The sequence below is a fragment of the Eschscholzia californica genome, unplaced genomic scaffold, assembly GCF_041429995.1.
Source record: "Eschscholzia californica isolate CP2 unplaced genomic scaffold, dmEscCali1.0.p SCAF_3, whole genome shotgun sequence".
NCBI lineage: Eukaryota > Viridiplantae > Streptophyta > Magnoliopsida > Ranunculales > Papaveraceae > Eschscholzia > Eschscholzia californica.
The window spans coordinates 10,451,599-10,509,431 of record NW_028238420.1 but is presented as its reverse complement, the minus strand read 5'-3'; the positions used below and the strand labels follow the sequence as shown (position 1 = coordinate 10,509,431).

Here is a 57,833-nt window from a genome sequence, read left to right as displayed (position 1 = left end):
GGCCTAAAGCCCAACAACATCATCCAAAATGTGAACAGCCACCCGGACAACTCGCGACGAAGGGGTCGGGGGTGGGGGGATCTATTAGAGAACCCTAACTAGTGCTCATTGTTGTTTTTAGATGATAGTTCATATCCGCAATTCTTGTGGTAGAACTGTTGGATTAGGTTGCTCATTGTTGTGTTTAGATGATAGTTCATATCTAACTGTTGGATTAGGTTTCTGTGGGGAGATTATCAAAGCTTGCCATGAACCGAACATTCATATTTGCGAGTTTTGTTTAGGTTATGTTTTAGTTATGAGATGAGGGAAGAAAAGTTATCTCCAATATGGTGTCTTGTGCCACTCGCATGGATAACTTCGCTCTCTCTATTCAAGCAAATTCATCTCCGCCAAAACCCTAAAGAGAGAATGAGATGAGGAGACAAAAGATAGATCCACAACATGAGAGAAAAAAAAGTTCAGTTTTCCTCTCAACTGAAACCCTAGAGAATGAGATGGAGGAGAGAGAGAGACACACAGAATGCGTGAGAAAAAATCAATTTTGCAGCCAACATAGGGGAATAACATGTGAATAGCAAAAATGGGTCTGGGTGGTTGCATGAAGTTATTGTGCCAAGTATCAAATTTCCCTTGTACCATCCAGTGTAATGTGCGCCTGAGCACAAGTACTTTGCTCCAGATCATAACTGGTTTCCAATCTACCCACTCACTTAGCTACTTACTTGAGGAATCAAAGCAGATCAGTAACAAGACACCAGATAACACAATACACAGAAGAACCATTTTCATAAGACCAATAAAAACTACCTAAAATTAACAAACCTTGTGTCGAAGATGCGATGAACATAAACCCTAGATATTTATATACCCACGTCCGGGCGTGTATACACACACACAAACACACACACGTGGACACCAATACATGCATCCGTGTTATAAGCTTCTTGTAACGTGAACACAGTCACAGACATCAGTTCAACATAATAGATTATACACGCACAATAAGTAGATTATGTGCAAGCTTTGGAAACATTGATCGAGCAAGAGATTAAGCATAACAGCAGTAAAAAAACGAACTATAGCTGCAAGGTTGACTCATGATCAGATTTCGGAATTAAAACATTGCTAATAGAAGAATACACAGAAACAAAGCCCCTTGCATAGTTTTTCATGATAAAACTGCAAAAGGTTGATAGCAAAAATTCCTTATAGAATCTAAATCAACTATCATGCCTTACTTCCAAAATCTGTATTTCCAGATACCTAAGAAACCCAACAACTAAATCCAACAGAAAATGAAAAAAAAAACTTAACAGAACCTGATTGTTCGAGTTCAAACGACAGACCACAAGCATATTTATGTTATATATACAGGATGGACATCTACCTGATTGTGACAAACTTGTTGGTACCATGTTTTGCCCAATGACTCCTTAAGTCGATCTGATTAGATAGATTATAACCTTCGGCTGCTAATTTCTCCAAAACCTTTTTAAAAGCTCCTTGGCTCATCTTCCTTCCAGCTATCCTTGCTCCTCTTCTTTTATTGCTCGTCGGCAAAGGATACATTGAAATGCTATTTGTACAGCATGCTGATTGCCATCCACCACATCCCCACCGATAACACTGTTGAGGAGTCCCTGTGCACGAACAAACAGGTATCGGAAGTCCAGACAAATCCATATCAATCCCCTCTATAACAACTCCAACACTCTTCCTCATGGGTCTTGCCCTTTGAACAGACGGATTACTTCCATCTTTTTGCACATCCCTTTTACTCTTCTTTGATTTCGGGGGTTTTTGAGAATGCCCACCGATTCTTTTCTTCGAAGGTCCATTTCCTTTCTTGGGTATCTCTTCCATTTGAGCTAGCGATTCATCCTTTAATGCATCAGACTGTTGTAGCATCTGCATTGCAAGATGATTTCCTGATGTTTCGGATATATAACTAGGGGTTCTTGGTGGTAGCATCTGTAGAAACTTTTCCCTATGATTGAACCAACCAAATTCCGTTGGTAATTGTGATTCTGATAACCCATATTCCCTACGATGATGATGGTGATGATAAGCATTAGAGTTAACCATCATCGGAGCAGAATTTCTTCCATAAAGAAACTGTTTAGTATTATCTCTCTCGGCAGTCGATCTAAGCTGTAAACCGAGGTTGTTCTCTTTGATTTGAGGATAACAACTTCCCCAATTAGGTAATCCATTACCATTATCCATAATAGCAACACTAAGATATTTATATCAACAAACTTCAAAGAGGGTTCCTTTTAATAGATAAAAGGCATTTTTGGTTCTTCAATAAATCCTAAAACCTGAAAACAAAAAACCAAACCCTAAAAAAGTAAATTAAAACGAAAAGATCCCAAATTTCTTGAGCTACAGTAATAGATTAGTTCAAAGAAAAAGATCAATCAAATAAAACCCTAAACAACCTATCCAAGTAAAATGCATTGGATTTTGAAATCAAGAAGTGAACTTTTTTTTAGGGTTATGTGAGTTAGATCTCTGTGAATAACAAAGACAGAATCTTTATGAAATTAAATGGATCTAATCTACAAATTTGGAGGGCGAACAAACCCACTCAGCGAATCCAAGTTAAATGTATAAAGGAGTGAACTTTTGAGTCAGATCTCTGTAAAACACAAAGAGAGAGATAGAGAAGACGAACTCCATGGAAATGAAAGAATCAGGTTCAGAGATCACTCTTTCTAACAAGCACAACTAAACGCATACAAAGTATTATAGATTTTGAAGAGAGAGAAAAAGGAGAGAGAGAGATTACTTACTCGCTGAAGCGTGTACAGCTCTAGGGTTTCTTTTTGTTCCCTTTGGAGAGAGAAATTGAGAGACGATGAGAGAGAGAGAGAGAGAGGCTAAATAGGTAAAATTATGTCTAACCTCTCACTCCTCGGAATAATTCATAAGGCGCCTCGATTGTTTACTACAGGCGCTCCCTTACAAGAGTTGGGAACTGGCTGGGCTCGGGCGCCCGTGGGTACTTTGGGTCCAGTGTTGCGTGTTGGGACTTGGGGTAGCATATTTCGAAGAACAGTAGACTTAAAGAGCAGTCTCAGACTTAGGGCCGGGAAAACGGTTCGGAAATCCGACCCTAACCGCCCGATCTGAGACGACCCCGAAACCGAGAAGCACCCGACTCGGGTGTACCCGACCCGTTATATCGGGCGGACGTGGGCGAGACTCGAATAAGGCCTCCTACCCGAGTCCCTACCCATTACCCCCTCCCGTTAGACAACCGATGCGCGCCCCCTCTAAATACAAACGACCACCCACCCCCCGATAGAATCTGTTACCCGTCCGTCTTAATTACCCTAGTCCAATAATCAGATTATATGATCCAACAACTGAGCAACACCAGCCGTTTGATCAAAATATCTTCTCTACAAATAAACACCAAACCCATCTTTCATTCTTTAGAAACCCTACACTGCCTCCACTCATCCAGCCTTCCATTGCTGCACCGTCCTCCACCTCCACCACACCACCACTCGGCTCCACCACACCAACGCTCCACCTCCACCAGACCACCACTCCACCTCTGTTATTCTTTATTTCTTTACAAACTGAAACCCTAAGGCAGTAAGGGCCTAATCGAAGCTTCTGAGTCACTGTTCACCAGCCACCACGACTAGACGACGAATCTCGCTTCTGAGTCTCTAACCACCGCACCTTCTCGGCTTCTCCGATAATCAAAATGTTTAATGAAGTTTTATTCATTTTTATTATTTTTTTATTCAAAATGTCCATGACCCGTCTGCCCGAGCCCGCACCGGCTCTCGGGCAAAATCGAGCCGCAGGCATAAAGATACTCATATTTGTTCGACCCGATTTGCCTGATTTACCCGATAGCCCGATCAGACATTTCACCCTCGTGCCTGATCCGCCCGTGCCCGTGAAACAGGAGTCTGAGCCCGACCAAACCCATCTGATTCCCACCCCTAGTCCCCAAATCACGAGAGAGTTAATTCCATTTTGGATCCTTGAAGATTACTAAAGAGACCTTAAAGATGACTGTCTTCTAAATGATTTTCTTTTTCTACAATTTTTGCTAGTTCTTGTAATCTTATTTTATCTTTACTTTCAAAAGTAATTTCTTTTCGGTCATGTCTCTCTTTCTTCACAGGAAAAGTGGTCGTCGACAGACGATCTGCCAGCCAACCGCCGACGGCCATTCATAATTAAGATATATATACTGTACATCAAGTCTCTCGCAGACTTCGTGCTCGACCGACCATAAAACCCTCTTCGAGGTTTGTTTTCGGCGAAGGGAATGCTTCCCTTCATCGGAACTGTGTATGCAAAAGAGAAACTGAGATATATATATATATATAGAGAGAGAGACTGAGAGAGATAAAAATATAGACTGTGTGTGTGTGTGTGTGTGTGTGTGAGTGTGTGAGTGTGTGTGTGTGTGTGTGTGTGTGTGTGTGTGTGTGATATATATATATATATATACATAGTGAGAAAGGGAGATAAATCGTGAGAGGGAGAGATAAACAGTGAGAGAGAGAATACGAGAGAGAAAACGAGAGAAGGGATGAACTGTGAGAGGGTGAGAGGGTGAGAGGGTGAGAGAGTGAGAAGACAATGAGAAGACAGTAAGAGAAGAAGAGAGATAAACAAAAATAAGAGGGAGAAAGGGAGCAACAAGAAAGAGAGGAAGAGAGGTTAGAGAGAAGGAGGTAGAAAAAAAATAAGAGAAAATGACGGTGGTGATGGTGGTCGGAGATGATGGTCGGAATTAAAGAAGAAGAAATGTTTTATTTCTCCTTAAAGTTTGTTTTCCCGGAAAGTCTCTCATGATTTTCCTTTTAAACTCTTCCACTTCAGAAAATATTCATATTTCCTCAAATCACCCATCGTTTTGAATCAAGGGTTTGGACTCAAGGTTATTTTTCTCTCTACCTCATCATCATAGATCAAGATAGGTTTGGTATCAAAGTTCTTTCCATGAAAGTTTTACTCTCTTTGTCTCTCTAAAACAAGGTTATATTTCTCTCTAACTCCTAATTGTGGATTGATGATGATGGGTACGGAAACAAGATTGTTTCCATAACGGCGTGATGATGATAATACGAAGATGAAGGAGAAGAAAAAGGGACGAAAAAGGAAAAGAAGAATAGACGAAGAAGATAAAGAACATAAAAAAAATTAAGACAAGTGAAGGGGGTTGGCGTAGGGGTGGGAATCAGTCTCGGTCGGGCCGGTTGGGTTCATATCATTCATCGGGTTGGATTGGTCGGGTTTTGAAACTCTCTGTCCATTCGGGTTCTCGGGCTTAATCGGGTGGGTTATTTTAAAAATCTTAGTGTCCAAAACTCGTCCAAGTCCTTCAAACCTTTCGTGTGTCTCGGGTATCGGGTACCAAAATTTCGAAATATCTAGGTCAAAATGACCAAATCGATTTCCAATTCCATGATACCGAAATTTCTATCTAAACTAAAATTTAATTAAGTTTCCCATAACAAGGCCTTGTCAAATGACAGCTTAGACAACAATATATGTATATATATATATATAATATATATATTATATACTTAAAATATTTTAAAAAATATCAGAGTACATTTAATTTATTTTATACATCATTTCACTGGGTCACTACTATATTTTGTCACCTTGGTCACAGACCATCACTGAACCGTCACATCCACGGTCCACTATCATACCTATATGCAGTAATGTATAATTATGTGTTATATATATATAAGGGTATAGCCTGTGCCTGTAGAGAACCCGTTTTTCTATAAACATGATATGTGTGTGTATATATATATACAAGAGTATAGCCTGTGCCCGTATGGCACCAGTTCTATAAACATGATATGCGAGTGAAAATGATAATCGTGATGATAATCAAAATGTTTAATGAAGTTTTATTCATTTTTATTATTTTTTTATTCAAAATGTCCATGACCCGTCTGACCGAGCCCGTTAGAGCCCGCGCGGGCTCTCAGGCAAAACCGGGCCGCAGGCATAAAGGTACACATATTTGTAGGGGTGTTCATTTAGTATCCAAACCGACCGATCCAATCCGATCCAAACAGATTTCAACGGTTTGGATACCGATCCAATAGTATTCCGGATTGGTTCGGATGTTAAAATGGCAAAACCGAGTGGTTTGGATCGGTTTATGGATTTGGTTGACGGATAACCGAACAAACCGAACCAAACCATTTATTGTTAATTTTTATATATTATATATATTATAAATATAAATGATAGGAATGATGAACGGTTGAGATTTAATATTTAAGTTAGTTCCATGTTTGTTAATATCGTAGCTTAATGCATGTGTAACAGAAGTAAATGGCGTGGAGAGTTGTAGCTTATTCAATAGTTAAGTTAGTTCTACGTTTTTAAGTCGAAAGTGCGAAATTTTATATATGGTAAAATATCACAGGTGGTTCGGTTATCCAACCGATCCAAACCGTTCATGCATAGTTCGGATCGGTAACCGAACCAAACCATGAACGGATTGGTTCGGATTTAGATTTGAAAAAACCAAACCCTTCGGTTTGGACTTTGGATTGGCCGAAAAAGTCGGTTATCCAACCGATGTTCACCCCTACATATTTGTCCTACCCGATATGCCTGATTTGCCCGATAGCCCGATCGGACATTTCACCCTCGTGCCTGATCCGCCCGTGCCCGCGAAATAGAAGTCTGAGCCCGACCAAACCCACTCCTAGTCCCCAAATCACGAGAGAGTTAATTCCATTTTGGATCCTTGAAGATTACTAAAGAGACCTTAAAGATGACTGACTTCTAAATGATTTTCTTTTTCTACAATTTTTGTTAGTTTTTGTAATCTTATTTTATCTTTACTTTCAAAAGTAAATTCTTTTCGGTCATGTCTCTCTTTCTTCACAGGAGAAGTGGTCGTCGACAGACGATCTGCCAGCTAACCGCCAACGACCATTCATACTTAAGATATATATACTGTACATCAAGTCTCTCGCAGACTTCGTGCTCGACCGACCACAAAACCCTCTTCGAGGTTTGGTTCCAGAGAAGGGAATGCTTCCCTTCATCGGAACTGTGTATGCAAAAGAAAAACTGAGATATATATAGAGAGAGAGAGACTGTGAGAGGGTGAGAGGGTGAGAGGGTGAGAAAGTGAGAAGACAATGAGAAGACAGTGAGAGAGGAAGAGAGAGCAACAAGAAAAAAAGGGAGAGGGGAGCAACAAGAAAGAGAGGTTAGAGAGAAGGAGGTAGAAAAAAATAAGAGAAAATGATGGTGGTGATGGTGGTCGGAGATGATGGCCGGAATTGAAGAAGAAGAAATGTTTTATTTCTCCTTAAAATTTGTTTTCCCAGAAAGTCTCTCATTATTTTCCTTTTCAACTCTTCCACTCCAGAAAATATTCATATTTCCTCAAATCACCCATCGTTTTGAATAAGGGTTTGGAATCAAGGTTATTTTTCTCTCTAACTCATCATCATAGATCAAGGTAGGTTTGGTATCAAAGTTCTTTCTATGAAAGTTTACTCTATTTATCTCTCTAAAACAAGGTTATTATTCTCTCTAACTCCTAATTGTGGATTGATGATGATGGGTACGGAAACAAGATTGTTTCCATAATGGCGTGATGATAATAATACGAAGATGAAGGAGAAGAAAAAGGGACGAAAAAGGAGATTAAGAATAGACGAAGAAGATAAAGAACATAAAAAAAAAATAAGGCAAGTGAAGGGGATTGGCGTAGGGGTGGGAATCGGTCTGGGTCGGGCCGGTCGGGTTCATATCATTCATCGGGTTGGATCGGTCGGGTTTTGAAACTCTCTGTCCATTCGGGTTCTCGGGCTTAATCGGGCGGGTTATTTTAAAAATCTTAGTGTCCAAAACCTGTCCAAGTCGTTCAAAACTTTCGAGTGTCTCGAGTATCGGTTACCAAAATTTCGAAATATCTCGGTCAAAATGACCAAATCGATTTCCAATTCCATGATACCGAAATTTCTATCTAAACTAAAATTTAATTAAGTTTCCCATAACAATGCCTTGTCAAATGACACCTCAGACAACAACATATGTATATATATATACTTAAAATATTTAAAAAAATATCAGAGTACATTTAATTTATTTTGTACATCATTTCACAGGGTCACTACTATATTTTGTCACCTTGATCACAGACCACCATTCAACCGTCACATCCACGATCCACTATCATACTTATATGCAGTAATGTATAATTATGTGTTATATATATATATATATATACAAGGGTATAGCCTGTGCCCGTAGGGCACCAGTTTTTCTATAAACATGATATGCGAGTGAAAATGATAATGGTGATGATATTGAATGTGGAAAAGAATAATAGTCGAGAGTTTACATACATAAAGATAGAAATAAAAATATGAATAGAAATTTGGAGAATGATATGATTTTTAAGGAAGTGGTAGTTGCTCAGATTTCACAAATGTCAACAATATCCTTATTCCAACTCTTTTAAACTTAACATATTTATAATTTTTTAATAAAAATAAGGGTAAAAAATTGAAAGGTATGAGGTTGTGAAAGAAGTCATCCTCTCCTAATTTTTCTCTCTCCCACCCACGATTTTCCTATATACACATAGTGAGATAGCTTCGACGTTTTTAAGACAACGGTTAAGATTTATAGATGAAGATTTATAGATGAGAATTAAACATCCGAGATTCACAAATAGAAGTTATGACATGGTAAAAAAAACCTAGGTGTTATCGTATAAATGGATGACATTATTAAGCGGATAATGTCGGGTAAATATTAACGGGGGGCTCGGGCGAGATGTCGGGTAGCACTGCAGAGCCCGAGTCTGTTCCGTTTATTTCATCGGGTCGGTCGAGCTAAATCCGCCTTCAGATGTCGGGTACCCACAGCGAGTTTCAGATTTTTAGACTTTTTTTCCCAACCCTAGTAGGCACAGTGTGTATTGGTTGCTAATAGGCACCCGGGGCTAATTGCATTTCATCCCGGTGCCTTGGTATGTAAAACCCTATCTCATTCAAACTCGTGTTTTAAACCCCTCCGTTATCTCTCTACACTTCTCTCCGGGAAATGGCTCTCATCTTCCCTCCAATTTCAACTACTACCATTTTATCTCCCTACCCTAACAACAACAAACTCCGCTCCTCTTCCAAATCCAAATTTCGTATCATCTCTTCATTAAAATCAAACCTAGATTCTAATTTCAATCTCTCACAATCCAAAAGCTTCCCAATTTTGACCTCAAAACCAATCTCCCCAATTCCATGGAAGATTCAACCCAAACCCCTAAATCTTAAATGCAGAGATGGAATGAATGGAATTTCTGATTTTGAAAACACAATTGATTTTGATTTTCATGATTCTAGCATTGAAGATGACTTAGAATCGCCATGGGAAGGAGCTATTATTTACAAGAGGAACCCTTCAATTTCACATTTAGAGTATTGTACAACCCTTGAGAGATTAGGGTTTGAAGAGCTTTCATCAGATGTGTCAAAATCTAGGGCTTCAGAAATGGGATTAAGGGTTACAAAGGCTGTGAAAGATTTTCCTTTGGGGACACCAGTACAGATATCCATAGATGTTACTAGGAAGAAACAAAGATTGAGGCTTGATGGGGTTATTAAAACTGTGCTTACTCTCAGCTGCAATAGGTAAAGTAATTTCTTCATCATCTTCTTTTTCAGTTATGGGTGTTATCGAAATTTGGCTTAATGAATTAACCAATACCAATTGACATAGTCCACAGTTCAAAACTTAAAAGGTTCCATTTTTGTCTGCTGATAATTGATAATCAACCCACACACTACTTTGGGGGTTCTTGAAGATGATTTCCCTTCAAACTTACTAGTCAGAATGATCTTTCTGTAAATAACGAAAAACGTAACAACCCAAATTTGCTTGCTATGTAAATGGGATGGATGATGAGGAAATCTCATTGTCTCGATACAAACTGTAGCGAGGAACAAAGTATAAAGATAAAAGAGGAGGGGGAGTTCGAAAAAGTTTTCCGAACAAAGTTGATTAACTAACTCACATCGAGTCAGAATTTGATCCTGATTCGTCTGACATAGCACGGGTCTAGGATTCCTTACCCGTTGGAGGAAGCAAGATTGGTATCTGCAGAAGTCAATGAGGTCCAACCTAAGCATCAGGGTTTTGAGCTATTGGGCTTACTAATGGCTTCTGTGAATTGATACTGTCAACTAATACTTGGACGCTTACTTTTTCTTTTCTAGACATGGTGATTTAGCTTTAGCACTGCCAGTCAAAAAACCATCTCCTCATATCTCGGATTCTCATAGTAATGTTCCTTGAATAGGTTGATCAATGATTAAAGAAACTTATGATACACTCGGCCTTCTCAATCGTGTGACCATAATTCCAAAGGTCTTGACCTCCATTTTTTTCATCAAATAGATGTTGTTGGAAACATTTGAGAGAAAATATCAATCTCTCATGACAGATGTTTACATCAAACAAGGGCTTCATTGCTTAATGATTATCTCATTTTGTCAATTATTAAGCGATCATGGGCTTACCCATGTGAAGACCAACCTTGGCTGGAATTTTAGAAATTACAAAGAGAGGGCACAAACTCCATGAGGAAGCTGAGTTTAACCTAGCTGGTCTTCTGTCTGGATTGTCGATAAGAAATTGCTAGATCGAAACTTACCTACAACAGAAATACTGGGCTGCTTTTGAATGAGCTAGGCTTACTTTTGAAACCTAGTTTACTAAATAAAAGTACTGTAGATGATCTACAGCTCAAGCAACAACTTGTTGTTGAGTTGGTCAAGCCCTAGCTAGGCACCCAAGAAGTTGGGAATTCAAATCACGTCCTGAATAAATCACTGGTTTCATGGTTTGTGACGAGAAAGGGACTTGTCTTACTAGGTGAGAGAGGCTATGAGCATTGGAAAATGGAGGGACAATTTCTTTGGTTACGAGGTTGACAGACTTATTCTTGACTTTTAAGAAGTATCTATGTTTGTTCAAAGTTCAAGTACTTAAATTCGTTTGAATCTCTCTTTTTGTATCTGTTTAGGAGTTTGAAGGCATTAATTTCTACTTGCTCTTGTTTTCTCACAACTGCATTTCCTTTATTGTTCTGGACTGAAGGTGTGGTGGACCGGCGGCTGAATCGGTATTCTCAAACTTCACTATGTTACTTAATGAAGAACCCATAGAGGAACCAGATATAATCGACATGGGTACCATATTTGGAGAAGACAAAACAAAGAAATCTGCCCTTGGCGAAGATGAAGATGGCGAGGATCTTTTAGTCGACTTGGATGATCGTCTTTACTTCCCTCCTGAAGATAAAGAAATAGATATCTCGAAGAATATTCGCGACTTGATCCACATAGAGATCACTATTAATTCGATTTGTGATGCAAAATGCAAAGGTATTTGTCTGAAATGTGGTACAAATCTGAACACTGGTAGCTGTAATTGTAATAAACAAGATGTAAAACCGAAAAATTATGGGCCTTTAGGTGGTCTGAAAAATCAAATGCAGGAAAGGTAATTCAAGTTCTAAGAAAGCAATTAGTGATCTTTCCTCGATATTTCCTTAACCATTCTTTGTTCATATCCAACTTCAGGTTGATTATTGACATGTTTCTTTTTCATTGTTTCACTCGAGTAAATAGGGATGGCAGTTGGACTTGGGTATTTGTTTTCTATTTTCCAAATCTGACTTGTTTCAACTGAATCATCCCACTAGTGGACCAAAAATCTGTTGAGTAAGCCCTTTTCATGACTTGGATAATTCTTTTTCTTCTGAACTCTACCCAAGTTTGAGATTCAGATGATTAGAACTTAATTCGGAAAAGAAACGAATACTCGTAAATTTATGATACAAGTATTCAAAAAGGAAAAGATTACATGGTAAAATGACTTATTTGGTATAAACCATGGACTCCCTATTCTACCCAAGTACACTCAAATCTGTAATTATTTTTGGTGTTTTTGGAAAACCCTAACCTAGATTTCGAATTCTGCCTCCAAATTTTTCAAGTCCTGCAAGCCTTAGGAGCCATCCATCACATTACCAACCTCAGCCCAGCTACTTCCTGCTGGTTTTAACACCTTACTTTCCTTCATAGCTCTTCTCACACTAGCTGCTTCCTCCCACATTCCCTTTTCCGAATACAAATTTGCCAAAATCGCGTAATTTCCTGCGTTATTTGGTTCCATTATGAACAACCTCTTAGCAACAGTTTCGCCTAATCTTAAATTTCCATGAATCTTACAAGCGCCAAGTAATGCACCCCAAATACTGGCTTCTGCTCTTATATTCATACCCAATATAAATCTATATGCTTCGTCTAAACACCCGGCTCGACTTAGTATATCCACCATACATGAAAAATGCTCCGGTTTAAGGTGAATATAACCAAGGTCGACCATCATTTTAAAGTATCGTCTACCTTCTTCAACTAATCCACCATGAGCACAAGCAGTTAATATCCCAATAAATGTGATCTCGCTTGGTTTAATGTTCTCTCGAGTCATCTTTGTGAAGTAGGAAAGAGCTTCATTCGCATTTCCATGAGAAGCTAATCCAGTTATTATTGAATTGTAAGATATTAGATCCTTCTTTGGTATCTTCTCATAAACAGTCAGAGCTTTTTCAATACTTCCACAATGAATATACATGTTTACAATGGCATTTAAGATTCGAATATCAGAATCGTAGTTACCTTCACTTATTAGAGTTTCAATCCACGAAGAGTGATCCAAGCTTCGCAAGTCTGTTATTGCAGAGATAATGGCCAAAATGGTGATAACATCAGGCTTCATTTTCATGACCTGCATTTCAAGAAAAAGATCGATAGCCTTACATGGTAAACCATTTCGGATATAGCAAGATATCATGGCTGTCCATGCTATAGATTCTTTCTCAACTGTCTGATCGAATAAGAATCTTGCTTTCAAAACATCTCCGGATCTCGAGTAGCCATTAATCATGGTTGTCCAAGAAACTGTATTCCTCTGAGGCATTTTGTCGAAGTATAATCTTGCAGTTTCTATATCTCCAAATCGTGTTAACCCATCAAGCATCACATTCCAAGTAACAATATTTCTTGCAGGCATTTGATCGAAATGTTCCTGAGCCTGTTTCAAGAGTCCAGACTTGCAATAACCTGCAACAATGGCAGTCCACGAAACCACATTTTTCACTTCCATGGAATCAAAAACCTGCTTCGCCATTTCCATTTTACCACATTTCACATACATGTCAAGAAGCGCAGTCTGCACGAAAATGTCAGACACAAGCCCTAATTTCAAAATATCAGTGTGGATTTGTTCACCTTCATGCAGAGATCTAAGAGCGGCACAAGATTTGAGGGCAAATGGGAAGCTGAAATTATTGGGCAATATGCATTTATTTCGCATTCTTGCATAGAAAACAATAGCTTCCCTAACAGGTCCAAATCTTGAGAAGGCTCTAATCATGGAAGTCCACAAAAACACGTCTGGAGAGTCAACCCAGTTGAATACCAACGAAGCACGTTCTAATTCTCCGGTTTCTGTCAGGTGGTGTATAAGTTTTGCTGTTAAAGAACCACCATGGTGTAATCCATGTACAAGTATCTGAGCATGGATCTGGTTCAGTTGATCTGAACTGGACGATATCTTCAATATATGACCATATTGACTGATTGAGCTTGGGAGTTCTAAATTTTTCTGATGGTGATAACATGCCTGGCCGATGAAACTCAATCCAGTTCTGTAAATCCGGAATAAAATATTAATTCAAAAATAGAACGAACCCACTTTCTTCTCATTAATTCGAGAGAGAGCCAAAACATTCACGAGTCATGACAATCAGATTCAAACAGAAACGCAAGACGAGTTAACTAATAAACTTTATTGTAAGCATTTCAATAAATTTAGTATTGAACCATTCAACAGTTTTCATCTATTATAAATTTCACGAATGGATCCATATAGACGATATTGGATGACCTAAAATTGTCTTAGATGAGAGGAGTTCACAATCACATGGAATTCAACAAAGTTTATGAAAACATAAAAGATAACCATCAATGCAGCGAACTGCTGGCAACAAAGAACAAATTAAACATATCGATCCTTTATATCGTATTATGTGATTATTCACTTCTATCGCTATTAAGATTAAGAGAAGAAGCACTCATTTTTTATTAGCTCCACTAACTATTAAACAAAAGTCAGTCCATACCTAAAACAAGCCTTCCCAGTTGAAAAACGAAGAACCATAGGAAAAGGTATTGCGACAATGTATGGATATTATTTAAGATGTGTATGCTTTTTGTTTAAACTTCTTCACCACTTTGGTTATCTGCACCATCCATAGCCTTCAAACTTTCAGCCAGCATTCGTTCCCTATTCTGTGCCTGTCTTTCTACACCGACCATCCACAAACCTAACAAAAGAAGTTCTTGTTATGAAAAATTAGCAAGAAAAATGGACCGATTTTTTTTAATCAAAAGAAGTATAAAGCTTTCTACCTACTGCACTTCCGAGAGCACATAGCCATAGAATTCTCATGGACCATTTATCCCCAACAACACCTCTTCCCATCTTCAAATATGCACACCACTGCCAGCACCAAATCAAGATTGACTTACCACGAATCCTATCAACCAAATGGTGTTCGCGAATACGTTATTAATTTAAAGAAGCAGCTTGAGTTACTAGTTTAAAAATTTGTATCCACTATCTTTCGTACGACCTATCTCTCAAAATGTCAATCTTCATAATTTAGCGCCACCCTACGGAATGTGAGCTTTGTCAATGGTAGAAGTGGGTTTCCGACGTGTTTCATCATGAAGGAACAAGAATTAAGTATAAATGCATCACTATAAATCATGCATACTAAAAATTCTGAGCTTACCCATTTGATAGAAAACTGAAAGAACTCAGCTACCATTTTCAGAATCTAGATTCATTTCTCAAGATTGTTTCACAAAATCACTAGGTTTTTAACCAGTATAGTGAGGGTGGGCGAAAATATTGAGAAACAATCTCAATCAGAGGAAATACTGAACACTTTGATCAGAACAACTCCACACAGTTCCATTAGAACCCAATATCATAAACCATTGTTTATTAAAAAAAAATGAATTCATATAACCATCTTAATTTATTTCGAGATTCAAACCAAACCCACCAGACTAATCGGGTTCCAGAAAAGAGATCAAAATTTGAAGCTATAAAAATGAGACAATAATAAATTAAAATTGAAACTGGTTACTACAAAAAGACATGAACTAAAATGAAAATAGAAGCAATGCGTCTACAAAGAAAAAGTAAATACATACCCAAGGATGTAACCAAATTAAAAAACCCTAGAAGACTAAGCAATGCACCTGGTAACCCTAGAAGTTTAAATAACATATATGAGGTGATTATGCATACAATGTCCAGCTTTCATAGCTCAGTTGGTTAGAGCACCCGTTTAGTAAGCGGGAGGTCATGAGTTCAACTCTCATTGAAAGCATATTTTGTTTTTTATGCAAGGCTTGAAATATCAGTTTGAGTGGACATGTAAATAAAAATATTTCTTTCCTTAAATACTCCAAAATTTATTTTCACATTTTTAAGAGAAATTTAGTCAAATTTCGGTTTTAATGAAAATTTTGGTAGGCATAAAAATAGAAATGTTTTGAACATTTAGACCGAAATATTTCAAAATCTATTTGTTTTCACAAAATAATATTTTGCAATCTAAGAAAAGGAAAATTAAACTATGAGATTAAAGAATTAACACTTAGTTTCGGTCGATTTTTTTCGTAAGGAAAGATTAATTCTCTTGGGTAATAAAAGTTGTTTGTGATAGGATTTTGAAAAGACTGAACTGTCATCTTTTCCATGTGTGATGACCCAAAATTAAGATTTTGACTTGGAACAGATTTAATACATATATAAATAGAGAGAGGGTCAATGAACAAGAGAAAAAGATATATATAGGCTATAGTGACTGAAAAGGGATTTGTGATTTGGTGGCCTCGATGTTCAAATGCTATACAAACTAAAATAAGGGTATTATATCTAGCACGCATAGTTTGTACTCGAAAAAAGAAACAAATTGTCATTACAGGAAAATAGACAGAAGATTCAATTTTTAATTTTTTTAGACTAAAGAGACAAGTTCTATTTTTCTTGGTTAAAAACCAAAAATTTATATTTTTTAGTTAAAAATCCAAATATTTGTATTTTGTTTGATTAAAAATCCAATATGTTTTGCAAAGTTGTCGCAAAGCGGTTGTAAAGCTATTGCAAAAAAAAAGCTAGGGAGCTGAAGACAAAAATATTGGCTGATCCATTTTTACCAAAACATAAAAAAAAACTCATGGAGTTTTGACTAAATTCCCTCGTCAATATTGAATTTTGAACTAGAGATCACTAAATGGGTAAACAAGAAATATGGGTGAGGCAAACTCTTCTATTGTGGTTCATGGTTTCTCTGGGCTATATGGTTCATGTGGAGGGAGAGGGGGGGAGTTTGACATCAACGTTGCAACTCTTTTAAATCAACTCATTAAACCTGGAATCTCTACAGAGGAAAAATGGGGTCTTTTTGGCCAGGGCAGCGCGGGTGCAAGACCCACACCCTTACACGACTCTGTTCGAATCCCTGTAGCATTTTTGTCCCATGAATGGAGTTAGGAAGTTTTAGATTTTCACAGAAGAAGGCGTAAGCAATGTGACTTGGTATGCGGATTGTTCCGAAACGTGGTACGGTACCTTACTATGTGAGTATTAGTTACAGTAGGGAATACTTCTTTGGTACGCTATCATTTATTACAGTACGTTTTGAACTATTTTTCTAGACAAGATATACTCTTTGTGATGCACTTATAATAGGTACACTTACTCTCATGCATTATTTCCGTAAAACATAAAATCTAACAAGTTAATTAAATATTATGGTAATTAGGTACCCTATTAGTCAAGTTTATAGATTCTTAAGAAGACTTTGAGTTATTCAAGACTAAAAATTCTGGTACGATACTTTTAGGGTACAACATCGTAAACCACAAAAAAAAAAACGAAAATCAAGTATAGGGTATGCAAAGAGGAAGTGATTATCTTGTAACATTGGGTGGAAGATCCTAAAAGTTTAAGTTTAACTTTAAGATTTATAAAGAGTAAGCAAGAAATTTCAAGGTTGGGCGTAAGAGCCTAGCAAAATTTACTAAGAGCATAAAAGTTTAAGATTTACGCGGTATGCAAGGAAGAACAGAATATCTAGTAACATTGATGTACAACGTAAATCTTAAAAACCCAAATGCAATGCAACTGATGCAAATAATGTTTGCAATCAGTTGCAAAATAAGAAAATTTCTAGTGACCTAAGGGTCCGTTTGATACTTAGAATCAAATTGGGTTTTTGCAATTAAGGTAACAGAAATCATACCTGAACCAAAGATTTTCTTCTCCATTGGTAGTATGATAGCCAGATAGTGAGTACATACGAGATTTTAAAATTTATATTGTTAACGGCTAATTCTGGAGTTTCTCTTAGAACATCTTGATTGAATAATTTCTGTTGGTCATTAGTGGAACAAGCTCAAGAAGAATTGAAGCTTTGATTTTCTAATCAAGCTGGAGTTGAACCAACCTTCAGAGTTGGGGCTGAACCTTCGAAGCTTCGGAGTTAGGGCTGAACCTTTCATCTTTTTATCTTACCCAAATGCAACATTCAAAAACCTTATATGATGGTTATGTTGTTGATTTAACAATTCACCAAATGCAACATTGAAAAACCTTAAATACAAAAACATCATCCAAATTCAACAATTCACCAAATAAAGCAACATGTTTCATGGTTATGCTATTGATTCACAAAAGATCTGGAACTTAGAAGAATTAGGAGTTTTAAGGATCAATGATAGTTAATTTTAATTACAAAAATTGGAGAAGCTTTTGTACTGTAATTGGATGTAAGGGTTCTAGTTGTAGAACAGTTAGTAGTGTTCTTGGAGCCATGAGAGATGGAGATGGAGCTTGCAACCATGGAAATAGAGAGATGGATTTGACAGAGAAAGACGGAAGACTGAAAGAGGAGAGAGAGCGCGTTTTGGGAGAGGGTTGGAGTTAGATTTTCCCACCTTTTTGTGGGAAAATAAAACACCCTTTTTCCAACTCTTTTTTCCACAAGAATTCGGGTTTCTTACTCATAGAGACCAATCAAGCAAACGTATCAAACGAACCCTAAAAGAATAGAAAAAAAAATATAACTATCCATTTTCACAAAAAAAAATTGAAAGACTTTTTACCAAATTTCCTTTTTCTGGACGAGGATACGTCATACGTGGACACATTCCCCAAATCCCAACCGCTTTTCTTACTTGGGTCCAGTGAGCCCGAGCTGGGTTGCGAGTGTCGATAGAGACATAGAGTCGCTTGGGGTTGGGCGGGTTAGGGCCACGTGGTGAGACTTGAGAGGCAGACAAAAAGGAAAGAAAGAAGAAATTCATTATACATCGATTCCTAAAGATTCCAGCGAAACAATAACAGATGAGAAAGTAGTCAAGATTAACCTTATCAACAAGAATGTCAACAGCATCAATTAACAGAAAAAGATTCAGACTGAAAGTTCAATTTTTGTGGTTCTTGATTACAAGCATCAATTCCAAGTGTTTCTTATCTCATATAGTTTATTTACAAAAGCTGAAATACAAAATTCATGGCTTACAAATAAAGTCAACTGGTCACCCAGAGACACAAGATGGGTCACAAGTGATCTTTTTATTGTTTGGTTCTTTTGGGTCAATGTCACTATTTATGCACTATTCAGATTCAATAAGAAAAATTCCATGTACTTTCTTTCCTCCTCTTCATGGCATGGACCCATATCGCCGTGTGCGCGTGTCAAGTTGTACGTGTAAACAGGAAAATCATCTCTCTCTCTCTCTCTCTCTCTCTCTCTCTCTGCTTAATAATATACAGAAGAATATTGATTTACTTACAGAGTCTTCCTCGGTCTATAATCTCTTAAGTTCTATTTACCAACATCTCGGGATTTGCTTCAGATACATTCCACTAGTTGAACCAAGCATCATTTCCTGCAAATTCAGAACACAAGTCGTTGTTGTAACTACTAAATTTGTGGGTTTCCTATAATAACCGAAATTGAAGTGCGCAGAGAGACCTTACATCTTATATACTTAGTCATGACTTATGAGACTTCCTTTAATCCATGTGGGACTACTCTGACAGTAACTATATTGATATTTTAACATGATCTTCAGCAAACAAAATGTCGACTCTATGCTTATTTGTTATTTTGGCCAAGTTTTTCAATGACAAAAGAAGTGACTTAATAGAAATCTGTCGTAGGAAATAACTTTCAGTTTTGGCCTCTAACCTTGATGTAGCCTAATCCATCCAACTAGATTTTCAACCAGGTATGGTAACTCGGAGCTGGGTGGGACAGACTCAACCAAGTCGTGTTAATTTAACTCCGGTTGTCGAGTTTCCACGTCACCAATGCAGCAGATATAGAAATTATTCTGGGTTTAGAATGGTAGGTCATTTTTCGACTCTGATGTAAATCATGTACCTGAATACAGTATTTTGTTAAGACAAGAATCGTTGTTTTGAGGTAGCTTTCCTTCTTGTAACTGAAAATTAGAGTTTAGTTAGTTTTCATGAGACCATTATTCAGTTCTTTCCTGAAAAGTTCATTCATCTTAAAAGGCATAAATTTAAGTGAACTAGTAATCAATTCTCTGAATTTTCCTCATTTTCTCGAAGAATGATAGTATGCCGAGAGGTACCTGAGATGTACCAGGTAGAATGGAATTGACAAGTTCTTGGTTGATTGAAACAGGTAAAGGTGGCATATGCCTCATTATTCCCGGCATGTCTCTCAAGCTGTGTAAGATAAAAGAGAACGCCGTCCCCACAACCAAGAAAACTTTATGTTAGCACAAAAATGAAGAAATTGATACACGGAATTGGCAAGAATTTCAGGATTAATACTTGTCCAGTATGGCTGTAAGATTGTTCCTCGTGTAACAGAAAAGGTCGATATTGTCCTGTATCTGCATGAAAGTGAAAAAATAGAATTAACCCAATAGTTTCCCTTAAGTTATAAATTGAATTAACAGGCTGAAAATGGTATAAGCATTTGAAGGCTGACTAAGTTTATGCTAGGATATTTGATAGTTATAAACTGCATTAAACACTGTGAACATTCACATTAATATGATTAAAAGATACTAATTACTAGTAACAAGTACATAAACTAGAGTTGGATATTTCCTCAAGGAAAAGGGGTACAAGATTCACCTTCAGTGTGTCGATGTTAGTTTTGATCTGGCTTAGAACTTGAATATTCTCACTTAGAAGACGCCGAGTTGTGCCACTGAGGACTAAATGAGAAGAAGATCCAATTTAGACCATTACGTTTATAGAAATCAAATACAACAATAATTACACAAAATATCTTGCTTTTGAAACAACGGTGAACCCCTAAACCCCATTTTTCATTAAAAAATCTATGTTTATAGAAATCAATAATAAACTAACTTACTGCACGATCCAACTTAATAGCATCACAGATAATTCGGGATAGTTCCTAAATTCCAAGCTACCTCAATAACTAATAAGATCCCGAACATCATATTAAATTTGATGGGAACAAAAAGAAAATTCCAGCAAGTATGGCATACATCAAAGGAAAATATAAAATAAAACAAAAACACTACTCTTTAATTTGCTAAAGTTTAAGAAACATTATCAGATTTCAAGCAGTAGAAAAAAATGATCACAAAAGCAGAGAATTAAACATTTTGAGACCTAACATTTTGGGCAAGGAGGTTTACATACTCCGAAAAAGTCTACTCTCCCTTTTCATCTTCAACAAGTTTTACTCACCCGAGCATGTGAGCAATTTGAAGTTCAAGGTACGCATACAATATTATGGTGTTTCGTTTTCACGGCAAACCGTCCCTAGGAATAAAACTAAGTAGATTTGGTAACATTGCAAACTAGTGATCCGTCCCCCACAATTTTTCTCACTATTTTTTACAAATGCTTAGGTGTACTCCTTGCAGCGTTACAGGAGCAGAAATATGGGAGTAACGTAAATTGTACGGCATCCTGATGATCTTTACCAAGGATACCATTTTCATATTTGAACTTCTAAACAACAAAATTTCAAAATAAGAAGAAATTGATAACGAGAAACCAAAAAAAAAAGAAGAATCGACAAACACGAAGGAGGCAAAGGGTAGGGGAAGCAATTAAATTTATCTCAAGACATAAGACGGCAAAAAAATGCCAAGTACATAATGATAAATGATATTAATGAGGAAAAGCTATGATAATTTTCCTCTTTCTTAAGAGAATTCATGACACACCGACCTTCACATGATATCTGATCGTTCTGGTCCATATGGTGCGCAATTAAAGAGTAAGCACTCATGTTTAGAGGTGGAGGCGGAGGTACATTTGGCTTTGATGAAGATTCACCAAGCTTTTCCTGAAAAAGAATCCCTTTAAGAGCTCAGATCTTCAATGAACAGTACATGAAAAAAAACACTGGCCGATCTACCAACTGAATAGAATTTCTATTTATATGAAATTGGGATTTTAATTGAAAAAATTCTTCTATATTGTGTTTGCGGCATATTTTATTTGGAAACATATTTCTCAGCTGAACTTCTTCAACATTTTAGTATATCTACAGCTAAAACTAGTTACCCACCACAAACAGACAATAACAAAGTTCAATAGCAAGCGAAGAAGTAAAGTTACCTTCCTATCCTTCATCTTCTTTCCCATGTAATGCTCTTCCGGTTTCCTTCGTTTCCCATTCTCCTTCTTCTACGAATAGTCCCAAGCAAAAATTTAGAACACATAATGTAGGTCATCAGTGTAACTTTAGTTCTATAGTAATGGACAAAATGACCGAGCTACATAATTGTACAATTGGTACAGATTACTCGATGAATGCCATTAACCTGATACAAATGGTTTGTCATTTATATAAGCTTCTCCATATAGATTTTTCCTCAGTTCATCCTAAATCTGAAAAGATACATCTAGCAAACCCCTACAGCTACCAAATCATTTATTTGCAAACCGACCCCATTGACAAACGATAAATGTTGATTTCGGCATGGCTTAACCGTGCAGCAACATTTTGAAAGTCTAATTCCATAAATCCATTGCCTTATTTACTCTCTTGACACGATAGACGTTTTCTTCATTTATAATAGTAAAAAGGGATTTCCAATTACATGAACAAATTAACTTTTGAAAACTATGCGCTACAAGTGAAGCAAAATTGTTTTTCTGAACCGAGGTACAATTAGAAGAAATGCAACAGAACTTTGTCTATCACTGCCAAGTTATTAATCTCATTGAAGACAGGCTTATTAAGTGGTACAGTACAAGGAAAAAAAAAATATGCACTCACTGTCATCCATCGACACCTGAGAGCAACATCCCGTACAGTCTTGTCTGGTAAAGTGGCTGCTATTTTGATATACCTCATGATACTTGTTTCTTCAGCATATCTAAGAATTTAAAACAAGATCAATATATGCAGCTTTAATCTCAAACAAAATATTATTTCAGAACAATAAAGATAAAGACCAGTGTAATTCAAAGATAAGATAACAAAATGAAGTGGGGAGGTGTTGTAGATATTTGTTATGGAAAAGGTATCTTACAACTTTATACTATAGCATAAGCGTAAAAAAGGAAAATAGTATGCCCTAGGAGGCAACAACATCTAGACAAGTAATTATAACATATAACCACGACAATGTTCGAAACCGAGCACTTCCGTCTAAATATGAAACTATTATACACTAAAAGGATGGCAAATATAGAAGTTTTTGGTGCCAATATTAAGAAACGACATTCGTTATAAGTTCTTATATAAGAGAAGGGCATCATATATCACTCAATAGTATTTATATATCTCATAACCCTCATTCCATATCTTACTCTGGTATAAGAACACTTACTATACAAATTAGAAACTTCACTTTTGCATATCAAACTTATGTTGATGTTGTCACCTAAAGAATGATTCATTCGCTACGTGGTATGATCGTATGGGTACTGGTGCGCAACCTAATTCATCATGTCTATGCTAGAGGTGCACCTTTTCAATACGCTATCTTGGGCCACCGATTGCTTTGTATAAATTGGATTCTATGAAATTTCTATAAAATTTTCATATAACGACGTCCTTAAAGGAAACAATCATAAAACAGGAAAGAATCGACAAACAAGCATGAAAATGAAAAGTGTAGACTTATTATACAAATTAGAAACATCACTTTTGCATATCAACCTTATTAAGTGCAATGATAATGTTGTCACCTAAAGAATGGTTCATGTGCCACATGGTATGACCGTACTGGTACTGGTGCGCAACCTAATTCATCATTTGTATGCTAGAGGTGTACCTTTTCAATGCGCTATCTTGGGCCACCGATCGCTTTGCATAAATTGGATTCTATGAAATTTAATTTTCATATAACGAAGTCCTTAAGGGAAACAAACATAAAACAGGAACGAACCGACAAACAAAATGAACATGAACATGCAAGGCAAGCTACCTACTTTACAAGACCTTCCTCTAATTTAGCTTGCTCTTCAACGGACCATTCAACAGCCAATTCCATATCATGCTTGAGCCCTGAATTCGAATCGAAAAGAAGACCACTAGAAGAACTCCCACCTGGGTTCATAATTCCAGCGTCGTTGTTCATCATGCTCGAATTACCAGGGTTCGACATCCTGGGCATGCTACTACTTCCCAAAGAAGTACTAATTGGAATCATCCCAGATGTGCTATTTACAGCACCTGGATGAAACGAAATAGAATGGCGATTGAAAGAAGATGATGGAGTTGAATCATGATTAAAACCCATGTTGTGATCACTTGACATTTCCAAGTTACAAGTTTCCACCAACTACATCACAAGTACCAAAATCACAAAACTGCTGCAGATAATAGAAAAATAAAAAAATCCCAAAAACCCTAACAACACCAAGTACTCATAGCAGAATTTAAGATAATATAACTTGATGATGAAAATTTGAAGTTCTGGAAACCTACCTGAGTCCAAATGAACTCCACTTGCCTTCAGATATTCTTAAGAAGAAACAATTGAAAACCCTCAATCAAATTTCACTCTCAGTGGGTTGTGCTTTTTATATCTCTCTCTTCATCACCAATAGAAAACTGGGATTTCTCAATTTCTTTCTGCACCAATAAGGAGAAAGGGGTTTGAGGATTGGTTTCTTCTTCTGGTTCTTCTTGTCTCTGGGGTTTTTTTTTTTCTCTCTCTCTCTCTCTCTCTCTCTCTCTCTTCAACAATTAAGGGTTTTGGGAGAAAGTGTAGATCTTGGAATTCAGCAACAGTGCGAATCCCCAGAGAAGGATTTGATGCCAATAATTGTGGTCGTTGTGGAGAAAGAAGGAAAGAAACCCTCTCTCTCTCTCTATCTTTCTTTCTTTCTTTCCCCACTCAACTTTTCTTTTTCCCCAATTCTCTTTTGTTACAAAATTACAGTCTTCTTTTTTCTATCTTTCCCTTTCTTGCTTTACCATGCTCTTATGTTCAGACTTCAGACTCACTCTCTCTCTCTCTCTAAAAACAAACTCACTTTCTCTCTCTCTCTCTAAAAGTGATTGTGTTTTAGTAGTTAGTGTGTTCTCTTTAATTAGTTCAAACATTAATTAATCTGTGAAACTCTTTAATTAATCTCTGCAACTTTTTTGGTGCTTTGCTGACTGGAAGCCATGGAAAACCAATTGAGGATCCAGAGTCCACCCAAGCTCCCTGTTTTACTTCTTTAATCTTTAAGTTTGGAACCGTTAAATTTTTTTGGATATCTGTTAGTGTGAATTTCGAGGATAAACCTCCCAGGAGAAAATGGGAATTTAATTAATATAGGTTGGTAATTTGGAGAATAAGAAAATTTTCCGGGGTATAAAATCTTTAAATGGTGAGTTTTGACAAAATATTTCGAAGAAAAGTTTAAAGGGAAACAAAACATTTAGGCCAACATTTATTCTTCTTTCTCATCTCGTACCACCAACACCACATCCAACTAGGGTTAGGAAAAAAGTTCGCAAACCTGAAACCCGTCATCGGTACCCGAGTCAGTTAGAGCCAGCGGGTACCCGAAACCCGAAGGCGAGTTTAGCCCGACTGACTCGATGAAATCAACGGGTCGGGTACGGGTTTTGAAGTGCTACCCGACATCCCACCCGATAATCTTTACCCGACATAACCCGCTTAATAATGTCATCCATTTATACGATAATACCTATGCACATTATATGTATGCTTGCTTATATGTATTTATTTATGCATTTATAACATATATATATAGACATATTTTTAAAGTATTTGAAGTGTATAATATAGATATATACATATATTGTTCTCCACGTCCGGAGTTCCTTGACACAACTAAGAGAAACTTAATTAAATTTTAGTTTCGATACGATCGAAATAGAAATATTTCAGTCATTTCGATCGAGATATTTTGAAACTTTGGTGAAAACCCGATACTCAACCGCTCGATACTCGAAAAACCCGAAAAGTTTGACGGACTTGAACGGGTTTTGAACACTAGGATTTTCTAAATAACCCGCCCGATTAAACCCGAAAGCCCGAGTGGACTGAGAGTTTTAAAGCCCGACCGACACGACCCGATGAATGACACGAACCCGACCCAGACCGATTCCCACCCCTACATCCAACCATAACCACCATTTTCCCCCTCTTTTTTTCTTCTTTTCTTCGTCCACCGATTCCATTTATCTTTCTTATATCTTTATTCCTCTCTCTTCAATCATCGGTTTCTCTTTATCTAACCAGTACCCCCAAAATCACATTGGTTTTGGAACCATCACATTGGTTCGGGGATTGGTTTGAGAGAACCCAAAATCAGTGCGACAGTGTAGTTTTCTGACAATATTTCCTTTGCTAGAAAATGGTTAGGACATAACCAATGTGGTGGGGGCTAGGGCTCTCAATTCAAATTTGGGAGCCCCAACCCCCAGCCCGTGCCTCCCAACCCGGGAGCCCCGGGGCTGGGCTTCCGGTGGGGCTGGGAGCCCGGGCTGGAATCTCCCAGCCCCAAATGTGACCGTTGGGGTGTTCCCAACGGTCACATTTGGGTGGATCCCCTATTTTTAGGGGATCCGTCCAATAGTTTTTTTTATAAATTTACTTTTTATCTAATTTTTTTTTTTTTGTAAAAGTTCTTACTTATTTTAAATCCTTTTATTTAATTGTTTCTCTAATTTGTTATGTTTTTATTTTTTTTATCTTTTCAAAATTCTACTCCTCTCTCAAGCATAATATTAAATTTTAGTTTTATATTTGAAATTAATAATTTATAGTGTTAAATTTTAACTAAAAGTCCGCACACGGACATCACACACATACATAATTTATAGGGAGAACTTGACATATACCCCCACTATTATATGAATATTAGGACTATACCCCCACTTTTTGAAAACTTTTGATATACACCCCCACTTGGACGGAAACCGTCAACTCAGAGTTAAGTTGGGGTGTGCGAAACACACGTGCCAACCATGACGATTTTACCCTTTTGTAGTTGTTAAAATATTTTCAGAGATTTTGACATACACCCCCAATATTATATGAATTTTGGGGCTACACCCCCATTTTTTGAAAAAACAAAATTCCTCAATTTGCCCTTCAACGGTCATCTTTTCCCTCTTGTCTTATAAACTTATTTATCTTAGACAAGCTAAAAGATCAAAGCGAAAGCACTATTTGGGATATCAAACTATAGAAATGATGGGAGGTAGATGCACCATTTCTTGGTGGCGGTTTTAATTGTTTGGTGGATTGTACTATGATGAGTTTCATGAAAATTCTAATTAAAACAATTAAAAAAAGTTAGGAATTAACTTACTGATGACTGACATACCTTCCTTCTTCTGCCATTGACGGTATTCTTTACAAGAAAACCAAAATTTTTAGATCACCAAAGGGGTTTCTGATGTTCGTGCCTTTAGAGAGAGAAACAGACAATCACGAAAGGGGTTTCAGTTATTCCTGTCTTTAGAGAGAAGAAAGAACAATTTTCTAGGTGCAATGAGAAACAAAGAATTTGACATATAAAGTAAATAAGTTCTTTCGCTTGATATCCAAATAGTTCCTCCCATCTTTTCTATAGTTTGATAACCCAAATATTTCTTTCGCTTTGATCTTTTAGTTTGTCTAAGATAAATAAGTTTATAAGACAAAAGGTAAAAGATGATCGTTGAAGGGCAAATTGGAAAATTTTGTTTTTTCAAAAAATGAGGGTGTAGTCCAAAAATTCATATAATAGTGGGGGTGTATGTCAAAATCTCGCAAAATATTTCAACAACTACAAAAGGGTAAAATCGTCATGGTTGGCGCGTGTGTTTCGCACACGCCCAACTTAGCTCTAAGTTGACGGTTTTCGTTCAGGTGGGGGTATATATCAAAAGTTTTCAAAAAGTGGGGGTGTAGTCCTAATATTCATATAATAGTGGGGGTGTATGTCAAATTCTCCCTAATTTATATTTGGGAGCCCGACGTTGGAATTGAGAAAAGCTCAGGAGCTTCCAAAATTGGAAGTCGAGCCCCACATTGGTTTTGCCGTAAGGGTGAAAAGAGGAGGGGAAATGGAGAGAGATGAGAAGAGAGGGAGGGAAAGAGGTGAAGAGAGAGAGAGAGACAAGATATGAGAGAGAAAGAGGTAGAAGCAAAGAAAGAGAGAGTGAGAGGGAGGAAAAGAGGAGATAGAGGGAGAGGAAGGAAGAGAGAAAAATAATGGTGGTGATAGTGGTCGAAGGTGGTTGAAGGAGGAAAAGAAAGATTCTAAAAAAAAATTGAACGTTGCCGTCAACGGTCGTTTGTCGGAGATCATTGTCGGAGTAGATAAAAAGTGGTAGTGGAGTCGTGGAGAACAAAAAGGAAAAACAAAAATATTTCACTCAAAATTATTTTCCTCCAATAAATAGAAAAAAAATAGTCAACTAAAGTTGACCAACTTTTGAGAAAGTCTTTGCACCCCGAAAAGGTTTCTTATTTCCTTGAGATGTCGGTCTTATTATATCATATGGCATTGGGGTATAACATGAATATATAATAGGGGCCTTCCAAGAGAGTTTGACCATAGTCAATCTCTGACACCTCTCGGCGCCCTTCTCGGACTCTGACCAGTACGATACCCAAAGTATTACCACAGACAGGGCCAGTCCAAAAAGGGTTGGGTTATCCAGTCCAACAGGGCCAGTCCAAAAAGGGCTGGGTTATCCAGTCCAACAGGTCTCAGACTGGCCTAGTCCGAGGCAATGCTTTGGGTCTCGTACTGGTTAGTTCGAGACTCAAAGCAAAGTCTCGGATTGACGAGTCTGAGGGCGTCAGACTGGTTTGAATTCTGAGACCACTGCTATAATCCATCAACTATTTTTACTCCCATTTTTCTAGTAATTTTCAGATTTGAATATAGTTTTCATTTTTCATCATATTTCTTGAACTTTTCATCAGGAAGTCTCCGAATTTTGATTCAAAATCACAAGATTGAGATAGAGAGAGAAAAAATTCTTGAAATGTCGACTTCATTTGCTCCTGTCATTGCTATTTCTATAGTGATTATTTTCTCAGAATCAATCCTCCGTTGTCACCTCCACCACAAGAACCATCAAATATTCTTCCGTTCATATGCATTCTCGTTTCAAATCCATGAAATCAAAACAATCCGAACAAAATGTTCAAAACCCACATGCATCAACAAATTCTTAATAATGGGTCCTTCATATTTTTTTCTCTCTGTCTCTCTCTCTTTCCTCAATGTTGTTTAATTACCCAGTGTTTTATGAATCCTATAAAAGACTAATAAAATCTCATCTGAAGTGTTTTATGAACACTTTTAGTTCTGAAACGAAATAGATCCGAACAAAGAAGAAGATGAAATGAAAATGAATGAGACATAAAAATGCTTCGGTTTGAAAGAAAAACATAAACGTAGCTCTTGGAAGAAACCAAAACGTTTCTAAGGATTTGGTGGTATATATAGAAGGTTAGAATGGGCATTAAGAAAAAAAGTTTCCTGATTCACATTGCTACATAGGTAATCATTTTCTGGACCTGATCTGAAATAAAAATTTCTTTCTGGACTTGGATTTTTTTTTTCAGTCATGAATAGATCTTTTCTACTATTCGGACTCATTTTTTTGGACCCAAAAATGGTTTGGAATAAAACCTATTCAGAGGTTCCATTGAACTCAAAGTGCTTATTTCCAATAGTGACTAGGGAAGTTTTAAAGGCGTCTCTTGTTAAAGTTAAAAGCGCCTCCCTGAAGATAAATCCAAGAGAGAGTTTGTGAGGAAAGGAGGCGCCTATAACACTTATAGAAAGCGCCTTCAAAACTGCCGGGTATTATAGTTTCACCACTCATCCATCTCAGTCCTCATTTGTGCTGTTGTCAATGCACAAATTTTTCTCTTAACACTACAATAACTCATCTCTATAAAATAAACATGTCACTTTGTTGTCTACTGCACACTTTATTCCCCGTATCTAAAAATTCAGTCTTGACTAATGAACAATAAACATCATTGCCAAAAAATCAAAACTCAATTTATTTTACTACAAGATGGCAATAGTACCTTCAACTACTCCGCATTCTTGATTTTACAAGCTTGAGCTATCAGAATTCGATGATGTTGCAGGATCTTAAGAGCACTCCGTAAGTACTACGGAGTAGTCAATGGTCTGCATGAGGAGATGTTGATGAAAAACTACCAAACTAAAAAAGCAATAATAAGTGTGAACAATAACACATCAAGAGATTCACATGGTTCGTTTGGTAAGAGCTATTGTACTGCGAAGAATGGTACGGTAATTTTTACTATGTATGAAAAGCAAGGCTCATTAAAACCCCTATCATCCCACTTCCTCTACTCTCTCCCAAATCGAGAAAACTAGATACACCCGTTGTATTGATAACCGCGCTTTATAAGAGGGCAAACATAAGTAAATGGGTGTAGCCAAAATTTTGTCCCAATGTTCTGGGGTCGCTTTTTGGTTTAGGCATTGACCCATATTTACGGCATGCTCAACAGAAAAAAAGCTACACTCATTGACTATGACCCAGAAAATGTCTAAAAATCACCATAGCCCTGAGAATAGAGCTAAGGCATAAGGTTTGCATCACAAATTTAACTGGAGGGTAATATGTTATGCACTAATACATGCTCAAGAACTGCACACACCTAATACGTACATCCTTTGGTAATCAAGTTCATCCAATTGCACGTGCCTAGTACGTATATCCTTTAACAGTCAAGTTCATCCAAATGCACGTATAAGAACTACCGGGAGGATTAACTTGTATTTATGCATAAACACTTCTCCATGCCTTGAATATCTCAGTTGTACAAGACAAAAGAATGCAATATTTATTTTTCATAAGATATTACAAGAACAGCCGAACAGCCGAACAGCCGAACAGCTACGGTTATAACCATTTACGTCGTTATCCTTCAAATTATATAAATCAGGATAAGCTATACTGTACACGGGCAACTACAATGAGCAGGGACAAGGGTTTCCTCTAATATCACCAACTATTTGCAATTTATCCCTTAACCCTGCTTTTCCATTTCAAAAATATTAACAACGTAACGTAATGATTATTCCATACCTCGCACTGCAATCCATAATCTGATAGAGATGCTCTTTCAGATAGTTTATGTACGGAGAACCGTTAAGCATATAGCATGACAAATACGTAGTACTTGACAGTCAGGGACGTAGAATCTACAGATCCTTCTTCATTCAAAAAATATTGCTACCTTGTCCTTGAGGCTACTCTTCTTCTTCGCCAAAGGAACTACTTCTTCCACCAAACTCTCACTTCTCTTATGTTTCCTCAACTCGTATTCCAAAGTCATATCATCCATGACAGACTCAAGCTTTTTGTCAGTGGGTTCGGGTTTCTTCAGCAACGGACCTAGAAACAGGTTCAACATATCTTGAGTAGGATCCCCCAACTGAATGGAACTACTAATGGTGACTTCGGTTGGAGAACTATCCCGGTTATTCAATTTAGTATTGGTTAAACTAGAAGAAGGCATCATTGTTTTTCTAGTTGGCGAAACTCTAATGCCTTTGGCAACTTCAATAGATCCTGACTCGTTTCTAGAGATATCTGGACTTGTTGGAAGTTGGGTAACTTCAGGTTCTGTTGTTCGTCGCTGTTGATATGTCTTCTCTTTATCAGCTTTAACGTACTGCACGAAAGAAATAGGATGTGAAATAGGGGTCAAAGAGTAGCAAAGCACGAGACGGAGGTACCTCATTCGCGATCACTTAGATACGTTGAATCATTACTTAATCATGTAATAATTACAAGATGAATTATCCGAAGAAAAAGCTAACAAAATGTGACAAAAGATCAATGGCAACATGAAAAACTCAATGAAGGCATTGCTTTAATATCATTAGAGAAAGAACTTAGTAGCTAAGGAGAGATAATCTGTGTTACTGACCTCCGCGGCGATGCTCATCAGATCTTCCATCGTTAATTCCTCCTCATCTTCACTAGGTGAAGAAGCGTTGATATCTTCTCTACCACCAACCTCGTTAATTTTGCGACGGCGATTTCTTGGAACAGTCAACCGCTCAATTCTACTTCCAGATCTGTCAACCTTTTTCTTCGTTCTCTTCTTCTGTGGACGACCTTCACCTTCACCATCTTCACTATCAAAATCATCGCTATCCAAATCTTGTTGTCTCGGTTTCTTTTTCTGTTTTTTGGTTTCACATTCACTAGCATCATCATCCAAATCCTTCCGCCTTGATTTCTTTTTCCTTTTCCTTGTTTCACATTTTACTAGTAAGCTGGAATCCACATTCATAGAATCATTTTCACAAGATTCAACATCTTTCTCAATCCTTTTAGCTAGTGGAATCCTCTTAGACTTTAAAACTTGCAATTTAGGTTGAAATTCAGATGAGAATACATTATCATCTTTACTCTTAGGTTTCGATAATTGGTCAGAAGTAGTAACACTTGTCATCCAGGAAGGCAACTGTCGCTTCCTTCCTCCATTGACATCAACCTCAGACATGATATTTTTCTACAAAAGCTAGTAAGAGACAAATCGACCTTACCCGGTTAGACAATATTATCAGTGATTACAAGGAACAAAATTACAGTGAAAAAGGTCAAGATATTATCTCAAGCTAGGTCATTGATCAGCACAACTTCTCCATACAAAACATTATAGTAATGTGGCGTCTAAGTATTTTTCAAGATTCGACCTTATAGTTCTAATGGTGAAAAAGGGTAGTTCATGGTTAATTTCTTGAGGTTTGATATGGAGAAAATCATTGTGAATTTGACAATAAAAAGTAAACCCATCATAGAAAATTCTAGATAACTAATTAAAGGATCTTATTTACTTGCACTAACATACAAAAATCAAAACCCTAATATTTATGCTGTTGAGATTTCTTTGAGGATTTTAATTTGAAATCCTCAATTGATAAAATTAGTTGCACGGATCAATAAAAATACAGATTAGAATAAATTTTAATGCATTAAAAATGAACTGATACTTACAGATCCCAGGATGGAGAGAGAGAGAGAGAGATTGGTTTGGGGAGGTCTGAAAACCAGTTACAGAGAGAGTTGAATCAGTTTTCATCCACGCAGGTCGGTAACAGTTTAATGATAAGGGCACCAGCGTATTTAAGCAGCCACATATTTATTTATTTATTTTTTGAGAAATCGACTACGATCTACGTTAGTCGTTACAAGACATTGATATATTATCAAAATGAGATACGCACGATAACCGCATAAGTTAGAGCTCTCCAATGCAACACTCAATTTGAAAAACTCAAATTGACCTGGGATTACTTGAGTATTTAAGAAAAAACATTCTCCACCGCAACACTCAACTTGAATCTCAGTATGACGTGGCAACCATAAATGAATGTTGAGATGCTCAAAAGAAAACTCAATATTTATGTTGCATTGGAGAAGTGTTTTGAATTGAGCATCTCAATAGTGCCATAGAGGAAAGAGAATTCATACTTGACACATTGAATTTGTTGAGTATGGAGATGCTCTTACACCGATAATTAAAAGAGTCTGAAGCCCAATGACATAAAGCCTAAAGCCAACTAATTTATTATTATTTATACCTTTAATAAACCAAATTCAATAACCATGGATTCCACGTATTCTATTATCTCACCTCTTCTATCAAAATAACCCTCCCATTTTAAAACCCACCGAACTACTCTCACTTTCTTATTCAACCAAACTGTCGTCCCTCTCTACCGGGCCGCCTATTTATCTATTTTTGTGTTCTTCGTCACCAGATGACCCTCTCTCTCTAATATATCTTTCTTCATCACTGGAATCCAAAGGCAAGATATCTCTAAAAATGACAAAGAGATTAATGGTGAAATCCTATTTTTTTTCATTATTTCTCTTCTACTGTATCTTATTAATAAAGCTGCTAAAATGATCTAGTGGTGAAAATAATAGCGAAGAAATCTAATGGTTTTATAATGGAGAAGAAATTGTGAGAATATGTCCGCAAGAGAGAAAGGCAATCTAGCAACCAAGAATATAATATCTATGTCTTCTCCACTCACTGCCAACTAGTTTTGAGTTGGCGGATGACCACAAATCATGGTGTTAGAGCTAGGTCCACACGTGATAGGCTTAAAAAGGTCACGTGCTCCACGTCTCTCGAAAAGAAAAAAACGTGTTAGACTCAAAAAACACCACACGTGGGGAGGCGTGTAAGAATAATCCTGCATGAGAGAAGGAAGATTTAGCAACCAAGAATTTTAATGCCTATATCATCCCATTCATGGCTAATCGGTTTTGAGTTGGATGACCACGAACTTGACAGAAATGAGACATGATGTTTTTTTGTAGTGGAGAAGAAATCAAATATGGTTATCTTTAATATGGTGATGAAAAAATACGATGTGGTAAAAAAGAATCGCATATCATTCTAAGGGATTCGAATAAGATCTGAAATTTTGTTAAAGATTTGAAGTAATTGAAGATTCATTCAAAAGCTCGAAGATTTGAAGAAGATCTGGATTTTTCTCTTTCTAAAAATGCAATAAGAGAGAATGCTTGATACATCTTAAACTTTCTTAGATTTCGGTCGTCGTTTGAAGGGTATATATGATGAATGTTTTCAACATTTTATTAATGTCCTATATACATTTTAAAATGTCGTATACATTTGAGATACCTTTTTTGTCCTTTATATTTTATCATGTCAAGTACATTCAAAAATGTCCCATATGGTATAGGAATTTCATCGTACAAAAACAGTGTGAAAAAAATAAATTTAGATTGTGTTCAATACATTCATAAATGTCTTAGACATTTTCATTTGCCTTATGTGTTCGTGAGATTTCTTTTTGTTATTGCCCGTTACACTTGATTATATTGAGTCATTACAAAATATTTCATACAATATAATAAGTGCACAATACAAAACACAAATTAAAAAAACAAACTAGAGTATGTATTGTACATTCGTAACTATCTGATACATATTCATAGATGTTTTTACATTTCGAGGAGAGAAAAATATTTTGAGTTACAAAATATAAATTGGAAAAATATATGGAATAATTGAGATTATGGAGATAAAATTGTAGAAGAAAATTAGAAAAAAAAAAAAAAATTAAACAGGAGAGAGAAGGTAGAAATTAGAGAAGAAAAAAAATCATAAACGTAATTTTAGAAAACCAAAAAGAGAATGTAAGTTTCAGTCAGAGAAAGAAAGAAAAAATAAAAAGACCAATAACAAATCCGTAATCGTGTAAAATGCAGAATATGATGTAATCCACATTTTATTGATGTCATTAACCCAATCTATATAACAAATGACATAGGTTTTCATAGTCTGTCATAACTTTCATTTTTAAATTTCGGGCATTCATTTTTTTTTTTTTGTAAATCACCACCCTTACAAAATCTCCCCTATTTCTCTCTTTCCCCCTATCTTCTCTCTTTAAATTCACACAATTATCTATCTATTTTTGCACGTATCTCTTCAAATCTCACACTATTACAGTTATCATTTACATTTTGTCTACTTAAATATTGCTGAATGGTTAAAGTGTATGCCTATAATTCGACATAAAATATTTATAGAAAATTTTGTGTACTACACGGACGGGGCTATACCCTAGTGACCTTTTTTTGCCACCGCTTTGGGGAAAGCAAAAAAATTTTGGGGAAGACGGTGGAAAACCAAAAAAACACGATCCAAACGCACCTTATCTCTCAACTCTCTCTTATCCGGCCAACTTTCTCTCCGATTGACGGTCTCTCTCCTCTCTCCTCTCTCTTCTCTCTCTCCTCTCTTTCTTCTCTCTCCCTTCTCTGCATCTCTCTTCTCATTATCTCTCTCTCTTCAAGTTCCGGCGAAGGGAATGGTCCCTTCGCCGGAACCCTTCGTCTGGAAAACCAGACGAAGGAAGAACTCCTTCTTCGTGTGGTAGAACCAGACAACTCGTCTGGTTTTCCAGACGAGGGTTCCGGCGAAGGGGAGTCCCCTTCGCCGGAATTTTGATAAAAAAAAAGAGAGGAAAGAAAGAGAATAGAGAGAAGATAAAAGAGAAGGATGAAGAGAAAGAGAGGGAGATGGATGACCGAAGTTGTTCTCGCCGAAAACGGAGTTGATGTTGGTAAGAAGGAAGATGGTGGAAGAAGATGTTGTTCCTCTGGTTATCAATCGATAAGTCGATTTCTCTCTGTTTTGGCTTAATTTAGACAGAGTTTCCTTTCTGTAACTTATAGAGAGATAGACTATTAAAGAATAATAATTTATCAATAATTCCTTCTTTCGGATTAACCGAGATAGACAAAAGATAATGGAGTCGAGGCGAGAATATATTCTCTTTCCTTAAGACATTTTACACCCCCGTAACAGTACCAAACGTTAGGGTGTATGCCTTCGGGATACAACGACTATCCTTTCAGAATTTTAAGATGGTACTTCTATTTTCTGAAAGCGGGCGAACCTTCGTAAATAATATGAGCTCTTGAGGCGAATAGATCTTCTAGACACTCGGATACTTCTCTCTTCCTTTTCTAGATATACTAGAATACTTCTCAATCAAATACTGTTTGTTAGAAGAGTTTCTAGATATACTAGAGTACTTCCCAATCAGATACTGATCGTTAGAAGAGAAGAGAAGAGAAGAAGGGAATGACTTCGATCTTCTAGACACTTTAAGATTATCACTTCACTCAAAAACTTATTTTCTTCCTTTTTCTAGATATTGTAGGCAAACCAGAACCTCTAGAATTACTTCTCAATCAGATATTCTAGGCAAACCAGAACCTCTAATTGTTAGAAGAGAAAAGAAGAAGAGAAGAGAATGAATTGATGTGAAAGAGGAGTGGATTTGGGTTGTTTATATAGGAAGTGAAAGGGTATATGTGTCTGTTGGGGTTAAAGGATGTATCCATTCGAAAGGGTGGACTAAACTGGGATAATAACTGAAATTGGAGTCGGTTCAATCTTGGGACATTGGATCTGGCTCAAAGTCGCGGACAGAACGCCATCCGTTAGATTGAGATGGAGTTGTCCCGAAATGTACCCAACAGATTATAGAAAGCGACGGCTAGATTAAAAGATGGGATTTGTCCCACTCGGTGCCCGACGCGGAGGAGACGCGTACCGTTGGATCTTGTGGATCCAACGATTCGGCACGCGTCCCAACGCTGTCCCGAAGCCATATCCGCGCCACCGTTAGATTGCTTCATTTCCCGCGGAGTAAACGCGAACCGTCCAGATCTGGACGTGTTCGCTTCGCTCAAATGGGCCTCAATCCGACTTGTCCGGTTTGACACTTTAGTCCATAATTTCACCGGTCTTCGTCCAAACTTTAAAGTAGAATTTCTCATTCACCTGGAATCGGATTCGAGTGATTCTTAGCTCTAATTTTAAGAGCTCGACGAGACGAACGCAATGGCGTGTTCCTTTTCTGAGTTCGACGAGTCGGGTCGAGCCAAAATCGACTTCGATTCCAACAATCCCCTACATGAATGAAAATTCGAGGTTTACTATATACAAACATACTATACTGACATACTGACACTAGAAGAGCTCATATGCGAAACTTCGCTGCATCGGAAGAAGGTACTCTTTCGACTTTGAACCTTTCCTAGTGAATAACTACAAGGTCTACAAGGACGGCAGTGAACTTATCGTCTTGAACGGAGTCCTGGAAATTGTAAACCTGAATAACTATCACACAACTAATCCCTTACCTACTTAGGTTCTCGGTTGTGTTCATTTCGGCCCTGAACAATCCCGAATTTATGTGTGCTTTAGGGAAGTCGGCCTAGACAACCTTCCCATAGAACCGACATCAATTCACACACATATAGGTTATCCGTAATAAGGTATCCTGCTATACCTCATGTTAGAATCAAGTTCTAAGTTTTCGGATTCATTAAAAGCTTAATGTTTAGCCTCTCACTGCAGGCAACACTGTTTTCATCCTAGGAATGGGTAAGAGATAAAAAATCTCTTACAATGTTACTGTCGAGTCAGGATATAACTTCAGTTGCCCTTTGAACCTAGATCGTGGGATCTCCAATCATCTAGGTAGGGTTTCACCATGCCTTTACTCATTCACTTTAGGCGTTTTTGCCACATTCCCCTTGATAATGCAATTTCAACTCTCTTGTTCACCCTTGTTCTTTACGGATCCGCCAGGTAACTTAGGATAGAGCATAATTTTAATTTATGCATTCCTTGAGAGCAATTGCTTTACGGTGCTAGTCTATTTATTTTGAATTATCTAGACTTACCGTATTAGTGCCTACGCAACAACTCTTTAGGTTTATTGCGTGCACTGGCTTCAATCACAAACAAATATCCTCCAGGAAGTTCACCTGCTTCCTTTGCTTTCTCCAGAGCAATGTATCCATCAAGGCCTTTAGGATTACATTGTTGATCCAGCTATGCACGTCTGCCTCTGAGGATTTTGTGATATCGTAGCCCTTAGTGATTTTTCAAATCCACTGTTACACTTTGTATTTGAGATTCGAGTGTTGTCCACATATTTCATTTTCCTTTATGATATGTACAACCAAATCATACTCGTCTGCTCATATACCTAAGAACTATTTGTTACTCAGATAACTCTTTCTTGAATTTATTCAAATTCATGTATTTATGCTTATCGTGGTTCTTGAGTGGTTTATTCTACCATTCTCTGTCTAACCATGCACTTAGGTTATCAATCATGAGTAATGATTCAATTTGGAAAACATCGAATCATATCTTCTCAAACACTTTCTTATTCCTAACTAGTATCGTTTGTTATTTTGAACAGATGATTCACGGTTGAATCTCGTCACTTAGTTTAGGATTAGAAAGAGAAGTTCTTTCCATTTTTGTTTTTCCAGATTTGTGGAGTGAATTAGACATTCACGTCATCACTCATATTCACACACTTGATTTCTCAATCTTGTCACAACTTAGTGAATAGAACTACAGTTCTTAGCTCAATGAAATCTTATGGACCAAACATTCTTTTTGGTAAATCTGGTTTCCGAGGTACTCCATAATTTCCCTCTTCTCACGTCTTTATGATGTTATATCTTCAGGAGAATTTGGAGTTCTATATGCCATTTTATTTCTTTATAATTGGTTTTTCGGTTCCTTCTCGATTCCCCCCACATTTTAAGAGTATTTTCTTTTATTCGTCAACTTGGGTGGAATTTTATAATATTCCATATAGGGTACCGTTCAGATATGTAACAATATCCGCCCCCACAGTTCTAGGATAACCATTGGATTCTCCTCTTTGCCAAAACTATTTTCGTACACAATTTCTTTAGTGTATTGTTTTTAGTTTTGTTCCATAGCATGATAATTTATGATCATTAGAACCTTGAGATATAATACAAGGTGAGTTTCTCTTTTAACTCTTTCTTAAGTTATATGTCTTAACATATATACTCCCTTGATAGATTTAAAACTAGCACATGATCATCAAAGTTATCATTGCCTAGTTTGTCCTTCATCATCTCTAGATTTCGTTCACACTCTTGAATCGAAAATCTTACCAAGACCCTTGAATTTACTATTTGAGTCACGTCTAGACCGAATGATGTAATATTCAACTTTACGTCTTATCAACCTTAATTCTCTAGTCTATCCAAGAAGATTAGGGAAACCCCTTCGCCGGAGTTTAGAGAGAGAGAGAAAAAAAAATTTGAAGGTCGCTGGCCGGAAATTTGGCCGGACGGCGACCCATGCCGGAGAAGATGATGAGGTGGCGTAACAGATGATGTGGCGTGACTTGGCAGAGAGAGAAAACATGATGGAGGAGAGAGAGTGACGGTGTTATAACGGAAGGGGGCCATATGGATATTTTTCGTAAAGTAGGGGGCCAGGTGGGAAGCTGGTCATGGGGGCCATTAGGGAAATAACCCTTCCCAAATTTGTTCGGCTATAACATCATTACCTGGCAGATTCATTGCCCTAAATGTTGGTAATTAACGGACAAGCTTTATAGACTTTCTTTCATGTCTCGTATTAGTGGGCTGTACTTTGATTCTTATTCCAGAGGGACAATTCCTATATAGAGCTACAAATTGGTCTGGTTGCACTCTTTCATGAGACATTAGAAACATAATCCTACAAAATGACCCTGCGTGATTAAAAACATACTACAAACTAATTTATTTGTAAAGGGTTCCTTCACTAGGAATTATGTTCCTATTTTTCTTTTTCTAATTGGGGGCTCTTTTACCTCGAAAGATCATATGGTTACGTTACGAAGAGTTTGAAACCCTACTATTTGAAAACTTTTATTAAGTCTAAAATGGGTCTTAATAGCACTATATGTCAAACTTAAAAAAAAATAGCGTTATATGTCTTATACTCGCACAAAATTTTAAAAAATTACAAATATTGGGATTCGAAAAGCAAATCATTTGTTGCATGACATTATATTTTGAAATTCATGAAATAAATTATGTTTTGCATGACGTTGTTACTTTATCATGATAAACAAAAAATAAATAATCTTATGTCTTTTATTGTCTAATTTCATGCAATTTATTTTGTTTTGCTTAGAAAAAAAAATGTTCCTATTTGTATCTACACCTACACTAAACAACTAATAAATTAATAATGCATTTGTGTATTTAAATGAGAAAAGAAATGGATTTGGAAAAACTAGACTTATTATCTATTTTATTAGTAAATTTAAACTTTAAACTCATTAATTTTTTATTTTAAATCTGTCGTTCACATAACCGAGAGACATATTTACCTAACCAGTCTAAGAGATGTGATTTTTTGAGCTAACTTCTCAAAGGTTAGCCGATGAAGAATGAAGTGTTATATAGTAGCATCCATCGAGAAATACTCCATATTTGATCCTATTTAAGTGCCCACCGTTCAATTCAAATTTTGCCCACGTTTACACTTGCACTTTTGAGGAATTGTGATAACCTTATCTCTCATCTTATTGGACTAAAATTTCCATGTGTCACTAGTTGTATATTCCTTGGAAACATCTCATCCTTTTAATAGTTTCATGTAATTTTTATATTTATTACACTTAAGTTCAAAGAAGACAGTAGTGAACTAGTGGGGAGAGACATCACTACTAAGATTGAATAATTTGTGAGACTCTCATTCATTTGTCAAGAAAACTATTTGGTTTTTAGTCATTTATATATCATGTATTTGACATAAAGTCTAAGAGAGAAAGAGAAGGAAAGAGAAAAAAAAGGAAAGAGAGAAAGAAACTCAAACTGGCTTTGGGTAGCTTGTAATTTCTTTGTGAAGGTCTACTCTTACAAAATTTGATAAAACTTTGAAGTTGAGATCTTTTTTGAAGTTGGGTTGTGATTAGATTCAGTTTTCATTCATGGGTATTTTGGATTTTTGTTGATTAGTTGAATTGTTAAGTTCTTGAACTCTGTTCTTAACTTGGGGTATAATTTAATCCATTTCTGACTTAGAATTCAACAATAGAAGATTTGAAGAGAGAGAGAGAGAGAGAGAGAGAGAGAGAGAGAGAGAGAGAGAGAGAGAGAGAGAGAGATGTCATCTTCTCTGCTATGGGTTGTATCTGCTAACAACACAGAGATCTCAAGTTTCCTTTCTTATGGATTACTTGATAACTCAACCTCCATTAGAGCTCTCATTTCAAATTTTGATGGAAGAGTTAAAGGGAAGAAAAAACCAAGAAGGAGTTCTTGCTCTTTCAATTCAAATTTGAAGTATTCTTGCTTAGGTGAATCAGATAATAATGTTGGGAATTTCCCTATTATGTCTAGTTCGATCACTAGTTCGACCGGAGAACTCACAGTTTCTTCTTCAGAACAAAGGGTCAATGATGTTGTTCTTAAACAAGCAGCCTTGGTCAAAGAGCATCTAAGGTCTAACAGAGACCTTGACGTAAAACCTGATATTATCGTTCCGGGTACTCTTAGTTTATTGAATGAAGCTTACGATCGATGCAGAGAAGTTTGTGCCGAGTATGCTAAGACATTTTACTTGGGTTAGTTTTCTTCCACCAAACCAATTTCTATTATTTAGATTTTATATAGTTGACTTGAAGTTTACTAATGTCCTACATAACTATTTCAGGTACTCTTCTCATGACCCCAGAGAGGCGAAAAGCGATATGGGCTATTTATGGTGAGTTTGAACGTCGTTATCGCGTTGATTATATAGCACAAGTTATCATCGATTGGAAGTGGATTTTAGATGTTTAGGTAGTTAAACCACCCTTATAATTATAACAATTTGCTATTTTTCTTTAAAACTTCCAATCTATGTTAGTTAAATAGAGAGTACAAGATTGATGAATCAATAAGAATTACATACAAGATTCCCTTGTTATGATAATACAAAAGTCTAATTTAGGCTCACTCAATGGTATTAGCATAAACTAAAATTGATTCTATCATTTTATTGTTTAAACACATGCTACCCATTAAATTATATTTATGTTTTGCTTTGAATCACTAAATACTTTATTACCAATCAAATATCCTCACCTTTTTACCTCCTTTCAACCACTAAAAAAATGTTAGGTTAGTGACATAGAAGATTATTTTTGTAGTTCTATGGGTGTTTCATGTTTCGCCATCAAACTCTGATGGATAATACTCATAGTTTACCTACATGTTACATCGATAGAGTTAACAAAATTTGACCTGAACTCCATGTAACTAGTGATAATAACTTAAGGGTAGAACTTGTCAACCAAATTCGGCTTAGGGAGAAAGGACTATAATTGGGTCTACATAGCTTGTTGAAGCACAGCAGAGGACACGTATTTTGGGTGCAATACTGTGATCTCACTAGCTTATTATTTGTATAGTGTGGTGCAGAAGGACGGACGAGCTTGTTGATGGGCCTAATGCTTCACACATAACACCCAGAGCTTTGGACAGATGGGAATCAAGATTGGAGGACCTCTTCCAAGGTCGTCCATATGATATGCTGGATGCAGCTCTATCCGATACAGTTTCAAAATTCCCAGTAGACATTCAGGTTTTTTTTTTCAACTTCAAATTTGAAATCTGACTCCTGAACTAGATTGAAAGAGATGGATTTCAAGATTTTCTGTTTTACATATCTCATGCGTCTGAGTTGTCTGAATGGCCCATTGTCTGAAATAACCTGAATGACAGCCATTCAGGTATTCTGATCATCTTTCTTGGTTTTGAATATCTTTCACATTTTTATTTGAAATTTCAATCTTTTATTTGACAGCCATTCAGGGACATGATTGAAGGAATGAGAATGGATCTAAGAAAATCAAGATACAAGAACTTTGATGAACTCTATCTTTACTGTTACTACGTAGCAGGAACAGTTGGGCTAATGAGTGTTCCTGTAATGGGAATTGAACCACAGTCACAAGCAACAACTGAGAGTATATATAGTGCTGCTCTTTCATTAGGAATAGCCAATCAACTAACAAACATTCTTAGAGATGTTGGAGAAGAGTGAGTACTAAACTTTCGAATTTCCCATGCTTTCGTGTAATTTCTTCTAAAACACAAAGACTACTGACATCCTTCGTAAGAGTACCTTTGTCAGTGTGGGACTACTCTCAGACGCTCCTACACTTGTGGCACTATGTAAGCCTAAAACTTGTCTTTTTTTGTTGTGTGACATGGAGCGCGGGCCGCCGTTGGGCCTATCAAGCTTGTAGGCATGCTTCCAACTCAAATCCGATTGGGAATGAGTTGAAAACCTCTACATATTATACTCTTGGTCATAAAATTTCGGCTTGTCCGTGTGGGACTATCCCACATCCACCTGTTTGATCGCAAATGTGGGGTCTTATCTTATGTTTGATAGATAACGTGCAGACTAGACAGTGAACTACATACTGGATAGAGTCATTACTCGTTAGGCCTTTTCAGATTTTGTAGTTTATTTTCCTATTCTTGCTTTGGTTCTTATTTATGTTTTCCATATCAGTGCAAGAAGAGGAAGAGTTTATCTACCACAGGATGAACTAGCACAAGAAGGGTTATCGGACGAGGACATTTTTGCAGGAAAAGTAACTGATAAATGGAGGAATTTCATGAAAAAACAGATAAAGAGAGCAAGGTTATTCTTCGATGAAGCAGAGAAAGGAGTAACTCAACTTAGCTCGGCTAGTAGATGGCCGGTGAGAAAAACCGACTTTCTAAAACCATTTAAATACATTTCTTAGCTACATATATTAAACTTTAAGATTATTATTAGTTCCTTGTATTTATTCATTTGATTCGGTATTTTGTAGGTGTGGGCATCTCTGTTACTATATCGCCAAATACTGGATGAGATTGAAGCTAACGATTACAATAATTTTACTAAGAGAGCATATGTTAGCAAATCAAAGAAGATAGCAGCACTACCTATTGCTTATGCTAGATCGGTATTTGGAGTGTCAAGAACATCGCGTCTTATAAAAACTTGAGGAATTATTTACTATTAGAAAAGTATCTAACATATGTATATTCATGACTACATGATGAGTGATATATTACTAATCAAATGAATGGAAGTTGTTTTCCGAAGGTGACGAATGAGCTATGCTTCATGATGGAGGAGATGTCCGAAGAGGTTGGTGATGGTACTGGTGATAATAAGCAAGACACTTCTAGTTCAAAAGCGAAAAACAACCAAGTAGAAAAGACAATTTGGTAACGCAAATACTACTTCCTTAGTCAAAATTGTGGACCAAAATATAATTACCCAAATATAGTTGATTTATCTAACATTGGTTGCAAGCCTACTTAACAAGCACCAAACTTTCCACGAATTTTGTAAATCAAGAAGCTGAAGGAAGATATGGAACTAGAATCTCAGATGGGAATCCTCCGGTTTCAAACTCAGTCACTATGTTCTTCTCCCGATCAAAGCAATAAAGAGAGACATTTTTGTTATATGGTGGGGCCAAATAGGTAAAAGGATGTGGCCATAAAAGTCAACAAATGCAACTCACTGCATTGTTAGCATACCCTATGTCCTGCCATCCTTGTTTCGAGGAAGAAAAAATGCATCTTGGCATTAATGGGTGGAGAAAAAATGGGGCAAGCATTTATTGTTGGTTGATATTACGGGTGGTGAATGAAGGCTATAAATAACCATACTCATTCACAAATTCTGTATCTCAATCTCAAGTGAATTCTCCTTTTGTATAAGTGAGAGAGTGAAAGAGAGTTTGAGATCAACATAGAGTTGTATAAGTGTGTGAGGGTGAGAGTTGTAGTGAGATTCGTAACCGGGGAGTGCACTAGACTTTGTGTACGGTAACTCGGGTAAGTTGTAACTTCATATTCATAGTGGATTTACTTGGTGTGGCTGAAAAAGGACGTAGGACTTGCTCCGAACCTCTATAAATCTTGTGTGTCATTATTCTTTATTTGCTTCGTGGTTATGCTCGATTTATTCACCATTTCATCCATGATCCTGGTTTTCCGCATTAGAGAAAAACTCTAAGTAGACTGATCACCTATAAGGAGTGATTATTTTTCTCAACAATTTTGTATCTCATTTTCCTCCTCGTCGTTGGATACTTTAGGTACACTCAAGACTTTTGGAAAATTACCGTAAAAAGGTTTTGTTATTATCTGATTAAATACCGCATGAAGCTATACATATTGATGTCTTCCCCGACAAAAAGGCAAGGTAATTGTAACTTCACTCCAGTTTTGGTTACTAGATGTTGCGTTCTCTTTCTTTTCATCATGTAGTATCCACAACTTCACAATATAACTGCTCATCTTAATTTCAAGAGCTACACGTTTGTCTACCTCTAATAAATCAATATTTGGAGCAACCAAGAACATAATATTGAGGTCCTCTCCACTCATTGACAATTGGTTTTGAGTTGGATAACTACAAATTTAATATGGTATCGGAGCTAGGCCGACACGTAGTAGCTTAAAAAGCCCCACGTGCTCCACGTGTTAGGATAACCACTCCACACGTGAGGGGGCGTTGACATTAGTCCCACATGGAAGAATGGATAACTAGCAACCAAGAATATGAAGTATAGGTCTTCTCCACTCATTGCCAATCAATTTTGAGTTGGATGACTACAAATTTAATAGAGGGGGTCGTTGGAGTTCACATGAAGTTAAACCCTCAGAGCATCTCCAATGGGACACTCTAATAAACAATCTAAAAGTCTAGTTGTCAAATGTCAAATAATGATTTTCTTTCCTAGTGTCAATATAGAGACACTCTTAATTTGTATGGTCTCCAATGGAGATCTCTAAAATCTCTTACTTAATACACATGTCACTTTTAAATTGAATATGAAATAAGTAGTTGAAAAGAAAAGATTTCTATTGGTTTAAACATTAAAGTGACACTTAGAGATCTCAAGTAGACACTCTCATTTTAGAGTTTCTCTCTCTAGACACTCTATAATAAATGTGTCCACCTCATAATAGAGTGTCTAACAAAGTGTTCCATTGGAGATGATTTTTTAACAAAAACTCCAAGAAGTCATGTGTGACACTCTAAGTGTTAGAGATTGAGTGTCCCATTGGAGATGCTCTCACAATATCAAGTAATCCAACATATAGAACCGTGGACATAAACCGAAGGACAACCAACAGCCACAAAATAAGGTGGCACTTCATTGATCCTTCTCCATATCTATTAAGCTTATTACAATTGTCTTCTCCCCGACTCTAGCGACTAAAATTGTCTAACACTTCACAAACACTATATGATTTACTCCTATTTGAGGTATAAAATCAGGCCAAAATCAATGTAAACAGCTAGACCAATTTGTATTCACCTCTTCATCAAAAAAAAAATTTGTATTCACTTGAAGCAGGGGCCGACCCACGTCGGACATGTGGGGTACGTGGATCTACCTAATAAATGCCTTTTATTTCTTTTTAGTCCATATTTTGTGATTATTTTCTCTTTTGACTCATCTTTTCTTTATAAGTTTGGACTTAACCTCCTTTTACTAGGGTTTCATCTTTAGAACTAGGCTGTCTCACCTAGCCGGGCCATTCCACTTTATGATACCAGACCAGGCGAAAGCAATAAAGAAAGAAATCTATTCAATAAACAAAGGGAGAGAGAGAGAGGGATTTGAACCCTCGATAGTTCTGAACAAAGAACTATACTGGTTTTCAAGACCGGAGCTATCAACCACTCGATTATCTCTCCGAAAGACAATCTCTATTTTATTTGTATTCCCCTGAATAGAGCATGGTCATATGAGTTGATACTATCACTATCTTTAGAAACACCCCAGGTGTAAATCTAGATTTCGATCTACCTGTATATATAGATAGAATAGATACACGATCTAGAATACCCATTTATGAAGTAAATCAAAAAATTTCTCGACTCCATGTCCGAATAAAGTGGTAATAAGTTCTATAGGGTATTTTATCTCTGTACTATCTTATACTCTCCTTATCATTACTGTTCTATTTGTCTAAATTTTTGACAATATTTGTCTAAAATCAATCTTCTTTCTCTTTCTCTCCCTCTTCCTTCTCAGCTATCAGTTCTTTTCTCTCCCAACTTTTTTAAACAACGTAAATTATGAGAATTATTTTTTGGGAGATAAAATGTCTCTCGATCTTTTTAATATAAATTAACGTGCTTCCTTTTATGTAATTCAAGTATGTATAGTATTAATTATTTATAATGAAATTTCAGTTCAAACAACACACAAGTTGAGTTGGTTGGGAGTGTAACATATAGGGATTCTTGGTGAAAGCCAATAAACTTTTTGACAATTCACTTGTAACACAACAGTTTTGGTGATCGAAGGAGTTAGTAACGTCATGTTCAATCATTTCTTGATAGTGATTATTTTTACTCTTTTTTATAACTAAAAAGTATCCCCACAAGAAAATTTCTAACTAACCCATTAAGGGAATGGAAAATTCGGAAAATGGGGCAATGGGTATGTAAAATATGTGGAGACGAATAAATATGAAGAGTTTAAAATTAGTTGATTAAGTTCTTTCGACTGAATGGGGAGAAACAACTAGTAATATACTTGATTTTCAGATATATCGATAATTTATAAGTATACCTATTAGTCCATTTGACACTATCTGGATAATTTATCTACAACTGTTGATTCCTTGTAGTTCTTCAACAGATACATGACATCTCGTTTGTTTGGTCGCAGTGAACCAAAAATAAGAGAAGAAAAAAAATAAATAGTTTTATCTTGAAAAGTTAAAATCTGACGTCATACATTAAGGGGCCAATCGCAATCGGGTAATAACTCATGAACTCTGAAGATAGTATAGCACTATAGCCCGTTCCCCCTAACCAACTTTAACTAACTCTTTCTTGATTTTGTTCTTTAAGGTGTACAATATTTTCTCTGATCTTGCCTTTTCATCCGTTTGATCAAAACTGATGTTGACCCATATTTGTAGTTGTTGAATATCATTAACTGTCAAACCCTAACTGAAATTCTGTTGTTCTGTTTCAAGTAACAGATTTTTTTTTCTTGTTCAATTCTGGATTTCGAAATCTTGGGGTGTTTTAGTTGGGGTGTTTTAGTCTTGTCATTTCTCGATATTTCACTTCATTACGAGTTTATATTGTTTCCTCTAAATCATTTTGTGCACCTTTGATGTTTCAACCAAATTTGGTTTCAATGCAATGTTTCTTCCGGGCTCCCAACCCTTGTATTTTATTTCGTAGAGCCATTAGATATATTTGCAACTTTTTTTTTTTATCGGACAATGTTTGGATTACCATTTTGTCCTTCAAAACCACAAAGATGTAATTAATAGTTGATTTTAACATTGATAAAACATTTTTATCATTTCACTATATGCCTCTAAGATTTCTATATTAGAAGATAATTTTGAGCACATAAACTTCCACATTTTCCCCTTGTTAGATAAATATTGATCGTTTAATCAGCACACCGAAAACAACATAGGATGAACATCTTGACAAAGTCCACAGTCAAGTGAATCAACCCAATCCTAAATTGTAACCGTCCACTTGGACAAATAGAAAAGATTTCCTAACCCCCAATGTGTGGCTCTTCATGTCTCACTTCTTTCTCTCACTAACTTCCAACTAAAACCAAGAGGCCCAGAAAATCTATTATATTAAAACAGGTCGGTCGGTTATCTAGGGGATAAGTCTGGCCGTCCATTTTATTTTAGAGATTTACCTTTGATTAGATCGAACGACTGATATAAAATCCTTTTTAGTGTAATTTGACTTAAAAAATAAGGATATTAGTGTAAACAATTAATTATTTTGAATATTCGGTTACAATCTCCCTAAAATAACTATATCTCAGGCATCTTCTCACTCACGATTGCACATCCACTTTCCCCTTAATTTTAGTGATTCGGTTAGACTTCTAAGTCAGTTCAAAATTGTATAAATACGGTTCTCCCTCTCTACTCTTCAAACACATGGTTATCACTCTCCCCTGTAATTTTATCTTATTTATTTTCTTCTCCTCGAAGGCGTTAGCCAAGAGGGATCTTCCCCGTCCGTAGGACGGGGAGGGAACCTAGTTACAACAAATAATACAACAACACAGATCAGCAAGAAAATTTCTAAGAACACAAGAACCACATATTTCATATACTATTAAGAAGAATCAAGAATCACAATTATCTTTCTTTCTCCATTCATTCATTCACTCATATCTTCAAAAACTCAAAACTACTAGAAGTAAAATCAATGGCTACTTCATAGAAGGAGAAGGAGAGAGATAGGGAGGAGGAAGAAGAAATGGGGGACGATGATGATGATGATGAGTAGTGGAAGAAGAAGAAGAAGGTGTTACAGTAAGAACAGATTCGTGAAGGAGGAATCTCTGAAAAGGCCATTCAGATGAAGTTCGATTGAAATTGGTTTGATCTTGAATTGGTAGTTGGGGAGGAGGTGATGCCCAAAATGGGTCTGGAATTTCTTCCACTGAGAACACTCTCTCCATCGCCTGCCTTCGCGTCACCTCTCTTTTTCTCTCACTTTCTCTCCCTCTCTCTTATATTCCTTTTGGTTCGACCACACGGCTGGCTGGCTTGATATTCGAGTGTGGTTGGACCCCACGGATTCAGCATGTTGTTCGAGACTCCATTGTCTAGATTAAGTGTCCATTGTCTGAAATAGTTTAAACTATCTATTTTGCTTATGATTAGAAAAGTCAGTGTAAACGAGTAAGATTCCGACAATAAGAAAAGATAACAGTCTGTTGGTTTTATGGACTTCTCATTGTAATGATGGTCACTTTACCTTAGATTCAATAGACATGCACATTTATGTCTAGATTAACTAGTAATATACTAGTGCACCATACTATCCCTTCTCGACTATATATTGATTCTATCACTTGTTCTTAATATAACTTTTTGTTACAACGAAGTTCCCCTCCTCCCTGACTCCTATGCCAAGTGTGACACCAGTCACAAAGGCAACCCGCCCCCTTGCTTTCTTAGGGATATAATGTTACTTATAGACTCCATTCGATAATCTTTACATAAAATAATTATGAGCTCATATATAAGGGAGAAACTTATTGGATTAATCTAGCGTACTTCTCTTGTAGAATTTGTAGTTGTCAGATGTTTTCTATGTATTTTTAAAATTATCCTTCCCGCAGTTCAGTTTGTTTGTTAGTTTTGTTGACTGTTTTTGCAGTGAAATTTGCGAGTTCCTACGAAGAAGAAGATATAGGAAAACTGGTAAGAATCATTCTTTGTCATGTATTAAATCATACAAAGAGCAATTGAGACCTCATAATGAATTGGCTTGTGATTAAGAATTTAGATGAGAGTGATCTTTGGAAATAAGGCCTGGATGGTTCACCATTTGCATGATTAAACCTTAACAGTTGGTTGATTCATGAATAACATTCCACTAGTAGATTTTTCTATTCTTTTATAGATTAGACATCAATGTGACATGAATATATTTCTTCAATTGAACTACATGAAACAGTAAATGAAAGGAATAATTCTTTACTCAAAAAAAGAAAGGATTAATTCTTTTTTGGTCCCCAATTTGTGACCAACTGGTTAATTTGACCCCCAATTTTTGTTAAATCTTCCCTTTATGCTTCTATGGCATTTTTGTAATTATAATTTTTGTTCTTTGCCAAATCTTCCATTTCCCTCTTCTCCGCCTCACTTTATTCTCCTTCAACCTAAGAACGTAGTCCGTTGGTAACTTCGAAATTTTTTTTTGAATACTTCTTTCTTCTTCCACCATCGCAACCAACACCTACTTCCTATCTCTTTCCAATCCCCCCCTCGGTTCAGTCCCCTTTGTTGGAACTTTGTTTGCATATGGGGTTTGAAAACTCAGACGAAGAGGTGTTATAAATGAAGGGGGTTATGAACAAAGAGGACTTCGTCTAAGGCTAGGTTCGGGGGGTTATTGATAGAGAGAAAGATAAAGAGGGGGTGGGGGAGAAGAAGATAAAAGAACTACAAAAAATGAAGGCCAGCAGTAGAAAGTCGTCGGGCGCTGACTGTGAGTTAAAGGAGAAGAACATGAAACGGGGGAGAGAAAGAGATGAGGTGGACACAAAAATTATAATTACAAAGATGTCATAAGGGCCAAGATAGTCGGGAGTATGTCCCATCAATCCTAAGGCCAACCCTATGTGGCCTAGCAGACTCCCATATAGGCCTATAGGGATCCCAATTTTTGGAGGAACTCTGATAAATCTATTTATGTTCTTTTTAGGAATCCTATTTCAAATAGAATTTGGACTTTATAAGTATCTCTATAAAAGGACAGGGTTTAAACAAAATAGTGTGTCAAGTAGAGGAGTTACACAAGTGGAGCTAAGCTATAGATCTTCTGGAAAATACAATCAAGTTAGTCCGACGGAAAGCAAATCTTATATGAGGAAAAAGAGCATTCAGGTAATAACTATTAGGTTATTGTTAGTTTTGGCATGAGATCTGGGCAATTTAGTGTGAGATTATAGTCATCAAAGATTCCTCTTAGAATCAACAGTGGCGTCAGAGCCTCTTGAGTCTTGCCTGAGCTAATTTTTGGTCAGTTTAAAATTGGGTTTGTTCATTATCTGCGAAGAATTTCAAAAGAACTTTTTAAAAGAATTTCAATTTGAATTTACAAAGTTGCTTTGAAAAGTTTTTTTTAAAGTTAGGGTTTTTGAATTGTTCAAAAATCAAATTTCATTATTTTGTAATATTACTAAAATTAGTATTTGAAGAAAAGAAAAAATGGGTTCCAGACCAAGTCTTTGCACGCGCTCAGACTTCGTCCAAATGCGTCCTACGGCGCGCGCCCGAGATTTGTGGCATCTCGACTTGGGGCTCAGAGTACTCAGGCATTGTTTCGAGCGAGAATTTTTTCCGTTTCTTTCTAAATTTTTCTCTGTTTCACGTACATGTTTGTTTTTTAAAATTTGTCCCGAGTTGATCTAAGGCTTAAATCAGTTTTTTTTCATTAATTGATTTAAATTTATAACAAATACAATAAAAATGACGGCTTTTGTTAGTTTTTTCACGAGATTATTTTGCTTTTGGGTCAAGTCAAGATAGGGGTTAAATCTACAACTAATGCTGATTTCAGTGGGCTTATTTGCAACCAGATATAGTTTAGTCGTTGTTTGGAAACGTGATAAGAACCAAATTTTCTATCTCTCTCTTCTGTTCGATTTTTTCAGCAAGGTTAGGGTTGGAAGGGAAAAAACAATTGATCAAAGAGAATTTCAAGTGGAATTTGAAAGAGGAAATCTTGCGATCAGATTATCTCCAACGATATTTATTTCCGCTGACGATTTCCATGGTAATTGCTCACGTTTTCTCTTTCTTCTCTCTATCACTTTTTGCTATTTTCTGTAGTTCGTTAATTGAAAGAAGTAGAGCGAGATCTCTTCTGATTTAACTAATTAATGTCGATACTTTGGTTAGGGTTTGATAGATAGAAGATTCATTGATAAGAAAGTTTAATTATTTCATTCTTCAATAGATTTTATGTGATCTTTGAAGATGCCCAAGACTGTCTGTTTTTTTCTCATAATTTTTAGATTATGGGTTTGATCTCATTTGACTAAGCATGAAATTGATTGAAATTATTTGGATCTAATTTGCAGCTAGTTTCTGCAACTCTATTAGTTGTTCTAATAGCATTTTCTTTACACACAGTAAGAAAATAAAATGGACGCATAAGTAAATAAGTGGAGTGTTGATTTGTTCTAATAGCAAAACAAATTTTCTATTAGTTGTTCTAATAGCAAAACAAATTTTTATTCATGGTAATTTGTATTTCTTTGAAATCTGAACATGACTTCTGGGAAAACAGTACAACTGACATTTCATTTCTAAATTTCATGTTTGTTTTGCTCACTTCTTGTGAAATATGAAAAATATATTCAAACGAGTGTTAGGAAAATATTTTTGTTTGTTATATTTAGTTGTTTGGAAAAGTTTTCTTAATTGTCAACTAAATGACACATTGACACCTAATATATTTTCCTTCTCTTGCGTAGTTGACGTAGTTAGCTCGTAGGGTAATCATTGCCTAGTTGGTACTGTTGACTCGTGCCGTGCGTATAATTTAATAAACATAGGGAGATAAAAGTCATAAGTCAGCTCTTGATGTATGATTTAAGTGCATCAATAGTTCAATACAGTAAGTTACCATTTCATCCTCGTCAGATATACTCATCCGATTTCGTATATTTTTCCGCAATGGGGAAGCGAGTGGCTGTCAAGTACCACGCAGATGACTGGCCAACAAACAGTGCAAAGTTAGCTTTTGAAAAAGCTATTTTTACTAAAACACAATGGACGAATGCTCGAACAGAAGGTGATCTTGTCATAAACTTTTCCTTGCCAGTTTCACCTCTTTGTTGTTACTTGAATAAGTATTCTTGATACCCTTTTTCCGTAACAAGTTCCCTAGAGAAAAAACAGTGCCTTTCTTTATGCCTGGCATGCTCTGGAGAATAGCTCAAATGGCTAAGAGAAGGTGCTATATAACCTATATTTTTATTGGAAAGGTGAGGTAACTAGAGACCAAGGAATGAAACTTCCCGAAATTTCACCGAAATTTCGCGAAACGTTTCCTAAAATGAGATTAGGTGCACGAAATAACACTTACAACTATTTCCTGCATAGTTTCCACCGACATAATCGAAATTTCCACCGAAGTTGTTGGAAATATCGAAATTTCCACCGACATGATGGAAATTTCGACCGACATAGTAGAAATCTAGCAAAAAAACGGGATAAACTAATACTAGAAACATCTCCATTTCTTCGTCTTTTTCATCTTCATTTCTCTTAGATCTCTCTTGATTTTTATGTAATGTTTTCCATGGTTTTTAAATCTATTTGAATGATTTACGCCTTGACTTAACTGCCTAAATTGATTTTTTTTTTGAAACTTAGAATGAATATATTAAAGGAGAAAAAGCTATATACAGAGAGAGGGGTGGCTTAAAGCGGATATCTCACGACATCCAAGCCTCCCAATGAACTACAACATCTAGATAGGATACATTCTTAAACTTATCAATTCTCCTAACCCATGAGAAAATAGTTCCCTTAGCGTCTTCAATTCTGCCTAAATTGATTTTATCTTAGTAACACCTCTAATATAACTGCGTAATTGACGATACCTTCTCAAACTAACATTGTTTGTTAATTATTATCAGTAAGAATGCTATCTTTTGGGTGTTATAGCCAAAAAATTATTCAATTTACCCCCGGAAGTAACTGTGTAATTGCTAATACTCCCTCAAACTAATAGATAATGTTAAACATCATTTTTATGCATCATTATGGCTTAATAATCTTGTTATACATAATTGCATCATATTTCTATCATTTCTGTAGATTTGTAAGATTTCCACACTGACCGAAACATTTCTACGAAACGTTTCCACTTTTGGACCGACCGAAATTTCCACCGAAACCGAAATTTCATTCCTTGCTAGAGACCAGTAGAAAAAGGAGGGGAGGTGAATTTAATTCATGAGAGTTGGTCTCTAGAAAAAAAATTAACACACATGGTACAACTGTGACATTATTTTTCATTTTCTTGTAGCACTGTTGTGATGTGTATGTGCTGCTACCCAAAGGCATTTATACTACTTGTGCAGTTTTTATAGGAGGAATGGGTATTGATAACATTCTCGGTAACATGGATTCTTCTTTGTAGTATATTATCATTTTAGATACTCAAATATTTGTGTCGGATTGGATTACTTGTTCTAGAACTTGCAGTCACTTCGGTGGTATAATATGAGGGTTCTATCTGTAGTATGTACATCTTGTTTGTAATTTCTCATGGTATTTCTAAGGTCCTTTATATACCTTGTATTTAATGTTCTTTGGTATAATATAGCAATATCGATACAAAGATAGGTGTGTTGCTGCTCCCTTTTTAGCCTTTACCACTCAGTGTCCAAAGCTTTGAACTGGTTTCAGATACCTATCCCCATCTAGCTCATGTTGCGCAGACATAAAGAACTCTTTCCTAGTCCTCAGGAGCAAAATTTGGTATTTGACTCTTGCTGTAAATGCTACACAGAAGATACTATAATGGTATACACTTGAATAAATAAGAAGAATCCAACTAGAACTTTTGCCAATGCAAACTTTTCCCAACATGAAGCCTTTATATTCAAGGATATGCCTTTAAATATTAGAAAGCGCACATACTAATTTACCTGCATTGTTTTCTTGTATTTCCAGGAACAGTATGGACAAAATGACGGCACTTGAAAACCTAGAATCTTATCCTTCTATGCCTCGATGAGATTGTTGATGGAGGGTATGTACAATCTCGTTTTTCACACACGGTGGTTATCGACTTATCGTTAATGTCTATGCTAGTATGATACCTTATTATATGTGAGAATTAGTTGGCATGCCTTCCCTGTGAGTGTCTTGCTATACTAATTAGTGGCTGCCTCATACATATGTGAAAGTATTTGTTGCCATGCTTTTCCATGTCACTGTTTTGCTTCATTATTTAGTTGCTGCCTCATACATATGTGAAAGAATTAGTGCTAAACTTTTTTGAGATATATCGGTATTTTGGTGAGCTTTTTTTTTTTTTTTTTTTTTTTTTCGTGCTACCTCTCTAAAGGTAATCCAGTTATTTTCATCCTCGGGTATACCTTTCAGTGGGTGTTGGATGCAAATTTTGCTCAACTATGACTTGCAGAATATAGTGGATTGTCTAGAGGAATTCTTACTATCTAATCTTGTCCTTTTGGTCATATTTTCTTACGAACTAAAAGTGGAGTCTGTCTCTTCAGATGGCGTAGTTTTGGTCAATGTAAGAATAATTTATTATCTTTCTAGGTTACCGCTATTGTATAGTGTACTGCTTTGTTTTCTATCTGTAGTTTTACCCTGCACGTAATCTTTGTTAACTTAGTCTTAAAAGTGATGCTATGATGTATGAGCGCTCTTAAATACTCAAACTGTGTAGGAATTACAATTTTGGTAGAGTTCATACATGTCCTTCTAGACCATTATATCTTCAAATATGGATTTTAAGATGAAGGTGGCCAATCTCAAGAATCAAATAACACTTTGTCCGATGTAATCAAAGAAAGACTAAACATTTTTCAGTTCATAAAGCACTTCCATAACAAAAAGAGCTGGCATGAAAGCCGAACAAAGTAGAGACCTTAGGGAAATGGATAACTACATTAAAAGATAAGGGTCTAAAACTTCTTTTAAATTTTTATGTATGCATTAGAAGTTTCTGTTAGTAAGTTCTTCAAGAATGTGCATTACATGTGTAGCAGTGCATGTTTTGGTTCAGGCACTTCAAGGTTAGCTTTAGGTCTGCCTGGTAGAACATAAATTGTAAATGAACCTCTTTGTGTTTTTGTCCTTTTACTTTATTTGTTTGGTTTCTTGATTGACATTAGAACTTCATGAAGTAAATCTGTTGATCTGTTGGGATTTATCATGACGTAATAATTTATGGGTATATTTTTCTTTCGTACAGAATAATGAAGCAAGCGTTATTGCTGGTAAAGTTGCTTCCAATGGTGGCGAAAATGCAGCATCCTTATCTGAGCAGGTCCTTACGTTCTTCATGCTAATCCAGCAATCTTTTGAGAATTTCTAGTTCTCTTAATAACTAACATGACTCTTTGGTCATCTCTTCTTGCCCATTTAAAATTTGGTTCCTTTGTTTCCATATTTCCCATGGTTAAATGTGCCCTCTGTGATTTTCTTATTGGTTTCCTTTAGTTGTTAAACTATTATGAGATTTCCGAGATAGATATGATTAATTTTTCTAATTGTATAAAATCTGTTTTGCAGACTATATGTCAAGCATTAGCTACTGCACGGGAACATCTAACAAGATCTCTCCTTAGTCGATGAATGATATTAGGAGGAATAAGAACTTCCAGCAATTTTTTTTTGAAAAATAATTAGTCAGCTAGTATGTTAACTGCCATAGTTGCGTGTTGCTGTCGGATTTCTTGTTGATTGTACTTTTTCATGTCTTTAAGAATTTTCATGTTTGAACTTCATCTATCACTTGTGGGTACTCGAGAGTAGGGTGTTAACAAGCGAGGCCATATAAGAAGTTAAGATGGTTTATCTTTTGGAGGTCTGAATCCCGTTTTACTTTTCTTGTTAGAATGGTAGATTGCAGTGTCCAATTTATCAATGTCTTTACCTACTAACTAGTACTGAGAACTCAGTTTCAAGATAAACTCTAACATGATAAAGAAGACATACCTTGTGCTATTTCTCTTGGTTGATGAAGCTGTCTTTAGTCAACTATGTTTAATATTCAGATACAAAGGCATTGGGATAAGAATTGAGGATGAAATCCTCATTACAGAAACTGGATACGAGGTATTACTATTATCTTTTGGACTGAATTTGAAACAAACTGGCAACTGTGAAAATTAGACCAAACACAAATACCCACTTTAGTTCAAGGCACATTAGGTTAATTAGATCCTGAATACTTTCAAAAAAGTCAATTAATCGAAAAAAACTACGTTTACAGTTTTGGTTTAGTTTTTGTTGAGCTCTTAACAGGGTTAAAACCAGTTTCAGAGGTCATTAGAGTAAAGTAATTTAGCTATGTATGTTTTATCTTCATTGAAAAGTAAGGATCTTAATGAGTTTTTGGATAAAAATGTAGCGAGAGAAGAAAGGATTGAAGAGTTCAAAGGTGTAAGTGAATTGGCAAGGAAATGTTTGCTCAAGAACTTGTTTTTATTGGTGGGTTTGGAAAAGAGAATGAAGAAATTAGAGAAGATGAGAATAATGAGCATCCGTG

General features: G+C 36.4%; 7 protein-coding genes, 1 long non-coding RNA gene and 1 other non-coding gene across 20 annotated transcripts; 4 read left to right on the top strand and 5 right to left on the bottom strand.

Moving 5' to 3' along the window:
* Positions 1-1,109: 1,109 nt before the first annotated feature.
* On the bottom strand, positions 1,110-2,906 carry BPC1 (basic pentacysteine1). Its single transcript, XM_086667124.1, has 2 exons — positions 2,799-2,906; positions 1,110-2,324 (listed from the first exon to the last, which is right to left on the bottom strand). Exon 2 carries the CDS (start codon positions 2,227-2,229, stop codon positions 1,387-1,389), a length of 843 nt encoding a protein of 280 aa, XP_086523250.1. The 5' UTR covers positions 2,230-2,324; positions 2,799-2,906; the 3' UTR covers positions 1,110-1,386.
* Positions 2,907-8,945: 6,039 nt separating this feature from the next.
* On the top strand, positions 8,946-11,558 carry LOC147548327 (BTB/POZ domain protein, putative (DUF177)). The gene is made up of 2 exons (XM_086666493.1): positions 8,946-9,665; positions 11,134-11,558. The coding sequence occupies exons 1-2, from the start codon at positions 9,082-9,084 to the stop codon at positions 11,540-11,542; spliced, it is 993 nt and encodes a 330-aa protein (XP_086522619.1). The 5' UTR covers positions 8,946-9,081; the 3' UTR covers positions 11,543-11,558.
* A 281-nt stretch (positions 11,559-11,839) lies between these two features.
* LOC147548326 (putative pentatricopeptide repeat-containing protein At5g37570) lies at positions 11,840-14,362 on the bottom strand. Of its 2 annotated transcripts, XM_086666492.1 has the most exons (3): positions 14,225-14,362; positions 13,332-13,750; positions 11,840-13,163 (listed from the first exon to the last, which is right to left on the bottom strand). In XM_086666492.1, the coding sequence occupies exons 1-3, from the start codon at positions 14,260-14,262 to the stop codon at positions 12,046-12,048; spliced, it is 1,575 nt and encodes a 524-aa protein (XP_086522618.1). In that variant the 5' UTR covers positions 14,263-14,362; the 3' UTR covers positions 11,840-12,045. The 2 variants fall into 2 exon arrangements, with proteins under 2 accessions (XP_086522618.1, XP_086522617.1); XM_086666491.1 differs by having other exon boundaries at positions 11,840-13,750.
* Positions 13,900-15,238, bottom strand: LOC147548325 (uncharacterized). The gene is made up of 3 exons (XM_086666494.1): positions 14,900-15,238; positions 14,514-14,604; positions 13,900-14,428 (listed from the first exon to the last, which is right to left on the bottom strand). Exons 1-3 carry the CDS (start codon positions 14,933-14,935, stop codon positions 14,319-14,321), a joined length of 237 nt encoding a protein of 78 aa, XP_086522620.1. The 5' UTR covers positions 14,936-15,238; the 3' UTR covers positions 13,900-14,318.
* Positions 15,239-15,431: 193 nt separating this feature from the next.
* Positions 15,432-15,505, top strand: TRNAT-AGU (transfer RNA threonine (anticodon AGU)). Its single transcript has one exon. It is a non-coding gene; the product is annotated as a tRNA-Thr (tRNA).
* Positions 15,506-18,580: 3,075 nt separating this feature from the next.
* On the bottom strand, positions 18,581-24,806 carry LOC147548323 (uncharacterized). 6 transcript variants are annotated; one of them, XR_015237013.1, is made up of 10 exons: positions 24,098-24,658; positions 23,599-23,951; positions 22,439-22,538; positions 21,775-21,843; positions 21,382-21,499; positions 20,305-20,387; positions 19,996-20,057; positions 19,791-19,887; positions 19,379-19,634; positions 18,581-19,076 (listed from the first exon to the last, which is right to left on the bottom strand). XR_015237013.1 is itself a non-coding variant. In XM_086666486.1 (10 exons), the coding sequence occupies exons 2-10, from the start codon at positions 23,925-23,927 to the stop codon at positions 19,054-19,056; spliced, it is 942 nt and encodes a 313-aa protein (XP_086522612.1). In that variant the 5' UTR covers positions 23,928-23,951; positions 24,098-24,806; the 3' UTR covers positions 18,581-19,053. The 6 variants fall into 6 exon arrangements, 5 of the variants coding, with proteins under 5 accessions (XP_086522612.1, XP_086522616.1, XP_086522611.1 ...); XM_086666486.1 differs by having other exon boundaries at positions 19,574-19,634; positions 24,098-24,806; XM_086666490.1 differs by having other exon boundaries at positions 19,574-19,634; positions 19,802-19,887.
* Positions 24,807-29,503: 4,697 nt separating this feature from the next.
* LOC147548322 (uncharacterized) lies at positions 29,504-33,084 on the bottom strand. Of its 2 annotated transcripts, XR_015238521.1 has the most exons (4): positions 32,636-33,084; positions 31,560-32,159; positions 30,713-31,301; positions 29,504-29,781 (listed from the first exon to the last, which is right to left on the bottom strand). XR_015238521.1 is itself a non-coding variant. In XM_086671578.1 (3 exons), exons 2-3 carry the CDS (start codon positions 32,139-32,141, stop codon positions 30,843-30,845), a joined length of 1,041 nt encoding a protein of 346 aa, XP_086527704.1. In that variant the 5' UTR covers positions 32,142-32,159; positions 32,636-33,084; the 3' UTR covers positions 30,403-30,842. The 2 variants fall into 2 exon arrangements, 1 of the variants encoding a protein (XP_086527704.1); XM_086671578.1 differs by lacking the exon at positions 29,504-29,781 and having other exon boundaries at positions 30,403-31,301.
* Positions 33,085-40,578: 7,494 nt separating this feature from the next.
* Positions 40,579-44,920, top strand: LOC147548321 (phytoene synthase 2, chloroplastic-like). Its single transcript, XM_086664893.1, has 6 exons — positions 40,579-41,601; positions 41,691-41,741; positions 42,430-42,602; positions 42,825-43,060; positions 43,542-43,734; positions 43,849-44,920. The coding sequence occupies exons 1-6, from the start codon at positions 41,142-41,144 to the stop codon at positions 44,023-44,025; spliced, it is 1,290 nt and encodes a 429-aa protein (XP_086521019.1). The 5' UTR covers positions 40,579-41,141; the 3' UTR covers positions 44,026-44,920.
* A 3,519-nt stretch (positions 44,921-48,439) lies between these two features.
* Positions 48,440-57,289, top strand: LOC147548320 (uncharacterized). 5 transcript variants are annotated; one of them, XR_015236581.1, is made up of 8 exons: positions 48,440-50,266; positions 51,273-51,454; positions 52,225-52,346; positions 53,261-53,369; positions 55,262-55,340; positions 56,535-56,609; positions 56,855-57,195; positions 57,244-57,289. It is a non-coding gene; the product is annotated as an uncharacterized LOC147548320 (long non-coding RNA). The 5 variants fall into 5 exon arrangements; XR_015236584.1 differs by lacking the exons at positions 48,440-50,266; positions 51,273-51,454 and adding an exon at positions 54,612-54,702 and having other exon boundaries at positions 52,181-52,346; XR_015236580.1 differs by lacking the exons at positions 48,440-50,266; positions 51,273-51,454 and having other exon boundaries at positions 51,538-52,346.
* Positions 57,290-57,833: the final 544 nt, after the last annotated feature.

What these genes read in the sequence shown, in the direction of transcription:
- BPC1 (XM_086667124.1), bottom strand. Translation starts at nt 2,229, where the DNA reads ATGGATAATGGTAATGGATTACCTAATTGGGGAAGTTGTTATCCTCAA.
- LOC147548327 (XM_086666493.1), top strand. Translation starts at nt 9,082, where the DNA reads ATGGCTCTCATCTTCCCTCCAATTTCAACTACTACCATTTTATCTCCC. An exon ending in CTTACTCTCAGCTGCAATAG is followed by an intron (nt 9,666 to 11,133) that starts GTAAAGTAATTT and finishes TCTGGACTGAAG; the next exon opens with GTGTGGTGGACCGGCGGCTG.
- LOC147548326 (XM_086666491.1), bottom strand. Translation starts at nt 14,262, where the DNA reads ATGGTTCTTCGTTTTTCAACTGGGAAGGCTTGTTTTAG. An exon ending in ACTGGGAAGGCTTGTTTTAG is followed by an intron (nt 13,751 to 14,224) that starts GTATGGACTGAC and finishes CCGGATTTACAG; the next exon opens with AACTGGATTGAGTTTCATCG.
- LOC147548325 (XM_086666494.1), bottom strand. Translation starts at nt 14,935, where the DNA reads ATGGTAGCTGAGTTCTTTCAGTTTTCTATCAAATGG. An exon ending in TTCAGTTTTCTATCAAATGG is followed by an intron (nt 14,605 to 14,899) that starts GTAAGCTCAGAA and finishes TGGTGCTGGCAG; the next exon opens with TGGTGTGCATATTTGAAGAT. An exon ending in TGCTCTCGGAAGTGCAGTAG is followed by an intron (nt 14,429 to 14,513) that starts GTAGAAAGCTTT and finishes TTCTTTTGTTAG; the next exon opens with GTTTGTGGATGGTCGGTGTA.
- LOC147548323 (XM_086666486.1), bottom strand. Translation starts at nt 23,927, where the DNA reads ATGTCAAGTGATCACAACATGGGTTTTAATCATGATTCAACTCCATCA. An exon ending in TTAGAGGAAGGTCTTGTAAA is followed by an intron (nt 22,539 to 23,598) that starts GTAGGTAGCTTG and finishes TTAAATTCTTAG; the next exon opens with ATATGCTGAAGAAACAAGTA. An exon ending in CTAACATCGACACACTGAAG is followed by an intron (nt 20,058 to 20,304) that starts GTGAATCTTGTA and finishes ACTTTCATGCAG; the next exon opens with ATACAGGACAATATCGACCT.
- LOC147548322 (XM_086671578.1), bottom strand. Translation starts at nt 32,141, where the DNA reads ATGTCTGAGGTTGATGTCAATGGAGGAAGGAAGCGACAGTTGCCTTCC. An exon ending in TGATGAGCATCGCCGCGGAG is followed by an intron (nt 31,302 to 31,559) that starts GTCAGTAACACA and finishes TCTTTCGTGCAG; the next exon opens with TACGTTAAAGCTGATAAAGA.
- LOC147548321 (XM_086664893.1), top strand. Translation starts at nt 41,142, where the DNA reads ATGTCATCTTCTCTGCTATGGGTTGTATCTGCTAACAACACAGAGATC. An exon ending in AGCGATATGGGCTATTTATG is followed by an intron (nt 41,742 to 42,429) that starts GTGAGTTTGAAC and finishes TTATTTGTATAG; the next exon opens with TGTGGTGCAGAAGGACGGAC. An exon ending in GCTCGGCTAGTAGATGGCCG is followed by an intron (nt 43,735 to 43,848) that starts GTGAGAAAAACC and finishes GGTATTTTGTAG; the next exon opens with GTGTGGGCATCTCTGTTACT.